General features: G+C 33.8%; 5 protein-coding genes across 5 annotated transcripts; all 5 read right to left on the reverse strand.

Moving 5' to 3' along the window:
• Positions 1–1602: 1602 nt before the first annotated feature.
• On the reverse strand, positions 1603–3274 carry LOC111883828 (F-box/LRR-repeat protein At4g29420-like). The gene is made up of 2 exons (XM_023880152.2): positions 2806–3274; positions 1603–2504 (listed from the first exon to the last, which is right to left on the reverse strand). Exons 1-2 carry the CDS (start codon positions 3272–3274, stop codon positions 1603–1605), a joined length of 1371 nt encoding a protein of 456 aa, XP_023735920.2.
• An 8971-nt stretch (positions 3275–12245) lies between these two features.
• Positions 12246–13917, reverse strand: LOC111883827 (F-box/LRR-repeat protein At4g29420-like). The gene is made up of 2 exons (XM_023880151.2): positions 13449–13917; positions 12246–13147 (listed from the first exon to the last, which is right to left on the reverse strand). The coding sequence occupies exons 1-2, from the start codon at positions 13915–13917 to the stop codon at positions 12246–12248; spliced, it is 1371 nt and encodes a 456-aa protein (XP_023735919.2).
• Positions 13918–21604: 7687 nt separating this feature from the next.
• LOC111883826 (F-box/LRR-repeat protein At4g29420) lies at positions 21605–23276 on the reverse strand. Its single transcript, XM_023880150.2, has 2 exons — positions 22808–23276; positions 21605–22506 (listed from the first exon to the last, which is right to left on the reverse strand). The coding sequence occupies exons 1-2, from the start codon at positions 23274–23276 to the stop codon at positions 21605–21607; spliced, it is 1371 nt and encodes a 456-aa protein (XP_023735918.2).
• A 10039-nt stretch (positions 23277–33315) lies between these two features.
• Positions 33316–34909, reverse strand: LOC128127249 (F-box/LRR-repeat protein At4g29420-like). Its single transcript, XM_052765691.1, has 2 exons — positions 34519–34909; positions 33316–34217 (listed from the first exon to the last, which is right to left on the reverse strand). Exons 1-2 carry the CDS (start codon positions 34907–34909, stop codon positions 33316–33318), a joined length of 1293 nt encoding a protein of 430 aa, XP_052621651.1.
• Positions 34910–43837: 8928 nt separating this feature from the next.
• On the reverse strand, positions 43838–48425 carry LOC111883825 (F-box/LRR-repeat protein At4g29420). The gene is made up of 5 exons (XM_052765692.1): positions 48248–48425; positions 47909–47919; positions 46235–46254; positions 45041–45321; positions 43838–44739 (listed from the first exon to the last, which is right to left on the reverse strand). Exons 1-5 carry the CDS (start codon positions 48423–48425, stop codon positions 43838–43840), a joined length of 1392 nt encoding a protein of 463 aa, XP_052621652.1.
• Between the last annotated feature and the right edge of the window lie 23664 nt (positions 48426–72089).

A 72089-nucleotide genomic window follows, 5' to 3' on the forward strand; every position in this document is an offset into this window, starting at 1 on the left:
TGGAGGCTCACGACGTGAGGAGGGCCGCATGAAGATTCTATCTGGGACTGAGCTCACGACCTGAGCAATAAGAGCTCACGACGTGAGGTTCGCTGTAGCCGAAGCCCACAAAGTTCTAGGGTTTCCCACATATTTAAGCCCCCTAACTCAGTTTTAGGTCTCATTCTCAGCCTCCACCTTCCCCTAACTCAGTAAATACCTAACCTTAGCATTTTTTTTTGTGTTTCTTGAGCTTTTAGTGTTGTTTTGATGGTTTGAAGAGGAGGATATCACCATGGAAGCATAGTTGCAGTTTGGATGCATCATTTGCAACCTTTAGCTACACTTCTGGGCCCATCGTAGACATGCCTGGTATTCCAGCCCGAAGCTGATTGGGCCACACATGAGTATTTGAGCTTGCTAGTGTATATGTTATATGTTTGAGCGGTGGTATTTTGGGGGAACTCATTAAGCTTCGTGCATACAATTTTGGTTTACGGTTTCAGGTACTTCAGTGGACCGTGGCAAGGCGAAGACGTGACCGTACATATGGTTTTCAACTGATTTTAAATAATGTTTTGAGAACGACGGTTTTGTAACACTTCTAGTAGTAAAATGGTTGTTTTGAAAAGTTTTAAATTTTTTGAATTTTTGGGATGTTATAGATTTACATATATGAAGTTAGTATGTTGAAGATATGATTGCCTATAAGGTAATTTGTGATTACAAACTCACCATAAATTTTTTTATTGGTTTTAAGGCAATTCATTTACATTCTAAACAATCAAGATGAAAATGAAAGAAAGAAAAAACTGGAATTTAAGATAAAGCATTGACCACAATGTGAAGAAACCTTATATATGGATAAACATAGTGACAAAGATAATAAACTAAAACAATCCGCATAGGCATCCAAATATGAATACATAATCTATGCTAATAAATAAAGACCTTTTTGTTATATATTACATTCTTATTTATTTTATCACATGTAATTTTATGGTTATTTTAAATTGATTTATATTGCACGTGTCATTTTATGGTTTTCTGATTTTATTAAATTTTATATAATATTAAAATGTAATAATAAATGTATATCAATTTTTTAATGAACTTTCTTTCTAATTTCAGAATTACTAAATTAAAGCTTTATTAATTTTCTTTATATATCTATCTAAATTATTTGTTTAAATTAAAAAAAGAAAAAACCACTTTACTTTTTTTTTTAATACAATATTTTTCTCACTCTTATTATAAATTTAAACTTCTAAAATATTTAAAATTTTATATTTAAATTTTCTTTTAAATAAACCCATGTAATAAATAAGTCTCAAGCCTAACATCATAAATATATAAATGTGTAATTAATACCATAACAACCAAGAGCATTCCAAAACAAACAACAACAATAAAAACTTTAACTAAGAAGCACTTCGATTATTAGAAAACTCAATTAATTATGGGTCCTGCTGAAGCTACTTCACTTCAACTCTTCATCGATCATGTCTTCCAATTGATCATTGATCCTATCTTTATTCTTTAGTCGATCTTTCCTTCAAAATTATTTCCCTGGCCTAAACACCCTTCTACTAGTCTTTTGATCATTTTCTTTGTTTCTTTTGATCATATGGAATCTGATCCTTCCTCCACAAGAGTTTTAGGTAACTGCTCTTCAGGGATCCAAGAATCTTCCCTTCCTTCCTCCCAAATCCCCCATCCCCACTTCAGATCAGGCCACTGAGCCATGCACTTAGTGATGAAATGTTTTGATACATTAGAAGGAACACCACGGTGGATGAGTAAAGAGATTTCTACACAGTTGAAGCATTCTTCTAACATGCAATCAACCAAGGTGAAAGTCATCAAAGGATCAATAACTGACAAATACCCACAAAATCTTTTCACACCTTTAAGCCCAATGTCGCCACACCACACCTCAAATTCTGACCAAACCCTTGGTTTAAAACACAAAGAAGTTATGTTCGGGAAAGTACAGAATAAAACCTCTAGGTTAAATTTGGAATTTCCACCTGCTCTTATATCTAAGGTCAGCGCTTCTACTGTTTCTAAACGATGAAGCTTACGAATTAAGGAGCGAATGTTTGAACACTCGAGTTGTACATTTTTCAATTTCTGAAATCTTTTGACTGCAAACCCGTTCAAGTGATCAAGTGCAAGATGCAAGTTGTAGCACAAAGGAGCTTCAATATAAATGGCATAGGGACTTCTACACTCGAGTCTGAGTGTGAGGAGATTGGGTGCGATTATACATATATATGATGGTGAATCTGTTACAGTCCAATGGAAGGTTTTCAGGTTGAGGAGGTGGATCATCGGCATTTTGAGACCTCTAACATCTATCAAGTTAAGAACTTGAAGATTTGGGAAACATGTATTTAACTCGGTTAGATTTTTGTCATCTAATCTTATGAGTTCAAGCGTTAAACTTGTTAGCATCGGCATGACGTTCATGTTTTGTACAGCCAGCCATGCGTTCTTCAGCTCTAATTCAATAAGATTTTGACCTGCAACAACAAAAACAACCGAGTTAAAGCATCAAGATCTTAATATGATTAAATATCATTTATTACCAACAAATATCATCATTAATAAACCCTAATCAATGATAGTTGACCACAAATTAATGATAATTTTAAATAAATAAATGAATAATTAAATAATAATAAAAATAGCAACTTGATATGAACCAGAATAATATCGATCCTGGCAGACCATTTACATTTTCAGACAGTGAACAATTTCCATAATTTCAGAATAGAGCTACAGAATATAAAAATGGAGAATTTCAGCGTATAACCAACTTACAGTGCACAGAGATGAGTGACAAGACTTCTGATCGACGCCTACTCGACTGAACCCAAAAATCTGATAGTGAAAGCAATTTCAAAGCTCCGGAAACCCTAGGGAGCCACTCTTTAACGAAGCCCTCATCGGTGATGTGCAGATCATCGCCATCATCTTCAACGTCAGCGTTCATCACATCTAGGGGTGGATTCTCGACGCCAATACGCACCGATTCCAGTGCACTTAAGTTTGATACAAGATTTAGAAAAACTCTCTTTAGAGAGGGAGTAAATCGGGAAGAACTTGAAGAACTCGAAACACTGGACCTTGATTCCAGGTACCATTTCAATCGCCACTGCAGGTTTATAAATTGAAGGCCTGGAAATACAGAATTGAAAGTCTTACTCGCCATACGGCAGCATGCTACCGTTTCTGAGTCGTCGAGTCGACTCAATATTTCGAGCGCTAGAGATTCAGGAAGGTTATCCATGCAAGCGGTGAAAGATCTATGAAAATTGACTAATTGAGGAGTTGATGATACAGATATTTATGCCTGATTAATTTACACTTTACCCCTTTACGGTTTGACTAGTGTTTATTATTGGTCCTTACACATTAGCATTTATAAAAACTAACTTCAATTTAAATTTTGTGATTTTCATTCAAGTGATTTTTGTTAAGATTTAGCATTAGCCGAAAAAAAATACAATACAAAAGTCAACAACATAAAATATTGTGATATCTGCTTCTTTACAAAGTCTTTTAAGTTTCATATTTGTTTTTCTAAGTTATTGTAATAAAGGATTATATGATTTAGGAAAAAATTCATAAAAGTTTTTCCTAACAAAGAATTTTTTTATAATTTTTATTTTTATTTTTATCAAGTATTTGGAACTTCTACTTTTCTCATTTCTACATCTACGAATGCAGTCGATCCAATATGTTTAGAATCATGCGTTATATGATGTTACATATATATGAAAGTATATATTGATAATTTGAGCAAGTTTTGAAAATTGAAATATGTAAAATATAGAGAATTTTTGGATTGCACAAATGCTTTGATATGAAATTGCATATGAATGAGCGGCATTTTATTATTTAGTAAGAATGATTAGTCTCGCCATGAGGCATATCCAGTTTAAGAATGCTTTTTGAAGTGCAATGTAATATGAAAACAAAATGTTTTGGATGTGAAAGTTTTATATCTAATATGTATGTAACACACGAGACAATTTTTTTTATGATTTTTTTATGTGGCATGTATTCTAGATTTAAAAATAAAAATAGGGGGGGGGGGGGGGGGGGGAGGGTTATAGAAGACTTACCTTTTTAGTATGCCTTTTGATGAAGATTAGAACACTTGAGATATCTACGATTAGAATGAGAAAAGCATTAGTCATTATTTATGTATTATGACTATTTGGTTTTTATATAGCTTCTCTATGGTTGTTTCACATGAAATTGTAACTCACAGGCTATCCAACACTTTTGGAAATGTCTTTTTAAGGGGTCAAGTTTTCATATGATATGACTTTAATTCGTAAGATATTTATTTTGAAATTTTATATTTTTAGTGTATGAAATATGGAATGTTACACATACTGAAAGGATCAAAACTAAAATTTACTATTTATTTTAATCAACATACTTGTAATTAAAATTTAGTGCAACCAACAACAAGAATGTTGGTAGTGTAAGTACTATGACATTTAATAAATGGTTGACATTAGAATGTTGGTAGTGTAAGTATTATGGCATTTAATAAATGGTTGACATTATGATGAACACTTACTATGAACTTGGTTGGAAAGTAACTATTTGTTAAGTAGTTTTGGATTTTGTATCAACTCAAAAGCACATCTTTTGGTGGATAACAAAAATTATATTTATTTATATGTAAAATTCATACTTGTAGACAGGGCGTAGCTATTCACACTCAAGGTAGGTCCTAGGACCTACCTTTTTTTTTTTTTTATACAACAATTCTATATAAAAAAACGTAAGGAACTACCTTATTTTTGCCAAAAATCATACATTTTCATATTTTTTTCCATTTCATTTATATAAAGAACCACGTTGATTTTGGTTCTAGATTCGCTAATGCATGTAGAAATACACATTCCCATAACCATGAGGAAGTTAGATGAATTAGTTTTGAGTAGATATAAGAACTTTAGGAAAGAATATCTATGATAACTATTCTGACAATATTGATACTGATAGTATCTTGTTATCTTTTTGCCTTGAAGGAATTTGTATTTCCTTAAATCATATTTTGTTATGTAGGTTTTATAGTTATTATTGTCTACAAGATTGGTTTTTTTTTTTTTTTTTTATATATTTTATCATGGCTTCGTTTTATATTAAAAATATCAACCATATAACTTGACTGAAAAATATATATTGTTTTTAAAAAAAAAAAAAGGATTGGTCATTATATTTCAAAACATCATTATTTGTTAAATATATAAGGTTATGATTTCATTAAGAAACTGACACATATTATTTCATCTATCAAACATTGTTTATCTCATAATATTGCTATTTAATGTCTTAATATAAGAAAACAATGATCTTAATGATCTTACCTGAGTTATATACGTGAGACGGTTGTTGAGATATAACTGTATTGTACATGTTAAATCCAACTCGGTTGTAAAAGCAAGTTGTATAATGTAGTCATCAATTAACCTTTCACATGACATGATTGATAAAGAATAACATAGATGCATATTTAACCAAATCATATAAATCACAAAGTACTATTGGAAAATTAGGATACTGTTCACATTACTTAGATTGTTAAATAGATAACATATTTCCCCTGTTTCGTGATGTTTGTGTTTTCAGTAGCCATGGCATTCACATGAATGCAATCGAATCTAACTAAGTAATGCATCATTCAAAAGAGAATTCCTAGGTATTTATTCACAATTAATCAACAAAAATCCGCTCATGAATATGAATGTCTTATGAAGTCTAATAAGGGTATCTAGGCTGCCAAGGATAATACCAAAAAAATGCAATGCACCTCAATCATATAGAAAGAAACGTCAAACGCAGCACAAAAAACTAAATTTGAAAAATTAATATATAGGCAAGTATGATAGTATCGTCTCAAGAAACTAACGCACAGGTATCTACATCAGATGACATGAGATTATATTTAAACCCAATTAATACATAATACCACCATAACAAGCAAGAGAATTCCAAAAGACACAACAACCATAAATCATTTATACCGTTTAAATTATTAAGTTTCTTTCATTTTTTTTAAATATAAAGAATCTGAGATTTTCTCGAGCTTTTATTAGAGCATCTATAATGGTTAACGTCTCTAAAGCTTCTTCATTGGTTACCCTTTTCAAAATCTATTTTTCTATAATTAACAAATTTATCATTTATGTATCTTAAATGTTTTATTAAGCTCGTTTGATTAATTGATCATTTTAGAAACATTTATCGGTTATTTTTTTTTTCTAAAATTATAAAAGATGATAGAACAATTAAAATAGATAAATGATCGATTCTTCCAACTCATCACAAGTTCCATGTTTAGTGTATCTTTTTTTTTTTTTTTTTTTTACTTCACAAAATACTCAATACTTTCATAAAACCTCGTAAATGTGTACATATGATCTATCTTACCATTACCTTCTATAAATATTTTTATTTTTTGTTTCTTTTAATATGGATATGAGTTTTCCTCCAATCGCGTTTCGTCTGTCATCCAAGAATCTTCTCTTCGTTCCTCCAAAATCCCCCATCTCCACTTCACATCAGGCCCTAAGTGATGCACTCAGGGAGGAAATAGTTTGATACATCATGAGCAACATCATGACATATGAGTAAAGCGACTTCTACAGTTGAAGCATTATCTAAGACACAAACAATTGAGGAAATAGTCAATATCGGGTCAATCAACAACAAATGGCATACCACTCCTCATATTTTGACCAATCCCTTACATTAAAACACAAAGAAGTTATGTTCGGGAAAGCATTGAATAATCTACCTAGGATAAATCTGGAATATCCAACTGGCCCTCTTGCTGAATCCCGTAAATGTAAGGTCGGCGTTTTTACTTTTTCTCTATGTAGAACCTTAACAAGTAAGGAGTGAATGTTTTAAATACTCGAGCCATACTGTTTTCAAAATTTGACAACCTTTTAACTACAAAGGCATTTAAGTAATCAAGTGTAATGGAATTGACACACCACTAGAGCTTCAATATAAAGCGCAACTAGACTTCTACACTCGAGTCTGAGTATGATGACATTGGGTGTGATTATATTTATTTATGATGGTGAATCGGTTATAGTCTAGTAACATGTTTTCAGGTTGAGAAGCTGGATCAATAGTATTTTGAGTCCTCTAACATCTATCAAGTTAAAAACTTAAAGATTTGGAAAGAATTTATTTAACTCGGTTAGATTCCTATCATCTAATCTTATGTGTTTAACTGTTAAACATGTTAACTTTGGTTTGAAGTTCATGTCTTGTACTAATAGCCATGCGTTCTTCAGCTCTAAGTCAAAAAGATCGTGACCTACATTAATAAAAACAACGAAATTAAACCACCAAGTCCTTAATATTATTAAATATCATTTGTTACCAAAAATATCAATCAATACTAAACCCTAATCTAGGATAACTATGTCGGGCTACAAAAGTAAACTAAATAGAAACCATAGTTCACAAAGAGATGAGCCCAAATGATATTTTTTTTTTCAAAGTTGTTAATATCAATTAGAGCTATAACATTGCTAGAGAATATAAAAATGGAGAATTTTTAGCAAATATCGAACTTAAAATACTCAAAGATCAATGACAAAACTTCTAATCAACACCAACTTGACTGGACCCAAAAATCAGGTGAAGGCGATTTCAAATCTCTGGAAACCCTAGGGAGCCACTCCTAAACAAAGCCCTCAGCTGTGTTGTGCATATCAATGCCACCATCTTTAACATCAATGTTCAATACATCCATGTGCAGTCTCTTCACGCCGATACGTATATATTCCTGAATTTTTTAGTTTGATACACGATTCTGGAAAACCCTCTTAAGAGGATAAGTAAATTGGGAAGAACATGAAGAACACGAAACTCTATACCTTGATTCGAGATACTTTGCAATTGCCATTGTAAACTGATCGATTGGAGGCATGGAGAGATAGAATTGAAAGTTTTACTCGCCATACGAAAGCGAGTTACAAAATCTCGGGTCTGCGGTTCGACTAAGTATATTGAGCACTAGAGCTTCAGGAAGGTTGTCCATGCAAGAGGTGAAAGATGCTCAAAGGAAACAGTGACATGACTACTTAACATTGGAGATATTTATGGATGTTCAATTTAGACATACCCCTTTATAGTTTGACTACTGTTTATTATAATGGCCCTTACACATTAGCTGATTAGCATATATAGAAAATCACCATAATATAAATTTTGTGATGTTCATTCCAATATTTTTGCTAACATCATTTAGGATTAGTACGTAAAAAATATTGCGATGTCTCTTTCCTTATAAATTCTCTAAAATTTCTATTTATTTTTTGATGTTATTGTAATAGACGATTATATGGGATAGGAAATAGTTCATAAAGCTTTTCAAGAAAAGAAATTTTTTTTGACCACGTATTTCGAAATTCGATTTCTTTTCATTTCTACATCTAAGAGGTTGGTTTATTCAATACTTTTGGAAACATGCATCGCATCACATTACACAAAATACATGAATGTATATTGACTGTTTAAGCAAGATTGAAATATGTATAATGTAGCAAAAAATTTGGATTGCACAAATACTTCACAAGGAAATTGCATAAGGATGAGTGGTTCTTTACACTTTACTAAGAAGGATGATACTTGAAGAATGATCTTTGAAATGATAAGTAATTAGAAAAAAATGTATTAAAATATAAAACTTCTGTATCAAATCTCTGTGTAACTCACAAAACAATTTGTCTTACACATTCCTTTTTGTATAGCATACATTTTAGGTTAAAAAAGGCATTATAAAAAACTTAGTCTCTTAGTACAAATAATAATGAAGATTCCATTATGACTACTTGATACTTGTTTATCTTCTATATGCATGGTTGTTTGATATGGAATGTAACCCGCAAGTTGTCTAATACTTTTGGAAATGTTGTTTATGGGACACAAATTTCATTTGATCTGACTTTGGGTCATAAGTGTAGCGATCCGATTATAATAAAACATGTAGAATAGTAGTGATCAAAGTGAATCAAACATAATGAAAGAACATACACAAAGTAAATAAGACAGTTTAAGCTCTATTAGAACAAAAAGAGTTTACAAAGTGGGTCTTGTAATGGTTTCTCTCTCTAAACTAAATCTCACACAAAATGGGTTCTTACATAAAATGGGAGCCACTAACTTATTATTTATAGGAATGGCTAAATCTTACACAATTAAAGAGTGTAAGCCACATCCAATGAGAACTTTATACCTTAACATTATCCCTCTAAAAGTTAGGATTGGATGTTCCGACTTCAATATCCAAACAAGCTCCAAGCGATCAAGACCAACTCCCCCTTGAAGTAACATCGGTCTTTAAATTCGCTTTGAAAAAGAATATTCAATAATCTTCGAATACTCATTCAACATTCTCCCCCTTTTTATAATCAACAAATGATTATAAAACCCACAAGGGTATGAGAAACGTTCGAAGAATAAACCGTACAAAACTCTCCCTAGGTGTGTGACAAAAATGAAACTCGTCAATCCGAGAAAATCGAAAAAATATACTGATATCTTCAAATCTTGGACTTCCCGAACTTGAAAATGAACACACAATGTTCATATACCATGAAAAATCTTGCACCAAAAATAATCACAAGATGCTGAGAAAAATCTAGGTACAAACTGATAATTTCGCAAAAAATGTAAGTACCTGTTGCGAAAATTGTGTCATCAGCTTCCCAATTTACTCTGGAAGCGAACATACTTCATAATATCGAAATTAGGTAGAAACTGTTAGTTTCGCATAATCTTTAGGGACTAAACCTGAAAAATCTTCCCGCTTCAAAGAAATATACCCCCAATTTGAAACTGGGTACAAACTGTCAAAACTCTTAAACTGCAGGGACTCAAATTAAAACATCAAATCTTCTTCTTCCCTAATTGGTTCTGGATGCGAAATGAAAACAAACATTATCTATCGAAATTATGTGCAACTCAAATTAACAACCAACACATATCGAAGTCAATTTCGACTCTAAGCAACACCAATCGAACACACTTTCGATTCCACTCAAGTGCTTTCGACAATTGACCTCAAGTAAGTAACTTTCGTTTCCAAGCTTGAATAAACACAACTACCAGTCGAAAGAACAACTCTTAACTCGAATCACCTTTCGATCCCTTATGCCAAGTGAAATTGAAAACCAAATCGAAATCAATTTAGACTATCAAGTTGTTTTGCTTTCGTCTATCAAACATACTTTCGACTTAAGCAATCTAAATCCATATCCTTCTAAAGGGTGATGGAGGCTGGAAATGGAACCCAAATCCGAGATTAGAGGTATAACACGAAGTAAACCCTAAAAAGATCATGGGCTTGGGTTACAGCCATCCTCACGTCGTGACGACACTCATGCCACGTCGTGACCTTCTTCCAGATATACACATTCTCATTTTTAGCACATCACGTCGTGACCTCCCTATGTCACATCGTGAAAAATGATTTTTCCCAAAAACCATGTCTTTGACTCCTTTATGACCTACACTGATTCATTCTAGAAAGAGTGTTATAGAACCCATGACCTCTCATTTGAATAGCTACTCCCTACCATTAGACCGAATGACATTTGTTTATCTGTTATGACTATTCGATACTTATATTGATTCTCTATGGTTATTTGATATGTATGAGGAACCCAGAAGCTATACTTTTGGGAATGTTTTTATTGGAATGAATTTTGATATGATATGACCTTAGGTCATAAGATATTTCTTTAAAAATTTATACCTTTTAATGTATAAAATATGGAGTATTACACATACCAAATGGACTAAAACTATAACTTACTCTTTATTTAATCAATAAACTTGCAATTAAATTTAATGCAACCAACAAAAAGATGGTTCTTAGTGTAACTATTATCTCGTTAACTGAATGGTTGATTTGGTATGAACTTAGTTAGAAAGTAAGTACTGGTCAATTGTTTTTGCATTTTGTATCAACATAAACGACAAAGCCATATTTTTTGTTAGATAAAAAAAATTATATTTATTTTCATGTAAAATCCATACATGTGGAAAGACACATCTCCATAACACCCAAGAAGTTAAATAAACTTGTTTTTATTGGTGTCACAACTTTAGGTAATAATATCTATGGTAGTTATCCTAATAATACTGTTGTTGCTTAGTAATTTCTTATGTTTTTGATATGAAGCCATTTACATTTTCATAATTTTTTTTATGGTTTTGTTATGTAGGATTTATAATAATTATTTTTCGTAAGATTTTTTGTTTTGTTTATTACGACTCGACTGTATATTGCAAATATCAACCATATGATTTGGTTAAAAATTATACTCTGTATTTCTTTCTTATAAAGAACTAGTGTAATATTTCAAAATATTGTTATTTGTTCAAATAAGCTAGGGACATGGTTTCATTAACTAGTTAGGCCATACTATTTTTAAACTATCAACCATTGTTTAATCTCCTAATCGGGTCATTTAATATCTTGATAGAGGACACAAATGATATTGTCCGATTTATATACGAGGGGTAGTTATTGAATATATGATTGTCCGATTAATATACGAGAAAGAAGTGCTTTCCATTCACATTAGATTTAACAAAGACGTATAACTATTGTTAAAAAGAAAATATTGTGAAGGCATATATGAAGTTACAATGTTGAAGATATGATTGTCTATAAAGTAATCTATTACAAACTCGCCATAAAAAAATATTGGTTGTAAGGCAAATGTTGATTCTAAACAATCAAGACTAAATTAAATAGAAGAAGAAAAAACCGGAATCGAAGATAAAGCATTAACCGCAATGTGAAGAAACCTTATATTAGGAAAAACATATAGACAAAGATAATAATAATAATAATAATAATAATGATAATAATAATAATAATAATAATAATAATAATACGCATAGCCATCCAAATATGAATATGTAATACCGTAAATATATAAATATGTAATATCATAATTAACAAGCAAGAGCATTGCAAAAGATACAACCATAAAAACTTTAACTAAGAAAGACTTCAACTATTAGAAAACTCAATTAATTATGGGTCCTGCTGAAGCTACTTCACTTCAACTCTTCATCGATCATGTCTTCCAATTGATCATTGATCCTATCTTTATTCTTTAGTCGATCTTTCCTTCAAAATTATTTCCCTGGCCTAAACACCCTTCTACTAGTCTTTTGATCATTTTCTTTGTTTCTTTTGATCATATGGAATCTGATCCTTCCTCCACAAGAGTTTTAGGTAACTGCTCTTCAGGGATCCAAGAATCTTCCCTTCCTTCCTCCCAAATCCCCCATCCCCACTTCAGATCAGGCCACTGAGCCATGCACTTAGTGATGAAATGTTTTGATACATTAGAAGGAACACCACGGTGGATGAGTAAAGAGATTTCTACACAGTTGAAGCATTCTTCTAACACGCAATCAACCAAGGCGAAAGTCATCAAAGGATCAATAACTGACAAATACCCACAAAATCTTTTCACACCTTTAAGCCCAATGTCGCCACACCACACCTCAAATTCTGACCAAACCCTTGGTTTAAAACACAAAGAAGTTATGTTCGGGAAAGTACAGAATAAAACCTCTAGGTTAAATTTGGAATTTCCACCTGCTCTTATATCTAAGGTCAGCGCTTCTACTGTTTCTAAACGATGAAGCTTACGAATTAAGGAGCGAATGTTTGAACACTCGAGTTGTACATTTTTCAATTTCTGAAATCTTTTGACTGCAAACCCGTTCAAGTGATCAAGTGCAAGATGCAAGTTGTAGCACAAAGGAGCTTCAATATAAATGGCATAGGGACTTCTACACTCGAGTCTGAGTGTGAGGAGATTGGGTGCGATTATACATATATATGATGGTGAATCTGTTACAGTCCAATGGAAGGTTTTCAGGTTGAGGAGGTGGATCATCGGCATTTTGAGACCTCTAACATCTGTCAAGTTAAGAACTTGAAGATTTGGGAAACATGTATTTAACTCGGTTAGATTTTTGTCATCTAATCTTATGAGTTCAAGCGTTAAACTTGTTAGCATCGGCATGGCGTTCATGTTTTGTACAGCCAGCCATGCGTTCTTCAGCTCTAATTCAATAAGATTTTGACCTGCAACAACAAAAACAACCGAGTTAAAGCATCAAGATCTTAATATGATTAAATATCATTTATTACCAACAAATATCATCATTAATAAACCCTAATCAATGATAGTTGACCACAAATTAATGATAATTTTAAATAAATAAATGAATAATTAAATAATAATAAAAATAACAACTTGATATGAACCAGAATAATATCGATCCTGGCAGACCATTTACATTTTCAGACAGTGAACAATTTCCATAATTTCAGAATAGAGCTACAGAATATAAAAATGGAGAATTTCAGCGTATAACCAACTTACAGTGCACAGAGATCAGTGACAAGACTTCTGATCGACGCCTACTCGACTGAACCCAAAAATCTGATAGTGAAAGCAATTTCAAAGCTCCGGAAACCCTAGGGAGCCACTCTTTAACGAAGCCCTCATCGGTGATGTGCAGATCATCGCCATCATCTTCAACGTCAGCGTTCATCACATCTAGGGGTGGATTCTCGACGCCAATACGCACCGATTCCAGTGCACTTAAGTTTGATACAAGATTTAGAAAAACTCTCTTTAGAGAGGGAGTAAATCGGGAAGAACTTGAAGAACTCGAAACACTGGACCTTGATTCCAGGTACCATTTCAATCGCCACTGCAGGTTTATAAATTGAAGGCCTGGAAATACAGAATTGAAAGTCTTACTCGCCATACGGCAGCATGCTACCGTTTCTGAGTCGTCGAGTCGACTCAATATTTCGAGCGCTAGAGATTCAGGAAGGTTATCCATGCAAGCGGTGAAAGATCTATGAAAATTGACTAATTGAGGAGTTGATGATACAAATATTTATGCCTGATTAATTTACACTTTACCCCTTTACGGTTTGACTAGTGTTTATTATTGGTCCTTACACATTAGCATTTATAAAAACTAACTTCAATTTAAATTTTGTGATTTTCATTCAAGTGATTTTTGTTAAGATTTAGCATTAGCCGAAAAAAATACAATACAAAAGTCAACAACATAAAATATTGTGATATCTGCTTCTTTACAAAGTCTTTTAAGTTTCATATTTGTTTTTCTATGTTATTGTAATAAAGGATTATATGATTTAGGAAAAAATTCATAAAAGTTTTTCCTAACAAAGAATTTTTTTATAATTTTTATTTTTATTTTTATCAAGTATTTGGAACTTCTACTTTTCTCATTTCTACATCTACGAATGCAGTCGATCCAATATGTTTAGAATCATGCGTTATATGATGTTATATATACATGAAAGTATATATGGATAATTTGAGCAAGTTTTGAGATTTGAAATATGTAAAATATAGAGAATTTTTGGATTGCACAAATGCTTTGATATGAAATTGCATATGAATGAGCGGCATTTTATTATTTAGTAAGAATGATTAGTCTCGCCATGAGGCATATCCAGTTTAAGAATGCTTTTTGAAGTGCAATGTAATATGAAAACAAGATGTTTTGGATGTGAAAGTTTTATATCTAATATGTATCTAACACACGAGACAATTTTTTTTTATGATTTTTTTATGTGACATGTATTCTAGATTTAAAAATAAAAATAGGGGGGGGGGGGGGGGGGGGGGGGGGAGGGTTATAGAAGACTTACCTTTTTAGTATGCCTTTTGATGAAGATTAGAACACTTGAGATATCTACGATTAGAATGAGAAAAGCATTAGTCATTATTTATGTATTATGACTATTTGGTTTTTATATAGCTTCTCTATGGTTGTTTCACATGAAATTGTAACTCACAGGCTATCCAACACTTTTGGAAATGTCTTTTTAAGGGGTCAAGTTTTCATATGATATGACTTTAATTCGTAAGATATTTATTTTGAAATTTTATATTTTTAGTGTATGAAATATGGAATGTTACACATACTGAAAGGATCAAAACTAAAATTTACTATTTATTTTAATCAACATACTTGTAATTAAAATTTAGTGCAACCAACAACAAGAATGTTGGTAGTGTAAGTACTATGACATTTAATAAATGGTTGACATTAGAATGTTGGTAGTGTAAGTATTATGGCATTTAATAAATGGTTGACATTATGATGAACACTTACTATGAACTTGGTTGGAAAGTAACTATTTGTTAAGTAGTTTTGGATTTTGTATCAACTCAAAAGCACATCTTTTGGTGGATAACAAAAATTATATTTATTTATATGTAAAATTCATACTTGTAGACAGGGTGTAGCTATTCACACTCAAGGTAGGTCCTAGGACCTACCTTTTTTTTTATTTTATACAACAATTGTATATAAAAAAACGTAAGGAATTACCTTATTTTTGCCAAAAATCATACATTTTCATATTTTTTTCCATTTCATTTATATAAAGAACCACATTGATTTTGGTTCTAGATTCGCTAGTGCATGTAGAAATACACATTCCCATAACCATGAGGAAGTTAGATGAATTAGTTTTGAGTAGATATAAGAACTTTAGGAAAGAATATCTATGATAACTATTCTGACAATATTGATACTGATAGTATCTTGTTATCTTTTTGCCTTGAAGGAATTTGTATTTCCTTAAATCATATTTTGTTATGTAGGTTTTATAGTTATTATTGTCTACAAGATTGGTTTTTTTTTTTTTTTTTTTATATTTTATCATGGCTTCGTTTTATATTAAAAATATCAACCATATAACTTGACTGAAAAATATATATTGTTTTTTTTTTAAAAAAAAAAAAAAGGATTAGTCATTATATTTCAAAACATCATTATTTGTTAAATATATAAGGTTATGATTTCATTAAGTAACTGACACATATTATTTCATCTATCAAACATTGTTTATCTCATAATATTGCCATTTAATGTCTTAATATAAGAAAACAACGATCTTAATGATCTTACCTGAGTTATATACGTGAGACGGTTGTTGAGATATAACTGTATTGTACATGTTAAATCCAACTCGGTTGTAAAAGCAAGTTGTATAATGTAGTCATCAATTAACCTTTCACATGACATGATTGATAAAGAATAACATAGATGCATATTTAACCAAATCATATAAATCACAAAGTACTATTGGAAAATTAAAATACTGTTCACATTACTTAGATTGTTAAATGGATAACATATTTCCCCTGTTTCGTGAAGTTTGTGTTTTCAGTAGCCATGGCATTCACATGAATGCAATCGAATCTAACTAAGTAATGCATCATTCAAAAGAGAATTCCTAGGTATTTATTCACAATTAATCAACAAAAATCCGCTCATGAATATGAAGGTCTTATGAAGTCTAATAAGGGTATCTAGGCTGCCAAGGATAATACCAAAAAAATGCAATGCACCTCAATCATATAGAAAGGAACGTCAAACGCAGCACAAAAAACTAAATTTGAAAAATTAATATATAGGCAAGTATGATAGTATCGTCTCAAGAAACTAACGCACAGGTATCTACATCAGATGACATGAGATCATATTTAAACCCAATTAATACATAATACCACCATAACAAGCAAGAGAATTCCAAAAGACACAACAACCATAAATCATTTATACCGTTTAAATTAATAAGTTTCTTTCATTTTTTTTAAATATAAAGAATCTGAGATTTTCTCGAGCTTTTATTAGAGCATCTATAATGGTTAACGTCTCTAAAGCTTCTTCATTGGTTACCCTTTTCAAAATCTATTTTTCTATAATTAACAAATTTATCATTTATGTATCTTAAATGTTTTATTAAGCTCGTTTGATTAATTGATCATTTTAGAAACATTTATCGGTTATTTTTTTTTCTAAAATTATAAAAGATGATAGAACAATTAAAATAGATAAATGATCGATTCTTCCAACTCATCACAAGTTCCATGTTTAGTGTATCCTTTTTTTTTTTTTTTTTTTTTTTTTTTTTACTTCACAAAATACTCAATGCTTTCATAAAACCTCGTAAATGTGTACATATGATCTATCTTACCATTACCTTCTATAAATATTTTTATTTTTTGTTTCTTTTAATATGGATATGAGTTTTCCTCCAATCGCGTTTCGTCTGTCATCCAAGAATCTTCTCTTCGTTCCTCTAAAATCCCCTATCTCCACTTCACATCAGGCCCTAAGTGATGCACTCAGGGAGGAAATAGTTTGATACATCATGAGCAACATCATGACATATGAGTAAAGCGACTTCTACAGTTGAAGCATTATCTAAGACACAAGCAATTGAGGAAATAGTCAATATCGGGTCAATCAACAACAAATGGCATACCACTCCTCATATTTTGACCAATCCCTTACATTAAAACACAAAGAAGTTATGTTCGGGAAAGCATTGAATAATCTACCTAGGATAAATCTGGAATATCCAACTGGCCCTCTTGCTGAATCCCGTAAATGTAAGGTCGGCGTTTTTACTTTTTCTCTATGTAGAACCTTAACAAGTAAGGAGTGAATGTTTTAAATACTCGAGCCATACTGTTTTCAAAATTTGACAACCTTTTAACTACAAAGGCATTTAAGTAATCAAGTGTAATGGAATTGACACACCACTAGAGCTTCAATATAAAGCGCAACTAGACTTCTACACTCGAGTCTGAGTATGATGACATTGGGTGTGATTATATTTATTTATGATGGTGAATCGGTTATAGTCTAGTAACATGTTTTCAGGTTGAGAAGCTGGATCAATAGTATTTTGAGTCCTCTAACATCTATCAAGTTAAAAACTTAAAGATTTGGAAAGAATTTATTTAACTCGGTTAGATTCCTATCATCTAATCTTATGTGTTTAACTGTTAAACATGTTAACTTTGGTTTGAAGTTCATGTCTTGTACTAATAGCCATGCGTTCTTCAGCTCTAAGTCAAAAAGATCGTGACCTACATTAATAAAAACGACGAAATTAAACCACCAAGTCCTTAATATTATTAAATATCATTTGTTACCAAAAATATCAATCAATACTAAACCCTAATCTAGGATAACTATGTCGGGCTACAAAAGTAAACTAAATAGAAACCATAGTTCACAAAGAGATGAGCCCAAATGATATTTTTTTTTCAAAGTTGTTAATATCAATTAGAGCTATAACATTGCTAGAGAATATAAAAATGGAGAATTTTTAGCAAATATCGAACTTAAAATACTCAAAGATCAATGACAAAACTTCTAATCAACACCAACTTGACTGGACCCAAAAATCAGGTGAAGGCGATTTCAAATCTCTGGAAACCCTAGGGAGCCACTCCTAAACAAAGCCCTCAGCTGTGTTGTGCATATCAATGCCACCATCTTTAACATCGATGTTCAATACATCCATGTGCAGTCTCTTCACGCCGATACGTATATATTCCTGAATTTTTTAGTTTGATACACGATTCTGGAAAACCCTCTTAAGAGGATAAGTAAATTGGGAAGAACATGAAGAACACGAAACTCTATACCTTGATTCGAGATACTTTGCAATTGCCATTGTAAACTGATCGATTGGAGGCATGGAGAGATAGAATTGAAAGTTTTACTCGCCATACGAAAGCGAGTTACAAAATCTCGGGTCTGCGGTTCGACTCAGTATATTGAGCACTAGAGCTTCAGGAAGGTTGTCCATGCAAGAGGTGAAAGATGCTCAAAGGAAAAAGTGACATGACTACTTAACATTGGAGATATTTATGGATGTTCAATTTACACATACCCCTTTATAGTTTGACTACTGTTTATTATAATGGCCCTTACACATTAGCTGATTAGCATATATAGAAAATCACCATAATATAAATTTTGTGATGTTCATTCCAATATTTTTGCTAACATCATTTAGGATTAGTACGTAAAAAATATTGCGATGTCTCTTTCCTTATAAATTCTCTAAAATTTCTATTTATTTTTTGATGTTATTGTAATAGACGATTATATGGGATAGGAAATAGTTCATAAAGCTTTTCAAGAAAAGAAATTTTTTTTGACCACGTATTTCGAAATTCGATTTCTTTTCATTTCTACATCTAAGAGGTTGGTTTATTCAATACTTTTGGAAACATGCATCGCATCACATTACACAAAATACATGAATGTATATTGACTGTTTAAGCAAGATTGAAATATGTATAATGTAGCAAAAAATTTGGATTGCACAAATACTTCACAAGGAAATTGCATAAGGATGAGTGGTTCTTTACACTTTACTAAGAAGGATGATACTTGAAGAATGATCTTTGAAATGATAAGTAATTAGAAAAAAATGTATTAAAATATAAAACTTCTGTATCAAATCTCTGTGTAACTCACAAAACAATTTGTCTTACACATTCCTTTTTGTATAGCATACATTTTAGGTTAAAAAAGGCATTATAAAAAACTTAGTCTCTTAGTACAAATAATAATGAAGATTCCATTATGACTACTTGATACTTGTTTATCTTCTATATGCATGGTTGTTTGATATGGAATGTAACCCGCAAGTTGTCTAATACTTTTGGAAATGTTGTTTATGGGACACAAATTTCATTTGATCTGACTTTGGGTCATAAGTGTAGCGATCCGATTATAATAAAACATGTAGAATAGTAGTGATCAAAGTGAATCAAACATAATGAAAGAACATACACAAAGTAAATAAGACAGTTTAAGCTCTATTAGAACAAAAAGAGTTTACAAAGTGGGTCTTGTAATGGTTTCTCTCTCTAAACTAAATCTCACACAAAATGGGTTCTTACATAAAATGGGAGCCACTAACTTATTATTTATAGGAATGGCTAAATCTTACACAATTAAAGAGTGTAAGCCACATCCAATGAGAACTTTATACCTTAACATTATCCCTCTAAAAGTTAGGATTGGATGTTCCGACTTCAATATCCAAACAAGCTCCAAGCGATCAAGACCAACTCCCCCTTGAAGTAACATCGGTCTTTAAATTCGCTTTGAAAAAGAATATTCAATAATCTTCGAATACTCATTCAACATTCTCCCCCTTTTTATAATCAACAAATGATTATAAAACCCACAAGGGTATGAGAAACGTTCGAAGAATAAACCGTACAAAACTCTCCCTAGGTGTGTGACAAAAATGAAACTCGTCAATCCGAGAAAATCGAAAAAATATACTGATATCTTCAAATCTTGGACTTCCCGAACTTGAAAATGAACTATTATCTCGTTAACTGAATGGTTGATTTGGTATGAACTTAGTTAGAAAGTAAGTACTGGTCAATTGTTTTTGCATTTTGTATCAACATAAACGACAAAGCCATATTTTTTGTTAGATAAAAAAAATTATATTTATTTTCATGTAAAATCCATACATGTGGAAAGACACATCTCCATAACACCCAAGAAGTTAAATAAACTTGTTTTTATTGGTGTCACAACTTTAGGTAATAATATCTATGGTAGTTATCCTAATAATACTGTTGTTGCTTAGTAATTTCTTATGTTTTTGATATGAAGCCATTTACATTTTCATAATTTTTTTTATGGTTTTGTTATGTAGGATTTATAATAATTATTTTTCGTAAGATTTTTTGTTTTGTTTATTACGACTCGACTGTATATTGCAAATATCAACCATATGATTTGGTTAAAAATTATACTCTGTATTTCTTTCTTATAAAGAACTAGTGTAATATTTCAAAATATTGTTATTTGTTCAAATAAGCTAGGGACATGGTTTCATTAACTAGTTAGGCCATACTATTTTTAAACTATCAACCATTGTTTAATCTCCTAATCGGGTCATTTAATATCTTGATAGAGGACACAAATGATATTGTCCGATTTATATACGAGGGGTAGTTATTGAATATATGATTGTCCGATTAATATACGAGAAAGAAGTGCTTTCCATTCACATTAGATTTAACAAAGACGTATAACTATTGTTAAAAAGAAAATATTGTGAAGGCATATATGAAGTTACAATGTTGAAGATATGATTGTCTATAAAGTAATCTATTACAAACTCGCCATAAAAAAATATTGGTTGTAAGGCAAATGTTGATTCTAAACAATCAAGACTAAATTAAATAGAAGAAGAAAAAACCGGAATCGAAGATAAAGCATTAACCGCAATGTGAAGAAACCTTATATTAGGAAAAACATATAGACAAAGATAATAATAATAATAATAATAATAATGATAATAATAATAATAATAATAATAATAATAATAATAATACGCATAGCCATCCAAATATGAATATGTAATACCGTAAATATATAAATATGTAATATCATAATTAACAAGCAAGAGCATTGCAAAAGATACAACCATAAAAACTTTAACTAAGAAAGACTTCAACTATTAGAAAACTCAATTAATTATGGGTCCTGCTGAAGCTACTTCACTTCAACTCTTCATCGATCATGTCTTCCAATTGATCATTGATCCTATCTTTATTCTTTAGTCGATCTTTCCTTCAAAATTATTTCCCTGGCCTAAACACCCTTCTACTAGTCTTTTGATCATTTTCTTTGTTTCTTTTGATCATATGGAATCTGATCCTTCCTCCACAAGAGTTTTAGGTAACTGCTCTTCAGGGATCCAAGAATCTTCCCTTCCTTCCTCCCAAATCCCCCATCCCCACTTCAGATCAGGCCACTGAGCCATGCACTTAGTGATGAAATGTTTTGATACATTAGAAGGAACACCACGGTGGATGAGTAAAGAGATTTCTACACAGTTGAAGCATTCTTCTAACACGCAATCAACCAAGGCGAAAGTCATCAAAGGATCAATAACTGACAAATACCCACAAAATCTTTTCACACCTTTAAGCCCAATGTCGCCACACCACACCTCAAATTCTGACCAAACCCTTGGTTTAAAACACAAAGAAGTTATGTTCGGGAAAGTACAGAATAAAACCTCTAGGTTAAATTTGGAATTTCCACCTGCTCTTATATCTAAGGTCAGCGCTTCTACTGTTTCTAAACGATGAAGCTTACGAATTAAGGAGCGAATGTTTGAACACTCGAGTTGTACATTTTTCAATTTCTGAAATCTTTTGACTGCAAACCCGTTCAAGTGATCAAGTGCAAGATGCAAGTTGTAGCACAAAGGAGCTTCAATATAAATGGCATAGGGACTTCTACACTCGAGTCTGAGTGTGAGGAGATTGGGTGCGATTATACATATATATGATGGTGAATCTGTTACAGTCCAATGGAAGGTTTTCAGGTTGAGGAGGTGGATCATCGGCATTTTGAGACCTCTAACATCTATCAAGTTAAGAACTTGAAGATTTGGGAAACATGTATTTAACTCGGTTAGATTTTTGTCATCTAATCTTATGAGTTCAAGCGTTAAACTTGTTAGCATCGGCATGGCGTTCATGTTTTGTACAGCCAGCCATGCGTTCTTCAGCTCTAATTCAATAAGATTTTGACCTGCAACAACAAAAACAACCGAGTTAAAGCATCAAGATCTTAATATGATTAAATATCATTTATTACCAACAAATATCATCATTAATAAACCCTAATCAATGATAGTTGACCACAAATTAATGATAATTTTAAATAAATAAATGAATAATTAAATAATAATAAAAATAACAACTTGATATGAACCAGAATAATATCGATCCTGGCAGACCATTTACATTTTCAGACAGTGAACAATTTCCATAATTTCAGAATAGAGCTACAGAATATAAAAATGGAGAATTTCAGCGTATAACCAACTTACAGTGCACAGAGATGAGTGACAAGACTTCTGATCGACGCCTACTCGACTGAACCCAAAAATCTGATAGTGAAAGCAATTTCAAAGCTCCGGAAACCCTAGGGAGCCACTCTTTAACGAAGCCCTCATCGGTGATGTGCAGATCATCGCCATCATCTTCAACGTCAGCGTTCATCACATCTAGGGGTGGATTCTCGACGCCAATACGCACCGATTCCAGTGCACTTAAGTTAGATACAAGATTTAGAAAAACTCTCTTTAGAGAGGGAGTAAATCGGGAAGAACTTGAAGAACTCGAAACACTGGACCTTGATTCCAGGTACCATTTCAATCGCCACTGCAGGTTTATAAATTGAAGGCCTGGAAATACAGAATTGAAAGTCTTACTCGCCATACGGCAGCATGCTACCGTTTCTGAGTCGTCGAGTCGACTCAATATTTCGAGCGCTAGAGATTCAGGAAGGTTATCCATGCAAGCGGTGAAAGATCTACAAATGAAAATTGACTACTTGAGGAGTTGATGATACAGATATTTATGCCTGATTAATTTACACTTTACCCCTTTACGGTTTGACTAGTGTTTATTATTGGTCCTTACACATTAGCATTTATAAAAACTAACTTCAATTTAAATTTTGTGATTTTCATTCAAGTGATTTTTGTTAAGATTTAGCATTAGCCGAAATAAATACAATACAAAAGTCAACAACATAAAATATTGTGATATCTGCTTCTTTACAAAGTCTTTTAAGTTTCATATTTGTTTTTCTAAGTTATTGTAATAAAGGATTATATGATTTTGGAAAAAATTCATAAAAGTTTTTTCTAACAAAGAATTTTTTTATAATTTTTATTTTTATTTTTATCAAGTATTTGGAACTTCTACTTTTCTCATTTCTACATCTACGAATGCAGTCGATCCAATATGTTTATAATCATTCGTTATATGATGTTACATATACATGAAAGTATATATTGATAATTTGAGCAAGTTTTGAAATTTGAAATATGTAAAATATAGAGAATTTTTGGATTGCACAAATGCTTTGATATGAAATTGCATATGAATGAGCGGCATTTTATTATTTAGTAAGAATGATTAGTCTCGCCATGAGGCATATCCAGTTTAAGAATGCTTTTTGAAGTGCAATGTAATATGAAAACAAAATGTTTTGGATGTGAAAGTTTTATATCTAATATGTATGTAACACACGAGAAAATTTTATTTAAGATTTTTTTATGTGACATGTATTCTAGATTTAAAAATAAAAATAGGGGGGGGGGGGGGGGGGGAGGGTTATAGAAGACTTACCTTTTTAGTATGCCTTTTGATGAAGATTAGAACACTTGAGATACCTACGATTAGAATGAGAAAAGCATTAGTCATTATTTATGTATTATGACTATTTGGTTTTTATATAGCTTCTCTATGGTTGTTTCACATGAAATTGTAACTCACAGGCTATCCAACACTTTTGGAAATGTCTTTTTAAGGGGTCAAGTTTTCATATGATATGACTTTAATTCGTAAGATATTTATTTTGAAATTTTATATTTTTAGTGTATGAAATATGGAATGTTACACATACTGAAAGGATCAAAACTAAAATTTACTATTTATTTTAATCAACATACTTGTAATTAAAATTTAGTGCCACCAACAACAAGAATGTTGGTAGTGTAAGTACTATGGCATTTAATAAATGGTTGACATTAGAATGTTGGTAGTGTAAGTATTATGGCATTTAATAAATGGTTGACATTATGATGAACACTTACTATGAACTTGGTTGGAAAGTAACTATTTGTTAAGTAGTTTTGGATTTTGTATCAATTCAAAAGCACCTCTTTTGGTGGATAATAAAAATTATATTTATTTATATGTAAAATTCATACATGTACACAGGGCGTAGCTATTCACACTCAAGGTAGGTCCTAGGACCTACCTTTTTTTTTTTTTTTAATACAACAATTCTATATAAAAAAACGTAAGGAACTACCTTATTTTTGCCAAAAGTCATACATTTTCATATTTTTTTCCATTTCATTTATATAAAGAACCATGTGGATTTTGGTTCTAGATTCGCTAGTGTATGTCGAAATACACATTCCCATAACCATGAGGAAGTTAGATGAATTAGTTTTGAGTTGATATAAGAACTTTAGGAAAGAATATCTATGATAACTATTCTGACAATATTGATACTGATAGTATCTTGTTATCTTTTTGCCTTGAAGGAATTTGTATTTCCTTAAATCATATTTTGTTATGTAGGTTTTATACTTATTATTGTCTACAAGATTGGTTTTTTTTTTTTTATATATATTTTATCATGGCTTCGTTTTATATTAAAAATATCAACCATATAAATTGACTGAAAAATATATATTGTTTTTTTTTTTAAAAAAAAAAAAAGGATTGGTCATTATATTTCAAAACATCATTATTTGTTAAATAAGGTTATGATTTCATTAAGCAACTGACACATATTATTTCATCTATCAAACATTGTTTATCTCATAATATTGCCATTTAATGTCTTAATATAAGAAAACAATGATCTTAATGATCTTACCTGAGTTATATACGTGAGACGGTTGTTGAGATATAACCGCATTGTACATGTTAAATCCAACTCGGTTGTAAAAGCAAGTTGTATAATGTAGTCATCAATTAACCTTTCACATGACATGATTGATAAACAGTAACATAGATGCATATTTAACCAAATCATATAAATCACAAAGTACTATTGGAAAATTAGGATACTGTTCACATTACTTAGATTGTTAAATGGATAACATATTTCCCCTGTTTCGTGAAGTTTGTGTTTTGAGTAGCCATGACATTCACATGAATGCAATCGAATCTAACTAAGTAATGCATCATTCAAAAGAGAATTCCTAGGTTTTTATTCACAATTAATCAACAAAAATCCGCTCATGAATATGAAGGTCTTATGAAGTCTAATAAGGGTATCTAGGCTGCCAAGGATAACACCAAAAAAATGCAATGCACCCAATCATATAGAAAGAAACTTCAAACGCAGCACAAAAAACTAAATTTGAAAAATTAATATATAGGCAAGTATGATAGTATCGTCTCAAGAAACTAACGCACAGGTATCTACATCAGATGACATGAGATCATATTTAAACCCAATTAATACATAATACCACCATAACAAGCAAGAGAATTCCAAAAGCCACAACAACCATAAATCATTTATACCGTTTAAATTATTAAGTTTCTTTGATTTTTTTTTTAAATATAAAGAATCTGAGATTTTCTCGAGCTTTTATTAGAGCATCTATAATGGTTAACGTCTCTAAAGCTTCTTCATTGGTTACCCTTTTCAAAATCTATTTTTCTATAATTAACAAATTTATCATTTATGTATCTTAAATGTTTTATTAAGCTCGTTTAATTAATTGATCATTTTAGAAACATTTATCGGTTATTTTTTTTTTTCTAAAATTATAAAAGATGATAGAACAATTAAAATAGATAAATGATCCATGCTTCCAACTCATCACAAGTTCCATGTTTAGTGTATCCTTTTTTTTTTTTTTTTTTTTTACTTCACAAAATACTCAATGCTTTCATAAAACCTCGTAAATGTGTACATATGATCTATCTTACCATTACCTTCTATAAATATTTTTATTTTTTGTTTCTTTTAATATGGATATGAGTTTTCCTCCAATCGCGTTTCGTCTGTCATCCAAGAATCTTCTCTTCGTTCCTCCAAAATCCCCCATCTCCACTTCACATCAGGCCCTAAGTGATGCACTTAGGGAGGAAATAGTTTGATACATCATGACATATGAGTAAAGCGACTTCTACAGTTGAAGCATTATCTAAGACACAAGCAATTGAGGAAATAGTCAATATCGGGTCAGTCAACAACAAATGGCATACCACTCCTCATATTTTGACCAATCCCTTACGTTAAAACACAAAGAAGTTATGTTCGGGAAAGCATTGAATAATCTACCTAGGATAAATCTGGAATATCCAACTGGCCCTCTTGCTGAATCCTGTAAATGTAAGGTCGGCGTTTTTTACTTTTTCTCTATGTAGAACCAGGGCCGTCCCAAATAATTTTTAGGCCCGGGGCAAAAATAAAAAAGAGGCCCCTAATTACTAGAAATTCATACAACCATAAAATTTAATTTAAATGTTATAAGAAATTTACTATTAAGATATGAACTAGATACCTAAGTTTTTTAACTAACTCTACAAAAAATTTATTATAGTTATTTGAAAAAAGATTTATATATAAACTAATTCTGATAAATTTAAACTAACTTTTAATGAATTAAGACCATTATCCAACTAAATTAGATAAGATATATTGCATAATGTCTTTATTTAAATATAGTCTTATGTAAAACATAATTTAAAAAAAAAAAATAGGAAAGAATTTGTATAAAGTTGATGTATATTTTAGTTGATATTATTAGAAACTATGGCTTTAGTATGTAATTTTAAATATTATTTAATAAATGTCTAAATGTTTGGAAATACAAAAAATATATATATAAATGGCTGGGAAAATAAAATAGAAGAATGATATATTTATCTAACTGAAAACATAGAGATTTTAATGATACACTCATCTAATAATGAATCGGTATTAAAAAGAAGAGAATGTTCCATTAAATATTATATGTAATTAGAAATAATTAAAATTCATTAACTGCATATGATAGAATAAGATATTATTGAAGTTTCTTTGATATTTAAATTAATTCAAAGGATTAAATGTCATAATGAATAACCGAAATGAAAAAAAATTAACAAAATTGGAATAAATGCAAAATAGGAAACGAAAGGGGGTAAATGTGGATTTTAGTAAGTTTTATTATGAAAATCAAAACTAATGTAGAATATGAAACAAGTTGTATAGCTCAGGGGCAAAAGATGTAAATTTTTAATTGAAAGCAGATAACGATTCTGTAAAAAAAAAGGGGGGGGATGATGAGATTCGAACCAGAGGTAACAGGAATGCAAGGACGCAAGTTACCATGTGATCTACAACTATTTGGAATTTAACATTTAACATATAAATTAATATATAAATATTAACAGTTATAAAATTGGGCCCCAAACATATGTGGGGCCCTGGGCAATAACCCAGGTTGCCCCACCCATTGGGCCGGGCTGTGTAGAACCTTAACAAGTAAGGAGTGAATGTTTAAATACTCGAGCCATACTATTTTCAAAATTTGACAACCTTTTAACTACAAAGGCATTTAAGTAATCAAGTGTAATGGAACTGACACACCACTAGAGCTTCAATATAAAGCGCAACTAAACTTCTACACTCGAGTCTGAGTATGATGACATTGGGTGTGATTATATTTATTTATGATGGTGAATCGGTTATAGTCTAGTAACATGTTTTCAGGTTGAGAAGTTGGATCAATAGTATTTTGAGTCCTCTAACATCTATCAAGTTAAAAACTTAAAGATTTGGAAAGAATTTATTTAACTCGGTTAGATTCCTATCATCTAATCTTATGAGTTTAACTGTTAAACATGTTAACTTTGGTTTGAAGTTCATGTTTTGTACTGATAGCCATGCGTTCTTCAGCTCTAAGTGAAAAAGATCGTGACCTAAATTAATAAAAACAACGAAATTAAACCACCAAGTCCTTAATATTATTAAATATCATTTGTTACCAAAAATATCAATCAATACTAAACCCTAATCTAGGATAACTATGTCGGGCTACAAAAGTAAACTAAATAGAAACCATAATTCACAAAGAGATGAGCCCAAATGATATTTTTCTTCAAAGTTGTTAATATGAATTAGAGCTATAACATTGCTAGAGAATATAAAAATGGAGAATTTTAGCAAATATCAAACTTAAAATACTCAAAGATCAATGACAAAACTTCTAATCAACACCAACTTGACTGGACCCAAAAATCAGGTGAAGGCGATTTCAAATCTCTCGAAACCCTAGGGAGCCACTCCTTAACAAAGCCCTCAGCTGTGTTGTGCATATCAATGCCACCATCTTTAACATCGATGTTCAATACATCCATGTGCAGTCTCTTCACGCCGATACGTATATATTCCTGAATTTTTTAGTTTGATACACGATTCTGGAAAACCCTCTTAAGAGGAGAAGTAAATTGGGAAGAACATGAAGAACACGAAACTCTATACCTTGATTCGAGATACTTTGCAATTGCCATTGTAAACTGATCGATTGGAGGCAAGGAGAGATAGAATTGAAAGTTCTACTCGCCATACGAAAGCGAGTTACAAAATCTCGGGTCTGCGGTTCGACTCAGTATATTGAGCACTAGAGCTTCAGGAAGGTTGTCCATGCAAGAGGTGAAAGATGCTCAAAGGAAAAAGTGACATGACTACTTAACATTGGAGATATTTATGGATGTTCAATTTACACATACCCCTTTATAGTTTGACTACTGTTTATTATAATGGCCCTTACACATTAGCTGATTAGCATATATAGAAAATCACCATAATTTAAATTTTGTGATGTTCATTCCAATATTTTTGCTAACATCATTTAGGATTAGTACCTAAAAAATATTGCGATGTCTCTTTACTTATAAATTCTCTAAAATTTCTATTTTTTTTGATGTTATTGTAATAGACAATTATATGGGATAGGAAATAGTTCATAAAGCTTTTCCAGAAAAGAAATTTTTTTTGACCACGTATTTCGAAATTCGATTTCTTTTCATTTCTACATCTAAGAGGTTGGTTTATTCAATACTTTTGGAAACATGCATCGCATCACATTACAGAAAATACATGAATGTATATTGACTGTTTAAGCAAGTTTGAAATATGTATAATGTAGCAAAAAATTTGGATTACACAAATACTTCACAGAAATTGCATAAGGATGAGTGGTTCTTTACACTTTACTAAGAAGGATGATACTTGAAGAATGATCTTTGAAATGATAAGTAATTAGAAAAAAATGTATTAAAATATAAAACTTCTGTAACAAATCTCTGTGTAACTCACAAAACAATTTGTCTTACACATTCCTTTTTGTATAGCATACATTTTAGGTTAAAAAAGGCATTATAAAAAACTTAGTCTCTTAGTACAAATAATAATGAAGATTCCATTATGACTACTTGTTACTTATTTATCTTCTCTATGCATGGTTGTTTGATATGGAATGTAACCCGCAAGTTGTCTAATACTTTTGGAAATGTTGTTTATGGGACACAAATTTCATTTGATCTGACTTTGGGTCATAAGTGTAGCGATCCGATTATAATAAAACATGCAGAATAGTAGTGATCAAAGTGAATCAAACATAATGAAAGAACATACACAAAGTAAATAAGACAGTTTAAGCTCTATTAGAACAAAAAGAGTTTACAAAGTGGGTCTTGTAATGGTTTCTCTCTCTAAACTAAATCTCACACAAAATGGGTTCTTACATAAAATGGGAGCCACTAACTTATTATTTATAGGAATGGCTAAATCTTACACAATTAAAGAGTGTAAGCCACATCCAAGGAGAACTTTATACCTTAACATTATCCCTCTAAAAGTTAGGATTGGATCTTCCGACTTCAATATCCAAACAAGCTCCAAGCGATCAAGACCAACTCCCCCTTGAAGTAACATCGGTCTTTAAATTCGCTTTGAAAAAGAATATTCAATAATCTCCGAATACTCATTCAACATTCTCCCCCTTTTTATAATCAACAAATGATTATAAAACCCACAAGGGTATGAGAAACGTTCGAAGAATAAACCATACAAAACTCTCCCTAGGTGTGTGACAAAAATGAAACTCGTCAATCCGAGAAAATCGAAAAAATATACTGATATCTTCAAATCTTTGACTTCCCGAACTTGAAAATGAACACACAATGTTCATATACCATGAAAAATCTTGCACCAAAAATAATCACAAGATGCCGAGAAAAATCTAGGTACAAACTGATAATTTCGCAAAAAATGTAAGTACCTGTTGCAAAAATTGTGTCATCAGCTTCCCAATTTACTCTGGAAGCGAACATACTTCATAATATCGAAATTAGGTAGAAACTGTTAGTTTCGCATAATCTTTAGGGACTAAACCTAAAAAATCTTCCCGCTTCAAAGAAATATACCCCCAATTTGAAATTGTGTACAAACTGTCAAAACTCTTAAACTGCAGGGACTCAAATTAAAACATCAAATCTTCTTCTTCCCTGATTGGTTCTGGATGCGAAATGAAAACAAACATTATCTATCGAAATTATGTGCAACTCAAATTAACAACCAACACATATCGAAATCAATTTCGACTCTAAGCAACACGAATTGAACATACTTTCGATTCCAATCAAGTGCTTTCGACAATTGACCTCAAGTAAGTAACTTTCGTTTCCAAGCATGAATAAACACAACTACCAGTCGAAAGAACAACTCTTAACTCGAATCACCTTTCGATCCCTTATGCCAAGTGAAATTGAAAACCAAATCGAAATCAATTTAGACTATCAAGTTGTTTTGCTTTCGTCTATCAAACATACTTTCGACTTAAGCAATCTAAATCCATATCCTTCTAAAGGGTGATGGAGGCTGGAAATGGAACCCAAATCCGAGATTAGAGGTATAACACGAAGTAAACCCTAAAAAGATCATGGGATTGGGTTACAGCCATCTTCACGTCGTGACGACACTCATGCCACGTCGTGACCTTCTTCCAGATATACACATTCTCATTTTTAGCACATCACGTCGTGACCTCCCTATGTCACATCATGAAAAATGATTTTTCTCAAAAACAATGTCTTTGACTCCTTTATGACCTACACTGATTCATTCTAGAAAGAGTGTTATAGAACCCATGACCTCTCATTTGAATAGCTACTCCCTACCATTAGACCGAATGACATTTGTTTATCTGTTATGACTATTCGATACTTATATTGATTCTCTATGGTTATTTGATATGTATGAGGAACCCAGAAGCTATACTTTTGGGAATGTTTTTATTGGAATGAATTTTGATATGATATGACCTTAGGTCATAAGATATTTCTTTAAAAATTTATACCTTTTAATGTATAAAATATGGAGTATTACACATACCAAATGGACTAAAACTATAACTTACTCTTTATTTAATCAATAAACTTGCAATTATATTTAATGCAACCAACAAAAAGAGGGTTCGTAGTGTAACTATTATCTCGTTAAATGAATGGTTGATTTGGTATGAACTTAGTTAAAAAGTAAATACTGGTCAATTGTTTTTGCATTTTGTATCAACATAAACGACAAAGCCATATTTTTTGTTAGATAAAAAAGATTATATTTATTTTCATGTAAAATCCATACATGTGGAACGACACATCTCCATAACACCCAAGAAGTTAAATAAACTTGTTTTGAGTTGGTGACACAACTTTAGGTAATAATATCTATGGTAGTTATCCTAATAATTCTGTTGTTGCTTAGTAATTTCTTATGTTTTTGATATGAAGCCATTTACATTTTCATAAAAAAAAAATTTATGGTTTTGTTATGTAGGATTTATAATAATTATTTTTCGTAAGATTTTTTGTTTTGTTTATTACGACTCGACTGTATATTGCAAATATCAACCATATGATTTGGTTAAAAATTATACTCTGTATTTGTTTCTTATAAAGAACTAGTGTAATATTTCAAAATATTGTTATTTGTTCAAATAAGCTAGGGACATGGTTTCATTAACTAGTTAGGCCATACTATTTTTAAACTATCAATCATTGTTTACTCTCCTAATCGTGTCATTTAATATCTTGATAGAGGACACAAATGATATTGTCCGATTTATATATGAGGGGTAGTTATTGAATATATGATTGTCCGATTAATATACGAGAAAGAAGTGCTTTCCATTCACATTAGCTTTAACAAAGACGTATAACTATTGTTAAAAAGAAAATATTGTGAAGGCATATATGAAGTTACAATGTTGAAGATATGATTGTCTATAAAGTAATCTATTACAAACTCGCCATAAAAAAATATTGGTTGTAAGGCAAATGTTGATTCTAAACAATCAAGACTAAATTAAATAGAAGAAGAAAAAACCGGAATCGAAGATAAAGCATTAACCGCAATGTGAAGAAACCTTATATAAGGAAAAACATATAGACAAAGATAATAATAATAATAACAATAATAATAATAATAATAATAATAATAATAATAGCCATCCAAATATGAATATGTAATACCGTAAATATATAAATATGTAATATCATAATTAACAAGCAAGAGCATTGCAAAAGATACAACCATAAAAACTTTAACTAAGAAAGACTTCAACTATTAGAAAACTCAATTAATTATGGGTCCTGCTGAAGCTACTTCACTTCAACTCTTCATCGATCATGTCTTCCAATTGATCATTGATCCTATCTTTATTCTTTAGTCGATCTTTCCTTCAAAATTATTTCCCTGGCCTAAACACCCTTCTACTAGTCTTTTGATCATTTTCTTTGTTTCTTTTGATCATATGGAATCTGATCCTTCCTCCACAAGAGTTTTAGGTAACTGCTCTTCAGGGATCCAAGAATCTTCCCTTCCTTCCTCCCAAATCCCCCATCCCCACTTCAGATCAGGCCACTGAGCCATGCACTTAGTGATGAAATGTTTTGATACATTAGAAGGAACACCACGGTGGATGAGTAAAGAGATTTCTACACAGTTGAAGCATTCTTCTAACATGCAATCAACCAAGGTGAAAGTCGTCAAAGGATCAATAACTGACAAATACCCACAAAATCTTTTCACACCTTTAAGCCCAATGTCCCCACACCACACCTCAAATTCTGACCAAACCCTTGGTTTAAAACACAAAGAAGTTATGCTCGGGAAAGTACAGAATAAAACCTCTAGGTTAAATTTGGAATTTCCACCTGCTCTTATATCTAAGGTCAGCGTTTCTACTGTTTCTAAACGATGAAACTTACGAATTAAGGAGCGAATGTTTGAACACTCGAGTTGTACATTTTTCAATTTCTGAAATCTTTTGACTGCAAATGCGTTCAAGTGATCAAGTGCAAGATGCAAGTTGTAGCACAAAGGAGCTTCAATATAAAGGGCAGCGGGACTTCTACACTCGAGTCTGAGTGTGAGGAGATTGGGTGCGATTATACATATATATGATGGTGAATCTGTTACAGTCCAATGGCAGGTTTTCAGGTTGAGGAGGTGGATCATCGGCATTTTGAGACCTCTAACATCTATCAAGTTAAGAACTTGAAGATTTGGGAAACATGTATTTAACTCGGTTAGATTTTTGTCATCTAATCTTATGAGTTCAAGCGTTAAACTTGTTAGCATCGGCATGGCGTTCATGTTTTGTACAGCCAGCCATGCGTTCTTCAGCTCTAATTCAATAAGATTTTGACCTGCAACAACAAAATCAACCGAGTTAAAGCATCAAGATCTTAATATGATTAAATATCATTTATTACCAACAAATATCATCATTAATAAACCCTAATCAATGATAGTTGACCACAAATTAATGATAATTTTAAATAAATAAATGAATAATTAAATAATAATAAAAATAACAACTTGATATGAACCAGAATAATATCGATCCTGGCAGACCATTTACATTTTCAGACAGTGAACAATTTCCATAATTTCAGAATAAAGCTACAGAATATAAAAATGGAGAATTTCAGCATACAACCAACTTACAGTGCGCAGATATCAGTGACAAGACTTCTGATCGACGCCTACTCGACTGAACCCAAAAATCTGATAGTGAAAGCAATTTCAAAGCTCCGGAAACCCTAGGGAGCCACTCTTTAACGAAGCCCTCATCGGTGATGTGCAGATCATCGCCATCATCTTCAACGTCAACGTTCATCACATCTAGGGGTGGATTCTCGACGCCAATACGCACCGATTCCAGTGCACTTAAGTTTGATACAAGATTTAGAAAAACTCTCTTTAGAGAGGGAATAAATCGGGAAGAACTTGAAGAACTTGAAACACTGGACCTTGATTCCAGGTACCATTTCAATCGCCACTGCAGGTTTATAAATTGAAGGCCTGGAAATACAGAATTGAAAGTCTTACTCGCCATACGGCAGCATGCTACCGTTTCTGAGTCGTCGAGTCGACTCAATATTTCGAGCGCTAGAGATTCAGGAAGGTTATCCATGCAAGCGGTGAAAGATCTACAAATGAAAATTGACTACTTGAGGAGTTGATGATACAGATATTTATGCCTGATTAATTTACACTTTACCCCTTTACGGTTTGACTAGTGTTTATTATTGGTCCTTACACATTAGCATTTATAAAAACTAACTTCAATTTAAATTTTGTGATTTTCATTCAAGTGATTTTTGTTAAGATTTAGCATTAGCCGAAAAAAATGCAATACAAAAGTCAGCAACATAAAATATTGTGATGTCTGCTTCTTTACAAAGTCTTTTAAGTTTCCTATTTGTTTTTCTAAGTTATTGTAATAAAGGATTATATGATTTAGGAAAAAATTCATAAAAGCTTTTCCTAACAAAGAATTTTTTTATAATTTTTATTTTTATTTTTATCAAGTATTTGGAACTTCTACTTTTCTCATTTCTACATCTACGAATGCAGTCGATCCAATATGTTTAGAATCATGCGTTATATGATGTTACATATACATGAAAGTATATATTGATAATTTGAGCAAGTTTTGAAATTTGAAATATGTAAAATATAGAGAATTTTTGGATTGCACAAATGCTTTGATATGAAATTGCATATGAATGAGCGGCATTTTATTATTTAGTAAGAATGATTAGTCTCGCCATGAGGCATATCCAGTTTAAGAATGCCTTTTGAAGTGCAATGTAATATGAAAACAAATTGTTTTGGATGTGAAAGTTTTATATCTAATATGTATGTAACACACGAGACAATTTTTTTATGTGACATGTATTCTAGATTTAAAAATAAAAATAGGGGGGGGGGGGGGGGGGGGGGGGGAGGGTTATAGAAGACTTACCTTTTTAGTATGCCTTTTGATGAAGATTAGAACACTTGAGATATCTACTATTAGAATAAGAAAAGCATTACTCATTATTTATGTATTATGACTATTTGGTTTTTATATAGCTTCTCTATGGTTGTTTGACATGAAATTGTAACTCACAGGCTATCCAACACTTTTGGAAATGTCTTTTTAAGGGGTCAAGTTTTCATATGATATGACTTTAACTCGTAAGATATTTCTTTTAAAATTTTATATTTTTAGTGTATGAAATATAGAATGTTACACATACTGAAAGGATCAAAACTAAAATTTACTATTTATTTTAATCAACATACATGTAATTAAAATTTAGTGCAACCAACAACAAGAATGTTGGTAGTGTAAGTATTATGGCATTTAATAAATGGTTGACTAAAGAATGTCAGTAGTGTAAGTTTTATGGCATTTAATAAATGGTTGACATTATGATGAACACTTACTATGAACTTGGTTGGAAAGTAAGTATTTGTTAAGTAGTTTTGCATTTTGTATCAACTCAAAAGCACCTCTTTTGGTGGATAACAAAAATTGTATTTATTTATATGTAAAATTCATACATGTAGACAGGGCGTTGCTATTCACACTCAAGGTAGGTCCTAGGACCTACCTTTTTTTTTTTTAATACAACAATTCTATATAAAAAAACGTAAGGAACTACCTTATTTTTGCCAAAAGTCATACATTTTCATATTTTTTTTTTCCATTTCATTTATATAAAGAACCACGTTGATTTTGGTTCTAGATTCGCTAGTGCATGTAGAAATACACATTCCCATAACCATGAGGAAGTTAGATGAATTAGTTTTGAGTTGATATAAGAACTTTAGGAAAGAATATCTATGATAACTATTCTGACAATATTGATACTAATAGTATCTTGTTATCTTTTTGCCTTGAAGGAATTTGTATTTCCTTAAATCATATTTTGTTATGTAGGTTTTATACTTATTATTGTCTACAAGATTGGTTTTTTTTTTTTATATTTTATCATGGCTTCGTTTTATATTAAAAATATCAACCATATAACTTGACTGAAAAATATATATTGTTTTTTTTTTTTTAAAAAAAGGATTGGTCATTATATTTCAAAACATCATTATTTGTTAAATAAGCTTATGATTTCATTAAGCAACTGACACATATTATTTCATCTATCAAACATTGTTTATCTCATAATATTGCCATTTAATGTCTTAATATAAGAAAACAATGATCTTAATGATCTTACCTGAGTTATATACGTGAGACGGTTGTTGAGATATAACTGCATTGTACATGTTACATCCAACTCGGTTGTAAAAGCAAGTTGTATAATGTAGTCATCAATTAACCTTTCACATGACATGATTGATAAACAGTAACATAGATGCATATTTAACCAAATCATATAAATCACAAAGTACTATTGGAAAATTAGGATAATGTTCACATTACTTAGATTGTTAAATGGATAACATATTTCCCCTGTTTCGTGAAGTTTGTGTTTTGAGTAGCCATGGCATTCACATGAATGCAATCGAATCTAACTAAGTAATGCATCATTCAAAAGAGAATTCCTAGGTTTTTATTCAGGGTAATCAACAAAAATCCGCTCATGAATATGAAGGTCTTATGAAGTCTAATAAGGGTATCTAGGCTGCCAAGGATAATACCAAAAAAAATGCAATGCACCTCAATCATATAGAAAGAAACGTCAAATGCAGCACAAAAAACTAAATTCGAAAAATTAATATATAGGCAAGTATGATAGTATCCTCTCAAGAAACTAACGCACAGGTATCTACATCAGATAACATGAGATCATATTTAAACCCAATTAATACATATTACCACCATAACAAGCAAGAGAATTCCAAAAGACACAACAACCATAAATCATTTATACCGTTCAAATTATTAAGTTTCTTTGTTTTTTTTTTTTTTTTTTTTTTTTTTTAAAAGACTTTCTCGAGCATTTATTAGAGCATCTATAATGGTTAACGTCTCTAAAGCTTCTTCATTGATTACCCTTTTCAAAATCTATTTTTCTATAATTAACAAATTTAACATTTATATATCTTAAATGTATCTATTTTTGTATAATTAACAAATTTATCATTTATGTATCTTAAATGTTTTATTAAGCTTGTTTGATTAATTGATCATTTTAGAAACATTTATCGGTTATTTTTTTTCTAAAATTATAAAAGATGATAGAACAATTAAAATAGATAAATGATCCATGATTTCAACTCATCACAAGTTCCATGTTTAGTGCATCTGTTTGTTTTTTACTTCACAAAATACTCAAGGCTTTCATAAAACCTCGTAAATGTGTACATATGATCTATCTTACCATTACCTTCTACAAATATTTTTATTTTTTGTTTCTTTTAATATGGATATGAGTTTTCCTCCAATCGCGTTTCGTCTGTCATCCAAGAATCTTCTCTTCGTTCCTCCAAAATCCCGCATCTCCACTTCACATCAGGCCACTAAGTGTGATGCACTTAGGGAGGAAATAGTTTGATACATCATGAGCAACATCATGAGCAACATCATGACATATGAGTAAAGAGACTTCTATAGTTGAAGCATTTTATAACACACAAGCAATTGAGGAAATAGTCAATATCGGGTCAATAAACAACAAATGGCATACTACACCTCAAATTTAACGAAGCCCTTACATTAAAACACAAAGAAGTTATGTTCAGGAAAGCATTGAATAATCTAGCTAGGATAAATATGGAATATCCAACTGGCCCTCTTGCTAAATACCGTAAATGTAAGGTCGACGTTTTTACTTTTTCTTTATGTAGAACCTTAACAAGTAAGGAGTGAATGTTTGAATACTCGAGCCATACTGTTTTCAGAATTTGACAACCTTTTAACTACAAAGGCATTTAAGTAATCAAGTGTAATGGAACTGACATACCACTAGAGCTTCAATACAAAGCGCAACTGGACTTCTACACTCGAGTCTGAGTATGATGACATTGGGTGTGATTAGATTTATTTATGATGGTGAATCGGTTATAGTCTAGTAACATGTTTTCAGGTTGAGAAGTTGGATCATTAGTATTTTGAGTCCTCTAACATCTATCAAGTTAAAAACTTACAGATTTGGAAAGAATTTATTTAACTCGGTTAGATTCCTATCATCTAATCTTATGAGTTTAACTGTTAAACATGATAACTTTGGTTTGAAGTTCATGTTTTGTACTGATAGCCATGCGTTCTTCAGCTCTAAGTCAAAAAGATCGTGACCTACATTAGTAAAAACAACGAAATTAAACCACCAAGTCATTAATATTATTAAATATTTGTTACCAAAAATATCAATCAATACTAAACCCTAATCTAGGATAACTATGTCGGGCTACAAAAGTAAACTAAATAGAAACCATAGTTCACAAAGAGATGAGCCCAAATGATATTTTTTTTTTCAAAGTTGTTAATATGAATTAGAGCTATAACATTGCTAGAGAATATAAAAATGGAGAATTTTAGCAAATATCGAACTTAAAATACTCAAAGATCAATGACAAAACTTCTAATCAACACCAACTTGACTGGACCCAAAAATCAGGTGAAGGCGATTTCAAATCTCTCGAAACCCTAGGGAGCCACTCCTTAACAAAGCCCTCAGCTGTGTTGTGCATATCAATGCCACCATCTTTAACATCGATGTTCAATACATCCATGTGCAGTCTCTTCACGCCGATACGTATATATTCCTGAATTTTTTTAGTTTGATACACGATTCTGGAAAACCCTCTTAAGAGGATAAGTAAATTGGGAAGAACATGAAGAACACGAAACTCTATACCTTGATTCGAGATACTTTGCAATTGCCATTGTAAACTGATCGATTGGAGGCCTGGAGAGATAGAATTGAAAGTTTTACTCGCCATACGAAAGCGAGTTACGAAATCTCGGGTCTGCGGTTCGACTCAGTATATTGAGCACTAGAGCTTCTGGAAGGTTGTCCATGCAAGAGGTGAAAGTTGCTCAAAGGTAAAAGTGACTTGTCTACTTAACGATGGAGATGTTTTTGGATGTTCAATTTACACATACCCCTTTATAGTTTGACTACTGTTTATTACACATTAGATGATTAGCATATATAGAAAATCACCATAATTTAAATTTTGTGATGTTCATTCCAATATTTTTGCTAACATCATTTAGGATTAGTACATAGAAAATATTGCGATGTCTCTTTCCTTATAAATTCTCAAAAATTTCTATTTATTTTTTGATGTTATTGTAATAAATGATTATATGGGATAGGAAATAGTTCATAAAGCTTTTCAAGAAAAGATATTTTTTTGACCACGTATTTCGAAATTCGAGTTCTTTTCATTTCTACATCTAAGAGGTTGGTTTATTTAATATTTTTGGAAACATGCATCGCATCACATTACACAAAATACATGAATGTATATTGACTGTTTAAGCAAGTTTGAAATATGTATAATGTAGCAAAAAATTTGGATTGCACAAATACTTCACAAGGAAATTGCATAAGGATGAGTGGTTCTTTACACTTTACTAAGAAGGATGATACTTGAAGAATGATCTTTGAAATGATAAGTAATTAGAAAAATATGTATTGAAATATAAAAGTTCTATATCAAATCTCTGTGTAACTCACAAAACAATTTGTCTTACACATTCCTTTTTGTATAGCATACATTTTAGGTTAAAAAAGGCATTATAAAAAACTTAGTCTCTTAGTACAAATAATAATGAAGATTCCATTATGACTACTTGATACTTGTTTATCTTCTATATGCATGGTTGTTTGATATGGAATGTAACCCGCAAGTTGTCTAATACTTTTGGAAATATTGTTTATGGGACACAAATTTCATTTGATCTGACTTTGGGTCATAAGTGCAGCGATCCAATTATAATAAGACATGCGGAATAGTAGTGATCAAAGTGAATCAAACATAATGAAAGAACATACACAAAGTAAATAAGACAGTTTAAGCTCTATTAGAACCAAAAGAGCTTACGAAGTGGCTCTTGTAGTGGTTTCTCTCTCTAAACTAAATCTCAAAGTTAGGATTGGATGTTCCGACTTTAATATCCAAACAAGCTCCAAGAGATCAAGACCAACTCCCCCTTGAAGTAACATCGGTCTTTAAATTCGCTTTGAAAAAGAATATTCAATAATCTTCGAATACTCATTTCAACATTCTCCCCCTTTTTTATAATCAACAAATGATTATAAAACCCACAAGGGTATGAGAAACGTTCGGAGAATAAACCATACAAAACTCTCCCTAGGTGTGTGACAAAAATGAAACTTGTCAATCCGAGAAAATCCAAAAAATATACTGATATCTTCAAATCTTTGACTTCCCGAACTTGAAAATGAACACACAATGTTCATATACCATGAAAAATCTTTCACCAGAAATAATCACAAGAATCCGACAAAAATCTAGGTACAAACTGATAATTTCGCAAAAAATGTAAGTACCTGTTGCGAAAATTGTGTCATCAGCTTCCCAATTTACTCTGGATGCGAACATACTTCATAATATCAAAATTAGGTAGAAACTGTTAGTTTCGCATAATCTTTAGGGACTAAACCTGAAAAATCTTCCCGCTTCAAAGAAATATACCCCCAATTTGAAACTGGGTACAAACTGTCAAAACTCTTAAACTGCAGGGACTCAAATTAAAACATCAAATCTTCTTCTTCCCTAATTGGTTCTGGATGCGAAATGAAAACAAACATTATCTATCGAAATTATGTGCAACTCAAATTAACAACCAACACATATCGAAATCAATTTCGACTCTAAGCAACACCAATCGAACACACTTTCGATTCCACTCAAGTGCTTTCGACAATTGACCTCAAGTAAGTAACTTTCGTTTCCAAGCTTGAATAAACACAACTACCAGTCGAAAGAACAACTCTTAACTCGAATCACCTTTCAATCCCTTATGCCAAGTGAAATTGAAAACCAAATCGAAATCAATTTAGACTATCAAGTTGTTTTGCTTTCGTCTATCAAACATACTTTCGACTTAAGCAATCTAAATCCATATCCTTCTAAAGGGTGATGGAGGCTGGAAATGGAACCCAAATCCGAGATTAGAGGTATAACACGAAGTAAACCCTAAAAAGATCATGGGCTTGGGTTACAGCCATCCTCACGTCGTGACGACACTCATGCCACGTCGTGACCTTCTTCCAGATATACACATTCTCATTTTTAGCACATCACGTCGTGACCTCCCTATGTCACATCGTGAAAAATGATTTTTCTCAAAAACAATGTCTTTGACTCCTTTATGACCTACACTGATTAATTCTAGAAAGAGTGTTATAGAACCCATGACCTCTCATTTGAATAGCTACTCCCTACCATTAGACCGAATGACATTTGTTTATCTGTTATGACTATTCGATACTTATATAGATTCTCTATGGTTATTTGATATGTATGAGGAACCCAGAAGCTATACTTTTGGGAATGTTTTTATTGGAATGAATTTTGATATGATATGATCTTAGGTCATCAGATATTTCTTTAAAAATTTATACCTTTTAATGTATAAAATATGGATTATTACACATACCAAATGGACTAAAACTATAACTTGCTCTTTATTTAATCAATAAACTTGCAATTAAATTTAATGCAACCAACAAAAAGATGGTTCGTAGTGTAACTATTATATCGTTAAATGAATGGTTGATTTGGTATGAACTTAGTTAGAAAGTAAGTACTGGTCAATTGTTTTTGCATTTTGTATCAACATAAACGACAAAGCCATATTTTTGGTTAGATAAAAAAAATTATATTTATTTTCATGTAAAATCCATACATGTGGAAAGACATATCTCCATAACACCCAAGAAGTTAGATAAACTTGTTTTGAGTTGGTGTCACAACTTTAGGTAATAATATCTATGGTAGTTATGCTAATAATACTGTTGTTGATTAGTTGATTAGTAATTTCTTATGTTTTTGATATGAAGCCATTTACATTTTCATAATTTTTTTTTTTTTGTGGTTTTGTTATGTTGGATTTATAATAATTATTTTCCGTAAGATTCTTTGTTTTGTTTATTATGACTCGACTGTATATTGCAAATATCAACCATATGATTTGGTTAAAAATTATACTTTGTATTTGTTTCTTATAAAGAACTAGTGTAATATTTCAAAATATTGTTATTTGTTCAAATAAGCTAGGGACATGGTTTCATTAACTAGTTAGGCCATACTATTTTTAAACTACCAATCGTTGTTTAATCTCCTAATCCTAATCGTGTCATTTAATATCTTGATAGAGGACACAAATGATATTGTCTGATTTATATACGAGAGGTAGTTGTTGAATATATGATTGTCCGATTAGTATACGAGAAAGAAGTGCTTTCCATTCACATTAGCTTTAACAAAGACCTATAACTATTGTTAAAAAGAAAATATTGTGAAGGCATATATGAAGTTACAATGTTGAAGATATGATTGTCTATAAAGTAATTTGTGATTACAAACTCGCCATAAAAAATTATTGGTTGTAAGGCAAATTTTGATTATAAACAATCAATACTAAATTAAATAGAAGAAGAAAAAACCGGTATCGAAGATAAAGCATTAACCGCAATGTGAAGAAACTTTATATAACGAAAAACATATAGACAAAGATAATAATAAGTAACAAGCAAATATAAATATATGTAATACCGTAAATATATAAATATGTAATATCATAATTAAAAAGCAATTAAGAGCATTGCAAAAGATACAACAACCATAAAAACTTTAACTAAGAATGACTTCAACTATTAGAAAACTCAATTAATTATGGGTCCTCTAAAGCTACTTCACTTCAACTCTTCATCGATCATGTCTTCCAATTGATCATTGATCCTATCTTTATTCTTTAGTCAATCCTTCCTTCAAAATTATTTCCCTGGCCTAAACACCCTTCTACTAGTCTTTTGATCATTTTCTTTGTTTCTTTTGATCATATGGAATCTGATCCTTCCTCCACAAGAGTTTTAGGTAACTGCTCTTCAGGGATCCAAGAATCTTCCCTTCCTTCCTCCCAAATCCCCCATCCCCACTTCAGATCAGGCCACTGAGCCATGCACTTAGTGATGAAATGTTTTGATACATTAGAAGGAACACCACGGTGGATGAGTAAAGAGATTTCTACACAGTTGAAGCATTCTTCTAACACGCAATCAACCAAGGCGAAAGTCATCAAAGGATCAATAACTGACAAATACCCACAAAATCTTTTCACACCTTTAAGCCCAATGTCGCCACACCACACCTCAAATTCTGACCAAACCCTTGGTTTAAAACACAAAGAAGTTATGTTCGGGAAAGTACAGAATAAAACCTCTAGGTTAAATTTGGAATTTCCACCTGCTCTTATATCTAAGGTCAGCGTTTCTACTGTTTCTAAACGATGAAGCTTACGAATTAAGGAGCGAATGTTTGAACACTCGAGTTGTACATTTTTCAATTTCTGAAATCTTTTGACTGCAAACCCGTTCAAGTGTTCAAGTGCAAGATGCAAGTTGTAGCACAAAGGAGCTTCAATATAAATGGCATAGGGACTTCTACACTCGAGTCTGAGTGTGAGGAGATTGGGTGCGATTATACATATATATGATGGTGAATCTGTTACAGTCCAATGGCAGGTTTTCAGGTTGAGGAGGTGGATCATCGGCATTTTGAGACCTCTAACATCTATCAAGTTAAGAACTTGAAGATTTGGGAAACATGTATTGAACTCGGTTAGATTTTTGTCATCTAATCTTATGAGTTCAAGCGTTAAACTTGTTAGCATCGGCATGGCGTTCATGTTTTGTACAGCCAGCCATGCGTTCTTCAGCTCTAATTCAATAAGATTTTGACCTGCAACAACAAAAACAACCGAGTTAAAGCATCAAGATCTTAATATGATTAAATATCATTTATTACCAACAAATATCATCATTAATAAACCCTAATCAATGATAGTTGACCACAAAATAATGATAATTTTAAATAAATAAATGAATAATTAAATAATAATAAAAATAACAACTTGATATGAACCAGAATAATATCGATCCTGGCAGCCCATTTACATTTTCAGACAGTGAACAATTTCCATAATTTCAGAATAGAGCTACAGAATATAAAAATGGAGAATTTCAGCATACAATAAACTTACAGTGCGCAGAGATCAGTGACAAGACTTCTGATCGACGCCTACTCGACTGAACCCAAAAATCTGATAGTGAAAGCAATTTCAAAGCTCCGGAAACCCTAGGGAGCCACTCTTTAACGAAGCCCTCATCGGTGATGTGCAGATCATCGCCATCATCTTCAACGTCAGCGTTCAACACATCTAGGGGTGGATTCTCGACGCCAATACGCACCGATTCCAGTGCACTTAAGTTTGATACAAGATTTAGAAAAACTCTCTTTAGAGAGGGAGTAAATCGGGAAGAACTTGAAGAACTCAAAACACTGGACCTTGATTCCAGGTACCATTTCAATCGCCACTGCAGGTTTATAAATTGAAGGCCTGGAAATACAGAAATGAAAGTCTTACTCGCCATACGGCAGCATGCTACCGTTTTTGAGTCGACTCAGTATTTCGAGTGCTAGAGATTCAGGAACGTTCTCCATGCAAGCGGTGAAAGATCTACAAATGAAAATTGACTACTCCATGAGTTGATGATGAGATATTTATGCCTGATTAATTTACATTTTACCCCTTTACAGTTTCACTAGTGTTTATTATTGGCCCTTATATATTAGCATTTTAAAAAAAATAACTTCAATTTAAATTTTGTGATTTTCATTCCAATGATTTTTGTTAAGATTTAGCATTAGCCGAAAAAATGCATCACAAAATTCAGCAACATAAAATATTGTGATGTCTGCTTTTTGTAATCTTTTAAGTTTTCTATTTGTTTTTCTAACTTATTGTAATAAACAATTATATGTTATAGGGGAGTTTTCGTGTCAAAGAAATTTGTTATCATCTTTTTTATTTTTATCAAGTATTTGAAACATCTATTTTTTTTCATTTCTACATCTATGAATGTGGTCGATCCAATATGTTTAGAATCATGCTTTGATATGAAGTTGCATTTGAATGAGTGGCATTTTATACTTTAGAAAGAAGGATTTGTTTACCCATGAGACATATCCAGTTTGAAGAATGCTTTTTGAAGTGCAAAGTAATATGAAACCAAAATGTTATGAATGTGAAAGTTTTATATCTAGTACGTATGTAACACACGAGACAATTTGTTTTATGAATACTTTTTTGTGATAAGTATTCTATACTTAAAAATAAAAACCGGGGGGGGGGGGGGGGGGGGGGATTATAGAAGACTTACCCTCTTAGTATGACTTTTGATGAAGATTAGAACACTTGAGATAACTACGATTAGTATGAGAAAAGCATTAGCCATTATTTATGTATTATAACTATTTGGTTTTTATATTGCTTCTCTATCATCAAATTGTAGCTCACAAGCTATCTAACAGTTTTGGAAATGTCTTTTTAATGAGTCAAGTTTTCATATGATATGACTTTAATCTGTAAGATATTTCTTTTGAAATTTTATACTTTTAGTGTATGAAATATGAAGTGTTACACATACTCAATGGACCAAAACTAAAATTTACTATTCATTTTAATCAAAATAGTTGTAATTAGAATTTAATGCAACCAACAACAAGAATGTTGGTAGTGTAATTATTATGGAATTTAATGAATGGTTGACACTATGATGAGCACTTACTATGAACTTGGTTGGAAAGTAAGTATTTGTTAAATAATATTGCATTTTGTATTAACTCAAAAACATCTCTTTTGGTGGATAACAAAAATTATATTTATTTGTATGTAAAATTCATACATGTAGAAATACACATTTCCCGTAACCATGAGGAAGTTAGATGAATTAGTTTTGAGTTGACATAAGAACTTTAGGAAATAATATCTATGATAACTATGTGTAATGAACCAATTTTCACGACCAAAAATTTCATTTTTGATTAAGTGATTTGCACAACATTTGTATCAAAATATCAACCGATCATATCATTTAATAAAAGCATGTCTCGTATCTGAAAACCGAATCGTAAAAACATAATAATGTCAGAGTACAAATCCCAGAATAACTCATAATGCAGAAAACAAAGAGTGTGTGTATGATGTGCCGCTACCGCGCCAGCTCCTTCCCCTTCGCTGAAGAGGTACCTGAAAGCAAAACTGTAAACTATAAGCACGAAGCTTAGTGAGTTCCCTGTTGTACCACATACCATACAATCACATAAATTACATACTGCCAGACAATTCTGGAGCACCCGACCTACCCGATACGACCATTCTGGGGTGCCGACCTACCCATGCGGCCATTCTGGGGTGCCGTACTACCAGTGTCAAGCCATTCTGGGATGCTGACCTACCCGTGCCAAGCCTTTCTGGGGTGCTAACCTACCCGTCGGTCCTAACAGCCGAACTTGGGGACTATTCCCCTCCTACTACCGCTATCACATTTAACATACCATGTCAGCATATAACATATAATCACATACTGTCAGACATATCTGGGGTGCCTGACCTACCCTTCGGTCCTAACAACCGAACTCTATCACTATCACATATAACATATCATGCCAACATATAACATATCATGTAGTAGCGAACCTAGATGATATCACAAAGACAATCATCTAACATACAACTCCTACTGGTGGGCCGGCATAGTGGCTGTAGACCCACCGCTACTGGAAGGTAACTCACCTCAATGTCGTGCAATGTCTGAACTATCGTCGGTGCACAAGTCGACTCCCCATGACTCCTTGATCCCTAAACCATAACCTTCAAGTCAACACACATCGCATACAACCCTAAACAGGTTCGGTCCAAGTTCAGTCAAAGTCAACATTCAGTTGACCTGACTCGCCGAGTTGGCCTACCAACTCGTCAAGTCCATGCTTCACTAATCCCACACAAAACCCCGGCTCCAGTCGTCAATTCTAGCGAAAACTCGACGGGTTCTCCTTCAATCATAACATTGGGACTATCTTCATCCGACTCGTCGAGTTCCTTCTTGAACTCGTCTAGTTCATCTCCAACATAAGAACTTGTTCAGTCTATGACTCGCCGATTTGTATGAACAACTCGTCGAGTCCATCTTCAAAGATTGGGAGATTGCTGTGGACTCGCCGAGTCTGCTCATACCCTCATCGGTGATGTGCAGATCATCGCCATCATCTTCAACATCAGCGTTTAACACATCTAGGGGTGGATCCTCGACGCCAATATGCACCGATTCCAGTGCACTTAAGTTTGATACAAGATTTAGAAAAACTCTTTTGAGAGAGGGAGTAAATCGGGAAAAACTTGAAGAACTCGAAACTCTGGATCTTGATTCCAGGTACCATTTCAATCGCCACTGCAGGTTTATAAATTGAAGGCCTGGAAATACAGAATTGAAAGTCTTACTCGCCATACGGCAGCATGCTACCGTTTCTGAGTCGTCGAGTCGACTCAGTATTTCGAGTGCTAGAGATTCAAGAAGGTTCTCCATGCAAGCGGTGAAAGATCTACAAATGAAAATTGACTACTCCATGAGTTGATGATGAGATATTTATGCCTGATTAATTTACATTTTACCCCTTTACAGTTTCACTAGTGTTTATTATTGGCCCTTATATATTAGCATTTTAAAAAAATAACTTCAATTTAAATTTTGTGATTTTCATTCCAATGATTTTTGTTAAGATTTAGCATTAGCCAAAAAAATGCAATACAAAATTCAACAACATAAAATATTGTGATGTTTGCTTTTTGTAATCTTTTAAGTTTCCTATTTGTTTTTCTAAGTTATTGTAATAAACAATTATATTTTATAAGAGAGTTTTCGTATCAAAGAAATTTGTTATCATCTTTTTTATTTTTATCAAGTATTTGAAACATCTATTTTTTTTTTTTCATTTCTACATCTACGAATGTGGTCGATCCAATATGTTTAAAATCAAGCATTATATGGCATTACATATGCATGAAAGTATATGTCGATAATTGAGCAAGTTTTGAAATTTGAAATATATAAAATTCAGATAATTTTTGGATTGCATAAATGCTTTAATATGAAGTTGCATTTGAATGAGCGGCATTTTATACTTTAGAAAGAAGGATTTGTTTACCCATGAGACATATCCAGTTTCAAGAATGCTTTTTGAAGTGCAAAGTAATATGAAACCAAAATGTTATGAATGTGAAAGTTTTATATTTAGTACGTATGTAACACACGAGACAATTTGTTTTATGAATTTTTTTGGGACAAGTATTCTATATTTAAAAATAAAAACGAGGGGGGGGGGGGGGATTATAGAAGACTTACCCTCTTAGTATGACTTTTGATGAAGATTAGAACACTTGAGATAACTACGATTAGTATGAGAAAAGCATTAGCCATTATTTATGTATTATAAGTATTTGGTTTTTATATTGCTTCTCGATCATCAAATTGTAGCTCACAAGCTATCTAACACTTTTGGAAATGTCTTTTTAATGAGTCAAGTTTTCATATGATATGACTTTAATCTGTAAATTATTTCTTTTGAAATTTAATACCTTTAGTGTATGAAATATGAAGTGTGACACATACTCAATGGACCAAAACTAAAATTTACTATTCATTTTAATCAAAATACTTGTAATTAGAATTTAATGCAACCAACAACAAGAATGTTGGTAGTGTAATTATTATGGAATTTAATGAATGGTTGACATTATGATGAGCACTTACTATGAACTTGGTTGGAAAGTAAGTATTTGTTAAATAATATTGCATTTTGTATTAACTCAAAAACATCTCTTTTGGTGGATAACAAAAATTATATTTATTTGTATGTAAAATTCATACATGTAGAAATACACATTTCCCGTAACCATGAGGAAGTTAGATGAATTAGTTTTGAGTTGACATAAGAACTTTAGGAAATAATATCTATGATAACTATGTGTAATGAACCAATTTTCACGACCAAAAATTTCATTTTTGATTAAGTGATTTGCACAACATTTGTATCAAAATATCAACCGATCATATCATTTAATAAAAGCATGTCTCGTATCTGAAAACCGAATCGTAAAAACATAATAATGTCAGAGTACAAATCCCAGAATAACTCATAATGCAGAAAACAAAGAGTGTGTGTATGATGTGCCGCTACCGCGCCAGCTCCTTCCCCTTCGCTGAAGAGGTACCTGAAAGCAAAACTGTAAACTATAAGCACGAAGCTTAGTGAGTTCCCTGTTGTACCACATACCATACAATCACATAAATTACATACTGCCAGACAATTCTGGAGCACCCGACCTACCCGATACGACCATTCTGGGGTGCCGACCTACCCATGCGGCCATTCTGGGGTGCCGTACTACCAGTGTCAAGCCATTCTGGGATGCTGACCTACCCGTGCCAAGCCATTCTGGGGTGCTAACCTACCCGTCGGTCCTAACAGCCGAACTTGGGGACTATTCCCCTCCTACTACCGCTATCACATTTAACATACCATGTCAGCATATAACATATAATCACATACTGTCAGACATATCTGGGGTGCCTGACCTACCCTTCGGTCCTAACAACCGAACTCTATCACTATCACATATAACATATCATGCCAACATATAACATATCATGTAGTAGCGAACCTAGATGATATCACAAAGACAATCATCTAACATACAACTCCTACTGGTGGGCCGGCATAGTGGCTGTAGACCCACCGCTACTGGAAGGTAACTCACCTCAATGTCGTGCAATGTCTGAACTATCGTCGGTGCACAAGTCGACTCCCCATGACTCCTTGATCCCTAAACCATAACCTTCAAGTCAACACACATCGCATACAACCCTAAACAGGTTCGGTCCAAGTTCAGTCAAAGTCAACATTCAGTTGACCTGACTCGCCGAGTTGGCCTACCAACTCGTCAAGTCCATGCTTCACTAATCCCACACAAAACCCCGGCTCCAGTCGTCAATTCTAGCGAAAACTCGACGGGTTCTCCTTCAATCATAACATTGGGACTATCTTCATCCGACTCGTCGAGTTCCTTCTTGAACTCGTCTAGTTCATCTCCAACATAAGAACTTGTTCAGTCTATGACTCGCCGATTTGTATGAACAACTCGTCGAGTCCATCTTCAAAGATTGGGAGATTGCTGTGGACTCGTCGAGTCTTCTCATACCCTCATCGGTGATGTGCAGATCATCGCCATCATCTTCAACATCAGCGTTTAACACATCTAGGGGTGGATCCTCGACGCCAATATGCACCGATTCCAGTGCACTTAAGTTTGATACAAGATTTAGAAAAACTCTCTTGAGAGAGGGAGTAAATCGGGAAAAACTTGAAGAACTCGAAACTCTGGACCTTGATTCCAGGTACCATTTCAATCGCCACTGCAGGTTTATAAATTGAAGGCCTGGAAATACAGAATTGAAAGTCTTACTCGCCATACGGCAGCATGCTACCGTTTCTGAGTCGTCGAGTCGACTCAGTATTTCGAGTGCTAGAGATTCAAGAAGGTTCTCCATGCAAGCGGTGAAAGATCTACAAATGAAAATTGACTACTCCATGAGTTGATGATGAGATATTTATGCCTGATTAATTTACATTTTACCCCTTTACAGTTTCACTAGTGTTTATTATTGGCCCTTATATATTAGCATTTTAAAAAAATAACTTCAATTTAAATTTTGTGATTTTCATTCCAATGATTTTTGTTAAGATTTAGCATTAGCCAAAAAAATGCAATACAAAATTCAACAACATAAAATATTGTGATGTTTGCTTTTTGTAATCTTTTAAGTTTCCTATTTGTTTTTCTAAGTTATTGTAATAAACAATTATATTTTATAAGAGAGTTTTCGTATCAAAGAAATTTGTTATCATCTTTTTTATTTTTATCAAGTATTTGAAACATCTATTTTTTTTTTTCATTTCTACATCTACGAATGTGGTCGATCCAATATGTTTAAAATCAAGCATTATATGGCATTACATATACATGAAAGTATATATCGATAATTGAGCAAGTTTTGAAATTTGAAATATATAAAATTCAGATAATTTTTGGATTGCATAAATGCTTTAATATGAAGTTTCATTTGAATGAGCGGCATTTTATACTTTAGAAAGAAGGATTTGTTTACCCATGAGACATATCCAGTTTCAAGAATGTTTTTTGAAGTGCAAAGTAATATGAAACCAAAATGTTATGAATGTGAAAGTTTTATATTTAGTACGTATGTAACACACGAGACAATTTGTTTTATGAATTTTTTTGTGACAAGTATTCTATATTTAAAAATAAAAACCATGGGGGGGGGGATTATAGAAGACTTACCCTCTTAGTATGACTTTTGATGAACATTAGAATAGTTGAGATAACTACGATTAGTATGAGAAAAGCATTAGTCATTATTTATGTATTATAACTATTTGGTTCTTATATAGCTTCTCTTTGGTTGTTTAACATGAAATTGTAGCTCACAAGCTATCTAACACTTTTGGAAATGTCTTTTTAAGGAGCCAAGTTTTCGTATGATATGACTTTAATATGTAAGATATTTCTTTTGAAATTTAATACCTTTAGTGTATGAAATATGAAGTGTTACACATACTCAATGGACCAAAACTAAAATTTACTATTCATTTTAATCAACATACTTGTAATTAGAATTTAATGCAAGCAACAACAAGAATGTTGGTAGTGTAATTATTATTGCATTTAATGAATGGTTGACATTATGATGAGCAATTACTATGAACTTGGTTGGAAAGTAAGTATTTGTTAAGTAGTTTTTCATTTTGTATTAACTCAAAAACATCTCTTTTGGTGGATAACAAAAATTATATTTATTTGTATGTAAAATTCATACATGTAGAAATACACATTTCCCGTAACCATGAGGAAGTTAGATGAATTAGTTTTGAGTTGACATAAGAACTTTAGGAAATAATATCTATGATAACTATGTGTAATGAACCAACTTTCACGACCAAAAATTTCATTTTTGATTAAGTGATTTGCACAACATTTGTATCAAAATATCAACCGATCATATCATTTAATAAAAGCATGTCTCGTATCTGAAAACCGAATCGTAAAAACATAATAATGTCAGAGTACAAATCCCAGAATAACTCATAATGCAGAAAACAAAGAGTGTGTGTATGATGTGCCGCTACCGCGCCAGCTCCTTCCCCTTCGCTGAAGAGGTACCTGAAAGCAAAACTGTAAACTATAAGCACGAAGCTTAGTGAGTTCCCTGTTGTACCACATACCATACAATCACATAAATTACATACTGCCTGACGATTCTGGAGCACCCGACCTACCCGATACGACCATTCTGGGGTGCCGACCTACCCATGCGGCCATTCTGGGGTGCCGTACTACCAGTGTCAAGCCATTCTGGGATGCTGACCTACCCGTGCCAAGCCATTCTGGGGTGCTAACCTACCCGTCGGTCCTAACAGCCAAACTTGGGGACTATTCCCCTCCTACTACCGCTATCACATTTAACATACCATGTCAGCATATAACATATAATCACATACTGTCAGACATATCTGGGGTGCCTGACCTACCCTTCGGTCCTAACAACCGAACTCTATCACTATCACATATAACATATCATGCCAACATATAACATATCATGTAGTAGCGCACCTAGATGATATCACAAAGACAATCATCTAACATACAACTCCTACTGGTGGGCCGGCATAGTGGCTGTAGACCCACCGCTACTGGAAGATAACTCACCTCAATGTCGTGCAATGTCTGAACTATCGTCGGTGCACAAGTCGACTCCCCATGACTCCTTGATCCCTAAACCATAACCTTCAAGTCAACACACATCGCATACAACCCTAAACAGGTTCGGTCCAAGTTCAGTCAAAGTCAACATTCAGTTGACCTGACTCGCCGAGTTGGCCTACCAACTCGTCAAGTCCATGCTTCACTAATCCCACACAAAACCCCGGCTCCAGTCGTCAATTCTAGCGAAAACTCGACGGGTTCTCCTTCAATCATAACATTGGGACTATCTTCATCCGAATCGTCGAGTTCCTTCTTGAACTCGTCTAGTTCATCTCCAACATAAGAACTTGTTCAGTCTATGACTCACCGATTTGTATGAACAACTCGTCGAGTCCATCTTCAAAGATTGGGAGATTGCTGTGGACTCGCCGAGTCTGCTCATACCCTCATCGGTGATGTGTAGATCATCGCCATCATCTTCAACATCAGCGTTTAACACATCTAGGGGTGGATCCTCGACGCCAATATGCACCGATTCCAGTGCACTTAAGTTTGATACAAGATTTAGAAAAACTCTCTTGAGAGAGGGAGTAAATCGGGAAAAACTTGAAGAACTCGAAACTCTGGACCTTGATTCGAGGTACCATTTCAATCGCCACTGCAGGTTTATAAATTGAAGGCCTGGAAATACAGAATTGAAAGTCTTACTCGCCATACGGCAGCATGCTACCGTTTCTGAGTCGTCGAGTCGACTCAGTATTTCGAGTGCTAGAGATTCAAGAAGGTTCTCCATGCAAGCGGTGAAAGATCTACAAATGAAAATTGACTACTCCATGAGTTGATGATGAGATATTTATGCCTGATTAATTTACATTTTACCCCTTTACAGTTTCACTAGTGTTTATTATTGGCCCTTATATATTAGCATTTTAAAAAAATAACTTCAATTTAAATTTTGTGATTTTCATTCCAATGATTTTTGTTAAGATTTAGCATTAGCCAGAAAAATGCAATACAAAATTCAACAACATAAAATATTGTGATGTTTGCTTTTTGTAATCTTTTAAGTTTCCTATTTGTTTTTCTAAGTTATTGTAATAAACAATTATATTTTATAAGAGAGTTTTCGTATCAAAGAAATTTGTTATCATCTTTTTTATTTTTATCAAGTATTTGAAACATCTATTTTTTTTTTTCATTTCTACATCTACGAATGTGGTCGATCCAATATGTTTAAAATCAAGCATTATATGGCATTACATATACATGAAAGTATATATCGATAATTGAGCAAGTTTTGAAATTTGAAATATATAAAATTCAGATAATTTTTGGATTGCATAAATGCTTTAATATGAAGTTTCATTTGAATGAGCGGCATTTTATACTTTAGAAAGAAGGATTTGTTTACCCATGAGACATATCCAGTTTCAAGAATGCTTTTTGAAGTGCAAAGTAATATGAAACCAAAATGTTATGAATGTGAAAGTTTTATATTTAGTACGTATGTAACACACGAGACAATTTGTTTTATTAATTTTTTTGTGACAAGTATTCTATATTTAAAAATAAAAACCATGGGGGGGGGGGGGGGGGGGGATTATAGAAGACTTACCCTCTTAGTATGACTTTTGATGAACATTAGAATAGTTGAGATAACTACGATTAGTATGAGAAAAGCATTAGTCATTATTTATGTATTATAACTATTTGGTTCTTATATAGCTTCTCTTTGGTTGTTTAACATGAAATTGTAGCTCACAAGCTATCTAACACTTTTGGAAATGTCTTTTTAAGGAGCCAAGTTTTCGTATGATATGACTTTAATATGTAAGATATTTCTTTTGAAATTTAATACCTTTAGTGTATGAAATATGAAGTGTTACACATACTCAATGGACCAAAACTAAAATTTACTATTCATTTTAATCAACATACTTGTAATTAGAATTTAATGCAAGCAACAACAAGAATGTTGGTAGTGTAATTATTATTGCATTTAATGAATGGTTGACATTATGATGAGCAATTACTATGAACTTGGTTGGAAAGTAAGTATTTGTTAAGTAGTTTTTCATTTTGTATTAACTCAAAAACATCTCTTTTGGTGGATAACAAAAATTATATTTATTTGTATGTAAAATTCATACATGTAGAAATACACATTTCCCGTAACCATGAGGAAGTTAGATGAATTAGTTTTGAGTTGACATAAGAACTTTAGGAAATAATATCTATGATAACTATGTGTAATGAACCAATTTTCACGACCAAAAATTTCATTTTTGATTAAGTGATTTGCACAACATTTGTATCAAAATATCAACCGATCATATCATTTAATAAAAGCATGTCTCGTATCTGAAAACCGAATCGTAAAAACATAATAATGTCAGAGTACAAATCCCAGAATAACTCATAATGCAGAAAACAAAGAGTGTGTGTATGATGTGCCGCTACCGCGCCAGCTCCTTCCCCTTCGCTGAAGAGGTACCTGAAAGCAAAACTGTAAACTATAAGCACGAAGCTTAGTGAGTTCCATGTTGTACCACATACCATACAATCACATAAATTACATACTGCCTGACAATTCTGGAGCACCCGACCTACCCGATACGACCATTCTGGGGTGCCGACCTACCCATGCGGCCATTCTGGGGTGCCGTACTACCAGTGTCAAGCCATTCTGGGATGCTGACCTACCCGTGCCAAGCCATTCTGGGGTGCTAACCTACCCGTCGGTCCTAACAGCCGAACTTGGGGACTATTCCCCTCCTACTACCGCTATCACATTTAACATACCATGTCAGCATATAACATATAATCACATACTGTCAGACATATCTGGGGTGCCTGACCTACCCTTCGGTCCTAACAACCGAACTCTATCACTATCACATATAACATATCATGCCAACATATAACATATCATGTAGTAGCGAACCTAGATGATATCACAAAGACAATCATCTAACATACAACTCCTACTGGTGGGCCGGCATAGTGGCTGTAGACCCACCGCTACTGGAAGATAACTCACCTCAATGTCGTGCAATGTCTGAACTATCGTCGGTGCACAAGTCGACTCCCCATGACTCCTTGATCCCTAAACCATAACCTTCAAGTCAACACACATCGCATACAACCCTAAACAGGTTCGGTCCAAGTTCAGTCAAAGTCAACATTCAGTTGACCTGACTCGCCGAGTTGGCCTACCAACTCGTCAAGTCCATGCTTCACTAATCCCACACAAAACCCCGGCTCCAGTCGTCAATTCTAGCGAAAACTCGACGGGTTCTCCTTCAATCATAACATTGGGACTATCTTCATCCGAATCGTCGAGTTCCTTCTTGAACTCGTCTAGTTCATCTCCAACATAAGAACTTGTTCAGTCTATGACTCGCCGATTTGTATGAACAACTCGTCGAGTCCATCTTCAAAGATTGGGAGATTGCTGTGGACTCGCCGAGTCTGCTCATACCCTCATCGGTGATGTGCAGATCATCGCCATCATCTTCAACATCAGCGTTTAACACATCTAGGGGTGGATCCTCGACGCCAACATGCACCGATTCCAGTGCACTTAAGTTTGATACAAGATTTAGAAAAACTCTCTTGAGAGAGGGAGTAAATCGGGAAAAACTTGAAGAACTCGAAACTCTGGACCTTGATTCCAGGTACCATTTCAATCGCCACTGCAGGTTTATAAATTGAAGGCCTGGAAATACAGAATTGAAAGTCTTACTCGCCATACGGCAGCATGCTACCGTTTCTGAGTCGTCGAGTCGACTCAGTATTTCGAGTGCTAGAGATTCAAGAAGGTTCTCCATGCAAGCGGTGAAAGATCTACAAATGAAAATTGACTACTCCATGAGTTGATGATGAGATATTTATGCCTGATTAATTTACATTTTACCCCTTTACAGTTTCACTAGTGTTTATTATTGGCCCTTATATATTAGCATTTTAAAAAAATAACTTCAATTTAAATTTTGTGATTTTCATTCCAATGATTTTTGTTAAGATTTAGCATTAGCCAAAAAAATGCAATACAAAATTCAACAACATAAAATATTGTGATGTTTGCTTTTTGTAATCTTTTAAGTTTCCTATTTGTTTTTCTAAGTTATTGTAATAAACAATTATATTTTATAAGAGAGTTTTCGTATCAAAGAAATTTGTTATCATCTTTTTTATTTTTATCAAGTATTTGAAACATCTATTTTTTTTTTCATTTCTACATCTACGAATGTGGTCGATCCAATATGTTTAAAATCAAGCATTATATGGCATTACATATACATGAAAGTATATATCGATAATTGAGCAAGTTTTGAAATTTGAAATATATAAAATTCAGATAATTTTTGGATTGCATAAATGCTTTAATATGAAGTTGCATTTGAATGAGCGGCATTTTATACTTTAGAAAGAAGGATTTGATTACCCATGAGACATATCCAGTTTCAAGAATGCTTTCTGAAGTGCAAAGTAATATGAAACCAAAATGTTATGAATGTGAAAGTTTTATATTTAGTACGTATGTAACACACGAGACAATTTGTTTTATGAATTTTTTTGTGACAAGTATTCTATATTTAAAAATAAAAACCAGGGGGGGGGGGATTATAGAAGACTTACCCTCTTAGTATGACTTTTGATGAACATTAGAATAGTTGAGATAACTACGATTAGTATGAGAAAAGCATTAGTCATTATTTATGTATTATAACTATTTGGTTCTTATATAGCTTCTCTTTGGTTGTTTAACATGAAATTGTAGCTCACAAGCTATCTAACACTTTTGGAAATGTCTTTTTAAGGAGCCAAGTTTTCGTATGATATGACTTTAATATGTAAGATATTTCTTTTGAAATTTAATACCTTTAGTGTATGAAATATGAAGTGTTACACATACTCAATGGACCAAAACTAAAATTTACTATTCATTTTAATCAACATACTTGTAATTAGAATTTAATGCAAGCAACAACAAGAATGTTGGTAGTGTAATTATTATTGCATTTAATGAATGGTTGACATTATGATGAGCAATTACTATGAACTTGGTTGGAAAGTAAGTATTTGTTAAGTAGTTTTTCATTTTGTATTAACTCAAAAACATCTCTTTTGGTGGATAACAAAAATTATATTTATTTGTATGTAAAATTCATACATGTAGAAATACACATTTCCCGTAACCATGAGGAAGTCAGATGAATTAGTTTTGAGTTGACATAAGAACTTTAGGAAATAATATCTATGATAACTATGTGTAATGAACCAATTTTCACGACCAAAAATTTCATTTTTGATTAAGTGATTTGCACAACATTTGTATCAAAATATCAACCGATCATATCATTTAATAAAAGCATGTCTCGTATCTGAAAACCGAATCGTAAAAACATAATAATGTCAGAGTACAAATCCCAGAATAACTCATAATGCAGAAAACAAAGAGTGTGTGTATGATGTGCCGCTACCGCGCCAGCTCCTTCCCCTTCGCTGAAGAGGTACCTGAAAGCAAAACTGTAAACTATAAGCACGAAGCTTAGTGAGTTCCCTGTTGTACCACATACCATACAATCACATAAATTACATACTGCCAGACAATTCTGGAGCACCCGACCTACCCGATACGACCATTCTGGGGTGCCGACCTACCCATGCGGCCATTCTGGGGTGTCGTACTACCAGTGTCAAGCCATTCTGGGATGCTGACCTACCCGTGCCAAGCCATTCTGGGGTGCTAACCTACCCGTCGGTCCTAACAGCCGAACTTGGGGACTATTCCCCTCCTACTACCGCTATCACACTAAACATACCATGTCAGCATATAACATATAATCACATACTGTCAGACATATCTGGGGTGCCTGACCTACCCTTCGGTCCTAACAACCGAACTCTATCACTATCACATATAACATATCATGCCAACATATAACATATCATGTAGTAGCGAACCTAGATGATATCACAAAGACAATCATCTAACATACAACTCCTACTGGTGGGCCGGCATAGTGGCTGTAGACCCACCGCTACTGGAAGGTAACTCACCTCAATGTCGTGCAATGTCTGAACTATCGTCGGTGCACAAGTCGACTCCCCATGACTCCTTGATCCCTAAACCATAACCTTCAAGTCAACACACATCGCATACAACCCTAAACAGGTTCGGTCCAAGTTCAGTCAAAGTCAACATTCAGTTGACCTGACTCGCCGAGTTGGCCTACCAACTCGTCAAGTCCATGCTTCACTAATCCCACACAAAACCCCGGCTCCAGTCGTCAATTCTAGCGAAAACTCGACGGGTTCTCCTTCAATCATAACATTGGGACTATCTTCATCCGACTCGTCGAGTTCCTTCTTGAACTCGTCTAGTTCATCTCCAACATAAGAACCTCTTCAGTCTATGACTCGCCGATTTGTATGAACAACTCGTCGAGTCCATCTTCAAAGATTGGGAGATTGCTGTGGACTCGCCGAGTCTGCTCATACCCTCATCGGTGATGTACAGATCATCGCCATCATCTTCAACATCAGCGTTTAACACATCTAGGGGTGGATCCTCGACGCCAATATGCACCGATTCCAGTGCACTTAAGTTTGATACAAGATTTAGAAAAACTCTCTTGAGAGAGGGAGTAAATCGGGAAAAACTTGAAGAACTCGAAACTCTGGACCTTGATTCCAGGTACCATTTCAATCGCCACTGCAGGTTTATAAATTGAAGGCCTGGAAATACAGAATTGAAAGTCTTACTCGCCATACGGCAGCATGCTACCGTTTCTGAGTCGTCGAGTCGACTCAGTATTTCGAGTGCTAGAGATTCAAGAAGGTTCTCCATGCAAGCGGTGAAAGATCTACAAATGAAAATTGACTACTCCATGAGTTGATGATGAGATATTTATGCCTGATTAATTTACATTTTACCCCTTTACAGTTTCACTAGTGTTTATTATTGGCCCTTATATATTAGCATTTTAAAAAAATAACTTCAATTTAAATTTTGTGATTTTCATTCCAATGATTTTTGTTAAGATTTAGCATTAGCCAGAAAAATGCAAGACAAAATTCAACAACATAAAATATTGTGATGTTTGCTTTTTGTAATCTTTTAAGTTTCCTATTTGTTTTTCTAAGTTATTGTAATAAACAATTATATTTTATAAGAGAGTTTTCGTATCAAAGAAATTTGTTATCATCTTTTTTATTTTTATCAAGTATTTGAAACATCTATTTTTTTTTTTCATTTCTACATCTACGAATGTGGTCGATCCAATATGTTTAAAATCAAGCATTATATGGCATTACATATACATGAAAGTATATATCGATAATTGAGCAAGTTTTGAAATTTGAAATATATAAAATTCAGATAATTTTTGGATTGCATAAATGCTTTAATATGAAGTTGCATTTGAATGAGCGGCATTTTATACTTTAGAAAGAAGGATTTGATTACCCATGAGACATATCCAGTTTCAAGAATGCTTTTTGAAGTGCAAAGTAATATGAAACCAAAATGTTATGAATGTGAAAGTTTTATATTTAGTATGTATGTAACACACGAGACAATTTGTTTTATGAATTTTTTTGTGACAAGTATTCTATATTTAAAAATAAAAAACCTGGGGGGGGGGGGGGGGGATTATAGAAGACTTACCCTCTTAGTATGACTTTTGATGAACATTAGAATAGTTGAGATAACTACGATTAGTATGAGAAAAGCATTAGTCATTATTTATGTATTATAACTATTTGGTTCTTATATAGCTTCTCTTTGGTTGTTTAACATGAAATTGTAGCTCACAAGCTATCTAACACTTTTGGAAATGTCTTTTTAAGGAGCCAAGTTTTCGTATGATATGACTTTAATATGTAAGATATTTCTTTTGAAATTTAATACCTTTAGTGTATGAAATATGAAGTGTTACACATACTCAATGGACCAAAACTAAAATTTACTATTCATTTTAATCAACATACTTGTAATTAGAATTTAATGCAAGCAACAACAAGAATGTTGGTAGTGTAATTATTATTGCATTTAATGAATGGTTGACATTATGATGAGCAATTACTATGAACTTGGTTGGAAAGTAAGTATTTGTTAAGTAGTTTTTCATTTTGTATTAACTCAAAAACATCTCTTTTGGTGGATAACAAAAATTATATTTATTTGTATGTAAAATTCATACATGTAGAAATACACATTTCCCGTAACCATGAGGAAGTTAGATGAATTAGTTTTGAGTTGACATAAGAACTTTAGGAAATAATATCTATGATAACTATGTGTAATGAACCAATTTTCACGACCAAAAATTTCATTTTTGATTAAGTGATTTGCACAACATTTGTATCAAAATATCAACCGATCATATCATTTAATAAAAGCATGTCTCGTATCTGAAAACCGAATCGTAAAAACATAATAATGTCAGAGTACAAATCCCAGAATAACTCATAATGCAGAAAACAAAGAGTGTGTGTATGATGTGCCGCTACCGCGCCAGCTCCTTCCCCTTCGCTGAAGAGGTACCTGAAAGCAAAACTGTAAACTATAAGCACGAAGCTTAGTGAGTTCCCTGTTGTACCACATACCATACAATCACATAAATTACATACTGCCAGACAATTCTGGAGCACCCGACCTACCCGATACGACCATTCTGGGGTGCCGACCTACCCATGCGGCCATTCTGGGGTGCCGTACTACCAGTGTCAAGCCATTCTGGGATGCTGACCTACCCGTGCCAAGCCATTCTGGGGTGCTAACCTACCCGTCGGTCCTAACAGCCGAACTTGGGGACTATTCCCCTCCTACTACCGCTATCACACTTAACATACCATGTCAGCATATAACATATAATCACATACTGTCAGACATATCTGGGGTGCCTGACCTACCCTTCGGTCCTAACAACCGAACTCTATCACTATCACATATAACATATCATGCCAACATATAACATATCATGTAGTAGCGAATCTAGATGATATCACAAAGACAATCATCTAACATACAACTCCTACTGGTGGGCCGGCATAGTGGCTGTAGACCCACCGCTACTGGAAGGTAACTCACCTCAATGTCGTGCAATGTCTGAACTATCGTCGGTGCACAAGTCGACTCCCCATGACTCCTTGATCCCTAAACCATAACCTTCAAGTCAACACACATCGCATACAACCCTAAACAGGTTCGGTCCAAGTTCAGTCAAAGTCAACATTCAGTTGACCTGACTCGCCGAGTTGGCCTACCAACTCGTCAAGTCCATGCTTCACTAATCCCACACAAAACCCCGGCTCCAGTCGTCAATTCTAGCGAAAACTCGACGGGTTCTCCTTCAATCATAACATTGGGACTATCTTCATCCGACTCGTCGAGTTCCTTCTTGAACTCGTCTAGTTCATCTCCAACATAAGAACCTCTTCAGTCTATGACTCGCCGATTTGTATGAACAACTCGTCGAGTCCATCTTCAAAGATTGGGAGATTGCTGTGGACTCGCCGAGTCTGCTCATACCCTCATCGGTGATGTACAGATCATCGCCATCATCTTCAACATCAGCGTTTAACACATCTAGGGGTGGATCCTCGACGCCAATATGCACCGATTCCAGTGCACTTAAGTTTGATACAAGATTTAGAAAAACTCTCTTGAGAGAGGGAGTAAATCGGGAAAAACTTGAAGAACTCGAAACTCTGGACCTTGATTCCAGGTACCATTTCAATCGCCACTGCAGGTTTATAAATTGAAGGCCTGGAAATACAGAATTGAAAGTCTTACTCGCCATACGGCAGCATGCTACCATTTCTGAGTCGTCGAGTCGACTCAGTATTTCGAGTGCTAGAGATTCAAGAAGGTTCTCCATGCAAGCGGTGAAAGATCTACAAATGAAAATTGACTACTCCATGAGTTGATGATGAGATATTTATGCCTGGTTAATTTACATTTTACCCCTTTACAGTTTCACTAGTGTTTATTATTGGCCCTTATATATTAGCATTTTAAAAAAATAACTTCAATTTAAATTTTGTGATTTTCATTCCAATGATTTTTGTTAAGATTTAGCATTAGCCAAAAAAATGCAATACAAAATTCAACAACATAAAATATTGTGATGTTTGCTTTTTGTAATCTTTTAAGTTTCCTATTTGTTTTTCTAAGTTATTGTAATAAACAATTATATTTTATAAGAGAGTTTTCGTATCAAAGAAATTTGTTATCATCTTTTTTATTTTTATCAAGTATTTGAAACATCTATTTTTTTTTTTTCATTTCTACATCTACGAATGTGGTCGATCCAATATGTTTAAAATCAAGCATTATATGGCATTACATATACATGAAAGTATATATCGATAATTGAGCAAGTTTTGAAATTTGAAATATATAAAATTCAGATAATTTTTGGATTGCATAAATGCTTTAATATGAAGTTGCATTTGAATGAGCGGCATTTTATACTTTAGAAAGAAGGATTTGATTACCCATGAGACATATCCAGTTTCAAGAATGCTTTTTGAAGTGCAAAGTAATATGAAACCAAAATGTTATGAATGTGAAAGTTTTATATTTAGTACGTATGTAACACACGAGACAATTTGTTTTATTAATTTTTTTGTGACAAGTATTCTATATTTAAAAATAAAAACCAGGGGGGGATTATAGAAGACTTACCCTCTTAGTATGACTTTTGATGAACATTAGAATAGTTGAGATAACTACGATTAGTATGAGAAAAGCATTAGTCATTATTTATGTATTATAACTATTTGGTTCTTATATAGCTTCTCTTTGGTTGTTTAACATGAAATTATAGCTCACAAGCTATCTAACACTTTTGGAAATGGCTTTTTAAGGAGCCAAGTTTTCGTATGATATGACTTTAATATGTAAGATATTTCTTTTGAAATTTAATACCTTTAGTGTATGAAATATGAAGTGTTACACATACTTAATGGACCAAAACTAAAATTTACTATTCATTTTAATCAACATACTTGTAATTAGAATTTAATGCAATCAACAACAAGAATGTTGGTAGTGTAATTATTATTGCATTTAATGAATGGTTAACATTATGATGAGCAATTACTATGAACTAGGTTGGAAAGTAAGTATTTGTTAAGTAGTTTTTCATTTTGTATTAACTCAAAAACATCTCTTTTGGTGGATAACAAAAATTATATTTATTTGTATGTAAAATTCATACATGTAGAAATACACATTTCCCGTAACCATGAGGAAGTCAGATGAATTAGTTTTGAGTTGACATAAGAACTTTAGGAAATAATATCTATGATAACTATGTGTAATGAACCAATTTTCACGACCAAAAATTTCATTTTTGATTAAGTGATTTGCACAACATTTGTATCAAAATATCAACCGATCATATCATTTAATAAAAGCATGTCTCGTATCTGAAAACCGAATCGTAAAAACATAATAATGTCAGAGTACAAATCCCAGAATAACTCATAATGCAGAAAACAAAGAGTGTGTGTATGATGTGCCGCTACCGCGCCAGCTCCTTCCCCTTCGCTGAAGAGGTACCTGAAAGCAAAACTGTAAACTATAAGCACGAAGCTTAGTGAGTTCCCTGTTGTACCACATACCATACAATCACATAAATTACATACTGCCAGACAATTCTGGAGCACCCGACCTACCCGATACGACCATTCTGGGGTGCCGACCTACCCATGCGGCCATTCTGGGGTGCCGTACTACCAGTGTCAAGCCATTCTGGGATGCTGACCTACCCGTGCCAAGCCATTCTGGGGTGCTAACCTACCCGTCGGTCCTAACAGCCGAACTTGGGGACTATTCCCCTCCTACTACCGCTATCACACTTAACATACCATGTCAGCATATAACATATAATCACATACTGTCAGACATATCTGGGGTGCCTGACCTACCCTTCGGTCCTAACAACCGAACTCTATCACTATCACATATAACATATCATGCCAACATATAACATATCATGTAGTAGCGAACCTAGATGATATCACAAAGACAATCATCTAACATACAACTCCTACTGGTGGGCCGGCATAGTGGCTGTAGACCCACCGCTACTGGAAGGTAACTCACCTCAATGTCGTGCAATGTCTGAACTATCGTCGGTGCACAAGTCGACTCCCCATGACTCCTTGATCCCTAAACCATAACCTTCAAGTCAACACACATCGCATACAACCCTAAACAGGTTCGGTCCAAGTTTAGTCAAAGTCAACATTCAGTTGACCTGACTCGCCGAGTTGGCCTACCAACTCGTCAAGTCCATGCTTCACTAATCCCACACAAAACCCCGGCTCCAGTCGTCAATTCTAGCGAAAACTCGACGGGTTCTCCTTCAATCATAACATTGGGACTATCTTCATCCGACTCGTCGAGTTCCTTCTTGAACTCGTCTAGTTCATCTCCAACATAAGAACCTCTTCAGTCTATGACTCGCCGATTTGTATGAACAACTCGTCGAGTCCATCTTCAATGATTGGGAGATTGCTGTGGACTCGCCGAGTCTGCTCATACCCTCATCGGTGATGTACAGATCATCGCCATCATCTTCAACATCAGTGTTTAACACATCTAGGGGTGGATCCTCGACGCCAATATGCACCGATTCCAGTGCACTTAAGTTTGATACAAGATTTAGAAAAACTCTCTTGAGAGAGGGAGTAAATCGGGAAAAACTTGAAGAACTCGAAACTCTGGACCATGATTCCAGGTACCATTTCAATCGCCACTGCAGGTTTATAAATTGAAGGCCTGGAAATACAGAATTGAAAGTCTTACTCGCCATACGGCAGCATGCTACCGTTTCTGAGTCGTCGAGTCGACTCAGTATTTCGAGTGCTAGAGATTCAAGAAGGTTCTCCATGCAAGCGGTGAAAGATCTACAAATGAAAATTGACTACTCCATGAGTTGATGATGAGATATTTATGCCTGATTAATTTACATTTTACCCCTTTACAGTTTTACTAGTGTTTATTATTGGCCCTTATATATTAGCATTTTAAAAAAATAACTTCAATTTAAATTTTGTGATTTTCATTCCAATGATTTTTGTTAAGATTTAGCATTAGCCAAAAAAATGCAATACAAAATTCAACAACATAAAATATTGTGATGTTTGCTTTTTGTAATCTTTTAAGTTTCCTATTTGTTTTTCTAAGTTATTGTAATAAACAATTATATTTTATAAGAGAGTTTTCCTATCAAAGAAATTTGTTATCATCTTTTTTATTTTTATCAAGTATTTGAAACATCTATTTTTTTTTCATTTCTACATCTACGAATGTGGTCGATCCAATATGTTTAAAATCAAGCATTATATGGCATTACATATACATGAAAGTATATATCGATAATTGAGCAAGTTTTGTAATTTGACATATATAAAATTCAGATAATTTTTGGATTGCATAAATGCTTTAATATGAAGTTGCATTTGAATGAGCGGCATTTTATACTTTAGAAAGAAGGATTTGATTACCCATGAGACATATCCAGTTTCAAGAATGCTTTTTGAAGTGCAAAGTAATATGAAACCAAAATGTTATGAATGTGAAAGTTTTATATTTAGTACGTATGTAACACACGAGACAATTTGTTTTATGAATTTTTTTGTGACAAGTATTCTATATTTAAAAATAAAAACCAGGGGGGGATTATAGAAGACTTACCCTCTTAGTATGACTTTTGATGAACATTAGAATAGTTGAGATAACTACGATTAGTATGAGAAAAGCATTAGTCATTATTTATGTATTATAACTATTTGGTTCTTATATAGCTTCTCTTTGGTTGTTTAACATGAAATTATAGCTCACAAGCTATCTAACACTTTTGGAAATGGCTTTTTAAGGAGCCAAGTTTTCGTATGATATGACTTTAATATGTAAGATATTTCTTTTGAAATTTAATACCTTTAGTGTATGAAATATGAAGTGTTACACATACTTAATGGACCAAAACTAAAATTTACTATTCATTTTAATCAACATACTTGTAATTAGAATTTAATGCAATCAACAACAAGAATGTTGGTAGTGTAATTATTATTGCATTTAATGAATGGTTAACATTATGATGAGCAATTACTATGAACTTGGTTGGAAAGTAAGTATTTGTTAAGTAGTTTTTCATTTTGTATTAACTCAAAAACATCTCTTTTGGTGGATAACAAAAATTATATTTATTTGTATGTAAAATTCATACATGTAGAAATACACATTTCCCGTAACCATGAGGAAGTTAGATGAATTCGTTTTGAGTTGACATAAGAACTTTAGGAAATAATATCTATGATAACTATGTGTAATGAACCAATTTTCACGACCAAAAATTTCATTTTTGATTAATTGATTTGCACAACATTTGTATCAAAATATCAACCGATCATATCATTTAATAGAAGCATGTCTCGTATCTGAAAACCGAATCGTAAAAACATAAAAATGTCAGAGTACAAATCCCAGAATAACTCATAATGCGGAAAACAAAGAGTGTGTGTATGATGTGCCGCTACCGCGCCAGCTCCTTCCCCTTCGCTGAAGAGGTACCTGAAACCAAAATTGTAAACTGTAAGCACGAAGCTTAGTGAGTTCCCCCATCGTACCACATAACATACATACTGCCATACAATTCTGCGGCACCCGACCTACCCGATACGGCCATTCTGGGGTGCCGACCTACCCGTGCGGCCATTATGGGTGCTGTACTACCCGTGTCAAGCCATTCTTGGGTGATGACCTACCCGTGCCAAGCCATTCTGGGGTGCTGACCTACCCGTCGGTCCTAACAACCGAACTTGGGGACTATTCCCCTCTTACTACCGCTATCACATTTAACATATCATGTCAGCATATGACATATAATCACATACTGTCAGACATATCTTGGGTGCCTGACCTACCCTTCGGTCCTAACAACCGAACTCTATCACTATCACATATAACATATCATGCCAACATATAACATATCCGGTAGTAGCAAACCTAGATGATATCTCAAAGACAATAATCTAACATACAACTCCTACTGGTGGGCCGGCATTGTGGTCGTAGACCCACCGCTACTGGAAGTTAACTCACCTCAATGTCGTGCAATGTCTGAACTATCGTCGGTGCACAAGTCGACTCCCCATGACTCCTTGATCCCTAAACGATAACCTTCAAGTCAACACACATCGCATACAACCCTAAACAGGGTCGGTCCAAGTTCAGTCAAAGTAAACATTCAGTTGACCTGGCTCGCCGAGTTGGCCTACCAACTCGTCGAGACCATGCTTCACTAATCCCACACAAAACCCCGGCTCCAGTTGTCGAGTCTAGCAAAAACTCGACGGGTTCTCCTTCAATCATAAGATCAGGACTATCTTCATCCGACTCATCGAGTTCCTTCTTGAACTCGTCGAGTTCATCTCCAACATAAGAACTTGTTCAGTCTATGACTTGCCGAGTTGTATGAGCAACTCGTCGAGTCCATCTTCATAGATTGGGAGATTGCTATGGACTCGCCGAGTCTCATGCATTCCAGGTCCCTTTTCGCGTCTAAACCCACAAGGGACTTCCTTCCTATCATTTACCCGTTAATAGGAAGGGTTTGGTGCACAATGGTTACCGACTCGTCGAGTGCCAAGAACAACTCGCCGAGTCCAAGCTTGACCAACTCCATATAGTCGATTTAAATGAGGTCTAACACACCAAAACCATAGATATGGCCTCCTAATGTCCATTTTATACGTAAAGTTCCAAACTTGATGCACATGCATGGGGTTTTTAGCTCAAAAATCCATACAAAGTGTCTTACAATTTACATGGGGCTCTCATGGCCCTAAAGTTGGCACCTTTATGCCATGAGAACCCTTTTAAGGCCCAGATCTGAAGCTAAAGTCCACATAACACTCCTTAAATCCGAAAATGGATTGAAAAGCCCTAATGCACCCAAGATCCACATTCTAAAGATGAACAGCCAAATGAAAGACCAAAGAAGGGGCATTTTACCTTGATTAAGCTGAAGGTGGAATGAGATTTCTGGATCTACAAGCCCCAAGTTGAATACTCAAGCTCCTCTTCTTCCTTCCAAACTTCACAAGTCAACAAAAGCACCAAAATGGCCTTAACACACACACACACAAACGGCTAGGGTTTCGTTATGCAGTTCTAGAAGAGTGTTAAGGACAAGGGATGCTGAGTTAATGTGTTTATATAGGGTGGAAACCCTCATATTAGGATTTTTGTCCATACAGCACGGACTCGTCGAGTCCGGTCCCTGACTCGCCAAGTCATCCATTTAACTCCCGCGTCCAATGCGCTTCTACTCGATGAGTTGGGCCACCAACTCGCCGAGTCCCAGGCCAAAATGCAAAATTCTTTATTTACAAATACATACCAGGAACCAGGTGTTACAAATCTCCCCCACTTATTTTAGACTTCGTCCTCGAAGTCTGCGGATCGATCCAGAAACAGCTCTGGGTAATGCTCCATCATCTCGTCCAGCGGCTCCCAGGTGCACCCCGAGCCCTTTCGGTGCTGCCACTACACCTTTACCAGCTCCACTCTCTTGTTCCTCAGATCCTTTGACTTCGTGTCAAGGATGGCCACTGGCCGCTCGATGTAGTTCAGGCTGTCATCAACCTGAATGTCCTCTAAAGGCACTACTGCCAAATCGTCCACCAAACATTTCCGCAACTGGGAAACGTGAAAGGTGCTATGAATCTGACTGGGTTCAGCTGGCAGATCCAGCCTATATGCCACGTTGCCCACCCGGGCTACAACCCTGAGCGGCCCAATGTACATGGGGCCCAACTTGCCCCGCTTATTGAATCGGATAACGCCTTTCCATGGCGAAACCTTTAGGAGAACCATATCCCCAAACTGGAACTCCAGGTCTGATCGGCGCTTATCGGCATAGCTTTTCTGCCGACTCTGAGCAGTCTGAAGCCTGCTCCGGACTTGCTGTATCTTCTCTGTCATCTTGAGCACTACCTCAGTGCTCCCCATTACCCTCTGGCCAACCCCGCCCCAACATATCGGGGGTCCTGCACTTCCTCCCATATAGCATCTCGAAGGGAGGACGATCAATGCTCGCATGATAACTATTGTTATAGGAGAACTCTGCCAATGGAAGGTAGGTATCCCAACTACCTCTGAAGTCTAATACGCATGCTCGCATCATATCCTCCAGGGTCTGGATGGTTTGCTTGCTCTGACCATCCGTCAGTGGGTGAAAGGCGGTGCTAAAATGCAGACAAGTACCCAACTCATCATGAAACTTCCTCCAAAACCTGGATGTGAACCGCACATCCCTGTCTGAAATCACAGAAACTGGCACACCGTGCCGTGCCACCACCTCCTGGATATAGATTTCGGCCAACTTCTCGGCCTAGATGCTCTCCTGAATCGGGATAAAATGGATGCTCTTGGTCAGTCGACCGATGATGACCCAGATCGAATCCACTCCCCGCGCGGTCCTAAGAAGCTTGGTGATAAAATCGATCGTGATGTCTTCCCATTTCCACAGCGGAGTATCCAATGGCTTTATCTTGCCGTGAGGTCTCTGATGCTCAACCTTGACCTTCCTGCAGGTCAAGCACCGTCCATAAACCATGCCACATCCCGCTTCATGCAGGGCCACTAATAGTTCCTACAAAGATCCCTATACATCTTCGTCGCCCCGGGATGAACGGAGAACCGAGATTTGTGCGCCTCCTCCATCATAACCTGGCGTACACCCCCGTGGTATGGAACCCACACCCTACGGTGTAGTGTCAGTAATCCTCGGCTGTCATAGTCGAAGGAGGAAACCTGCCCCATGATCCGCTCGCTCTTCCGATGTTCCTCCGTCATAGCCTCATGTTGGGCCTCTCGAATCCGCTCCAACAGCGGAGTCACCACTGTCATCCTCAGGCAGACATCTCTGATCGGTGCTGCCTTGTGGCTAAGCGCGTCGGCCACTACATTGGCCTTCCCCGGGTGGTGAAGGATCTCGCAATCGTAATCCTTTACCACGTCCATCCACCGACGCTGCCTCACGTTAAGATTCGGCTGATCCATGAGATACCTCAAACTCTTATGGTCCGTGAAGATGGTACAGCGAACTCCATAGAGGTAATGTCACCAAATCTTGAGGGCGAATACAACAGCCCCCAGCTCCAAATCATGCGTCGGGTAATTCGCCTTGTGAGGCTTCAGCTAGCTCGATGCGTAGGCGATGACATGACCTCTCTGCATCAATACTGCACCCAAACCTGAGATGGATGCATCGCAGTACACAACAAAATCCTCCATGCACTCTGGCAGGGCTAAGATTGGCGCCTCATACAATCTCTGTCTCAGAGTCTCGAACGCGACCTGCTGCTCAGGCCCCCA

This window comes from Lactuca sativa, chromosome 7 (assembly GCF_002870075.4).
Source record: "Lactuca sativa cultivar Salinas chromosome 7, Lsat_Salinas_v11, whole genome shotgun sequence".
Lineage (NCBI taxonomy): Eukaryota > Viridiplantae > Streptophyta > Magnoliopsida > Asterales > Asteraceae > Lactuca > Lactuca sativa.

Coding starts and splice junctions, on each gene's coding strand:
- LOC111883828 (XM_023880152.2), bottom strand. CDS start 3,274: ATGGATAACCTTCCTGAATCTCTAGCGCTCGAAATATTGAGTCGACTC. Junction 2,505..2,805: donor GTCACTCATCTCTGTGCACT/GTAAGTTGGTTA, acceptor TTGTTGTTGCAG/GTCAAAATCTTATTGAATTA.
- LOC111883827 (XM_023880151.2), bottom strand. CDS start 13,917: ATGGATAACCTTCCTGAATCTCTAGCGCTCGAAATATTGAGTCGACTC. Junction 13,148..13,448: donor GTCACTGATCTCTGTGCACT/GTAAGTTGGTTA, acceptor TTGTTGTTGCAG/GTCAAAATCTTATTGAATTA.
- LOC111883826 (XM_023880150.2), bottom strand. CDS start 23,276: ATGGATAACCTTCCTGAATCTCTAGCGCTCGAAATATTGAGTCGACTC. Junction 22,507..22,807: donor GTCACTCATCTCTGTGCACT/GTAAGTTGGTTA, acceptor TTGTTGTTGCAG/GTCAAAATCTTATTGAATTA.
- LOC128127249 (XM_052765691.1), bottom strand. CDS start 34,909: ATGGCGAGTAAGACTTTCAATTCTGTATTTCCAGGCCTTCAATTTATA. Junction 34,218..34,518: donor GTCACTGATATCTGCGCACT/GTAAGTTGGTTG, acceptor TTGTTGTTGCAG/GTCAAAATCTTATTGAATTA.
- LOC111883825 (XM_052765692.1), bottom strand. CDS start 48,425: ATGGAGAACCTTCTTGAATCTCTAGCACTCGAAATACTGAGTCGACTC. Junction 45,322..46,234: donor TGTTCTAATCTTCATCAAAA/GTCATACTAAGA, acceptor GAGTTCTTCAAG/TTCTTCCCGATTTACTCCCT. Junction 44,740..45,040: donor GTCACTGATCTCTGCGCACT/GTAAGTTTATTG, acceptor TTGTTGTTGCAG/GTCAAAATCTTATTGAATTA.